Raw genomic sequence first — 70,506 nt, 5'->3', positions numbered from 1 at the left:
AGCTCTGACTTCTAGAATAAGCCCTGTTCCCGCACAACACCAACATCTATGTTTCAGACAGAATACAGACTGAGAATTGAATAAAACAGATGACATTTTACATTATTAAACTGTAAGGTTCAGAATTAGTGCATAATTATAATGAGTCTTCAGTGATCAGAAGGAGTGCTTTGAAACAAAAGGTGAAAATGATTTTAAAATACAAAGAAAATTGACAGAAACACAACTTTATGCTGCCTAAATTTGAAAACACTGATGAAATAGATGTTTTGTTAGAAAGATACAAAAAACTCAGATGGATTTGATAATAAATAGAACACTAGGAGAGAACTCTTAAAAATTTAAAATGTATCAGAAATCTGTCGTCAATGTTACTGTGAGCAGATGATTTTACAAATCATTATCCTAAAATATTTAAGGAAAGCATACCACTACTTAAGCTATATAAGAGAGTTGCAGATATGAAAACTTTAATAAGATATTTGTGTATATCATCTACTAGTGCATTTCAGTAATACTACACCATGCCTAAATAGATTTTTTATTGCTGGAGAGGAGGATCATGGAATAAAATGAATCTGTTCTCTAATTCTTCAATGAATAAATAGGTCAAGGAAGAAAGGTTCTGGGATATTTTTATAAATATAAAGAATGCGTTTAATAATATTCATTTCTGAATTAAAAAAAAACTTTTAGAACTAAGAATAAAATGTCATTCCTATTGCAAACCAGCTTAAAATTAGGTTAGCAATGAAAAATATGGTTATTCCCGTTAAAATCAAAAAGAGACCATTCCTATATTGCTGATTTGAAAATTTTAGACACTAGAGTAAAATGAGAAAAACATGAAATTGCATACTTAAAGAAGGAGGTGACAGTATCTGTTTTTATAGGTGATTTGATCATCTACCTGAAAGACACAAAGAAGTCAACTGAGTAAAGCTATTTGAATAACAAACTCTAGTTGGTGATTGGTTACTGATCCAATGCATAGAAATTGATAACTTTCCAACATAGCAGCAATAACTAATAAGAAAAATCTACATATATTCAATAAAAAGTATAAAGGTACTAGCAACACACCTAAGGAGACAGAATGTGCAGAATTACTCTGATATAATGAACATTTTTAACTCATGTAAAAATTTTTAAATAAGTACAGGGAGCATTCTTTTGGATAGGAGACTTGGGCTAATTCTTACATATATTTACTTAATACAATTTGATAAAATCAATTTATAGAATCTAAATCAGTAACATAACTTATTATATTTAAGTTCTGCATCTTAATCAGGATTTTGTTTTGAATGTAACAATTATTTTAAGATTTACCTGGAATTGCCGCAGTCTGGCTGGGCACACAATCACGAGCCACCACACAGCTTGTAGATTCAAACAGCAACTCTTTATTCCCGAACTCACACCAGCCGTCTACAATCACGTTCTGGGGAAATCCACGTTCTCTGCCCAAATCCACCCCCACTGGGCTTCTGTCTCCCAAAAAATACTGTCTGAATCCCGTGAGAACTCAAGGGGAACTCAGGCAGCAGGATACGCCCTATTCCCAGCAGGAATAATCTTAAACCTGGAACCACCCTAAACCCGGATAGTCCTAAACCGGGAACGCCCTAAACTCGGATCATCCTAAACCGGGAACACCCTAAACCCGGATCCGCCTTGGTCCTTGAGCAAGGTCACCTACATGCAATGTCACTGCAAAATGTCCTATTTCCACAAGTCCTTCCATTAAGCAACATGGGGTACACTGGCAAGGAAATTGTCATACCTACTTGGCTAATGGCTCCCTGCATGGAATAATACATTTGCTAGAATATATAATTTTAAAAAATATGTCTCAGTGGAAGGATATCTATCAGATATTAAATATACCAACTTATAACCTAAAAATTAAAAAGATTTTTCTTTTTGTCAAGTAGTGGATAAGCAAATGTTTGGAACAAAATAGAAACTTTAGAAACATACTAAGAGTTTGCAAGACTTTATTATGTTATACACTCAATCATTGGAGAAAAAATTATACATGGAATGAAGGACTAATTATTTAGGAAAAAGGATTTTCTATCTATTTATTTATTTAATCAGTTATACATGACAGCAGAATGCTCTTTGATTCATTGTACACAAATGGAGCACAATTTTTTACTTCTCTGGTTGTACCCAAAGTAGGGTCACACCATTCATACAATTACACATGTACTAGGATAATAATGTCCATCTCATTCCACCATCTTTCTTACCCCCATACCCCATTTCCCACTCCCCTTTGCCCCATCCAAAGTTCCTCCACTCATCCCATGCGCCCCCCCCCCCTTATGGATTATCATCCACTTATCAGAGAAAACATTCAGCCTTTGGTTTTTTGGGATTGGCTTACCTCACTTAGCATGATATTTGCCAACTCCATCCATTTACCTGTAAATGCCATAATTTTATTCTCTTTTTGCTGAGTAATATTCCATTGTGTGTGTGTGTGTGTGTGTGTGTGTATGTGAACTGCTATGAACATTGATGTGGCTTCATCACTATAGTATGCTGTTTTTAAGTCCTTTAGGTACAGACCAAGGAGTGGGATAGATGGGTCAAATGGTGGTTTCATTTCAAGTTTTCTAAGGAATCTCCGTACTGCTTTTCAGATCAGTTTCACCAATTTGCAGTCCCACCAGCAATGTATGAGTGTGCCAGGAAAAAAAAAAAGATTTTCTATCTCATATTTTACACACAAAAAAATACATTTAAAAGGCTTTAACATTTTCAATGTAAAAATACAAAAAAATAGATGTTGGAAATGAATATAGATATTCAGGTGAGGAAATAGTAAGCATGACTTAAGTTAGAAAAACTAACCAATGAATAGTTCTTCCTTTCAACTTGGTTGATCATTTTCTTAAAGTATCATACTATAAAAGCTTCCAGAATCAAAATGTCCCGTGTGTCAACTTTAACAGAAAATAAACAAAGTTAAGAGGTTATGAAGGAAAGTTCTTCACAGTTGCCCACAGTGACTGTCACGAAAGGTTCTACCAGAGCCACAGAAATGCACAAAGTCCTTGTAGCCCTGCACAGAGCCCACCTGCCAGGATGCCTGTCCAGCCACTGTCCAGCCACTGCCATCGACTGGCATCCCCCTTGGGCTTGATCCTTGAGGTCAAGGAGACTTGCATTGGAATGTCTCGTGCTGTCGTCCTTGATTTTCCTTGACAGCTTCCCCTTGCCTCGACCTCTTTGAACGTGCCGCTCAGCATGGCACCCGTGTTCTGGCTGCACTGGACCCTGGATGAACTTGATTCTCTTTGGAGAGTCTCTCTGCCTGTTACTTAGTTTGACAATACTAACCTGTGATCCACCAGTCGGAAACAGTATAAATTGTGCCCCTAAATCATTCTTTTGTAAGAAAAACTTTCAAAATTAGAAGATTTTTCCTTATAATTTGTATATATTAACATATAATGTATATTATATTTACATATAATTTATTTACCATAAATTTCATTTTTTTCTCCTATAAAATATGTCAAATTTTAGACATTGGGAGACAAGATTGGAACTTGAATTTAAACTTGTCTGTTTTTTAAAAACTGTATTAGAATATAAGTGAGCGTCAGTGTTGGCATTATTGTTCACAGTTATTTTGAAAGTCTGAATTCTGGAAATGCCTTTCCTGAAGCAGCATCTTTTGTTTCCTTTGGGCATTTTGCAAATATGTGCCTTTGGAGCAGAGCGTCCCATTACCCCCTGAAATACTATGAGAACATCCCATGGTTGGTCATCTCATTGTTTAGACTGGAAATGCATGTATCTGTCTGTCACTCATCGAGTCTTCATTAACTAACAATGCCGTCACAGCATCTGTGCATACATTTCCTCTGACACTCAGAACTTCCCAAACTCCTTGGAAATCCCTGGCCAAAGAAAGAGGCGAGAATTCCTCCTTTCTCCCTTCCACTGCCTGCACTTCTGGCAAACGCATGCTCTGTGACCCATGTCTCAGAAACACGCTCAGAGCATTGTCCTGAAGAGCCACCTTCTAGAAAGAAACTCAGCCAAGATCACTTTTTTTTTTTTAGTTGTTGTTAGACATTTATTTTACTTATTTATTTTTATGTGGTGCTGAGGATCGAACACAGTGCCTCACATGTGCTAGGCAAGCCCCCTGCTACTGAGCCAAGACCCCAACCCTCAAGATCACTCTTTGTAACTGGATGATAGCAAATAGTGTTTCAGTTAAACTCCACATGTTCCACTGCAAGAGGAACTGGAGTGGACCTTGGAATGAGTATGTGATGGTGCTGGAGATGAAGACAAAATAAAACGAGAGTATCTGTTTTTACTCTAAGTGAAAGCTTCCTTGAAAGTTTTTTGGGTATGGGGATTTAACCCAGGAGCACTTTATCACTGAACCACATCCCCAACCCTTTTTTATTTTATTTTGAGACAGGATCGAACTAAATTGCTGAGGCTGGCCTTGAATTTGTGATCCTCCTGTCTCAGCCTCCCAAGTCACTAGAATTACTGGTGTGTACCACTGGCCCCGGCCCTTGAAAGTTTGAAGCTCATGAACACTACTTTCCCAAATAAGCAACCCATTTCAATCTTTTGATTTTTACTTAGTAACCACAAATGGGTACAGACACCTATGCCTCTCATCCCCTCATTCTTCCTGGCAGTGGGCTGGCTCAGGACTGGCACCCAGCTTTGAGTGGTTACTCCTTAAATATTTACAGACTCGAATGCTTTTCTGGTCCTCAGCCTCAACTTTCTGTTATTTGGAGCATTTGCAAAGGAATAAGGTCTCTTCCATTCTAGCTTAGGACTTGCCTAGTTTTTTCAAAGGCCTAATTGCTGTTAGGAAATGTCCTCCTCTGGGAAAGCTGGGATGCCTGCTGCAGTCCCAGGAGGCGTCCGCCCACCCCTGAATCCCAACGGAGCCAAGAAGCACAGGGGCAAATCCAAGCCACACTAACCTTCACTAATTGAGTACAGGCCACAAAACTGGGGACAGCAAGGGCTTAGACTCCCAGAGGCAAGGCTCCTGCTGTGACAACTCCTGAAGTCTACTTGGGATAGTGAACAAAGAAGTGAAATATTAACTAGAGTCATGATTTAATCGCACTGTTAATTAAACCATTTGTTTGCAATGAGAGAACAAGTTAATGTAATTCAAGGCAATAAGAGAAGCCCTATCATTCATTTCCCAAGTCACCACAGACATTGTGACACTCACTGTAAATCTCTACCTCCTGATGTCATCTCTTTGGGTGGATGTGGCCAGGAAAGATTTGCAAAGGTCTTGGTTGACTGGGGTCTGGAAGGCTTGAGCTGTATCAGGAGAGGCAAAGACAATATTAGAGAGGCTTCCAGAAAATGGGGCACCTGAACCACAAGTCAGAGAGAGGAAAGCCTGTGGCTTCAAGGCAGGAGTGGCCAGAGTGGCAGGAGTAACCAACCAAATGCCCACAGAGTTCAGGCTGCAGCAAGAATGCCAGTGGCTGGAGTCAGCCTGGTCTAGCTTGAGGTCCAACTGGGGAGGATCTCAAATGCCAGGTTTTTTACTCCACGGACAATCATGTATTGGGCATAGCTCTCCACCAGGGCCTCTGCACAGCTGGGGCACAAAAGAGTGGACAAGGTGGTCACTGTCCATTCCTCAGGTGCAGGAAGCCAGTGCAGAAATGCGAGTGAGTAGCCCACGACAAACTGACCATTTACCAAAGGAGCAGGGACCAAGAAGAGGGCTTGAGGATGGCTGAGCCATGGGTGAGTGAGAAGGGGGAGCTGAGTGGCTTATGGATGGCTTGGCCAGGCAGGGGGGACAAGGCTCAGGGCCTGCATAGTAGAAGCTGAAGGAGTTCAGGGGGACCACAGCTGCGTGCCAAAGATGGTGGCAAATCCAGAAGCGAGGAGGGAGGTGGGGGTGGGGGTGGGGGTGAGGGATCCACACTGTCTGCAGTCAGAGGCTGGACAGCAGCAGTGAGGAAGGAGCTGCGAAGGGAGACACACCCTGCCCTGAAAGAAAGCTGGGTTTACACAGTGCGAAGGCCAGTGTGTGCTGGTGGGTCTGTTTTGCTTTGCTATTTCTACTCTTTAGAAACTCTTACACAGGGCAATAGATGAAGAATGGGAGGTGCAGTCCTCTGAGATGGTTTGCATCCTATTCATCGTGCATGTTGTAGGCAGCACTGAAACTTATCACTCAGAACAGTTAGCACCTGTTGGGTAAGGTATGCCCTTGTGCCTGTCACAGGTACCGGAATGGTGCTGGGACCACTCCTGTCCCTGAGTCCTCATTCCCACACTCTGATGGCAGGTGCCAGAGGGGCCCATTGCTGGGCATCCAGTACCCACTACAAGAGAACTTCACATAGATTTGTTGAGTGAATAATAAGAACAAGAATGGATGCGTTCATCTAACAACCAAGAGGGTAGATCACAAAGACAAGGCAACATTGGGACAGTTTCGACTTGTTCTTGTTTGCAGGTATCTTGAAGTAAAAAATCTGCAAGTCTTAACGCTTTTATGATGAAAAGCAGTGAGCTTGTTCATGGCTGTTAGCTACACTGAGGCAAGAAACAGCACTCCATTTATTAACTCAGTGGCTGAAAGTGAGAGTACAAGCTCTGACCGTGTGTGTGGACTGGTCAGAGGTGAGTATGTATAGCATCACAGGGACCAGGGCACGGGAGAGGCATCCTTTGCTCACAGGGATTGTGGGAGATGCTGCTGGGGTTCCCAGTTGCTCCCCTTTGGTCTCTGTTATTTGCTGGCAGAGGACCACACACCCCACCCTCTGCCACACTGCTTGCAGTGCCTCCATAGCTTCCCTGTCACTGATGAGATGCGGTTTGACGTGGCATCCACAAAATCCAGCAAAATCTGGAGGGCCACTGTGGGCTTTGAACACAACTCTTTCCCTTGCCGTGTGACTGAGATGGAAGACAGGCTGTGGAGTGGCGTGGAAGGGAAGAGCCCTCAGTGTGTTCCACGTCCTTTCTATCAGCCGCTGAGACCTGGGTGTGGTTTGTTTCTGCAGCAAGTCTGGGCACAGGCTAACTTAGTGAAGAGAGTGATATTTAGAACGTTTAAGCAACATTAAGTGGGTGGAGCAAAGCATGCCTCGGGCCAGGCATGTCTGTGAAATGTGCCATTCACCCTCCCCCCTCCAGAAAGGCTAATGTGACCTGCGCTGCTAGGTGGGCTTCCCCACGCCCCTCCCCCCAGAGGGCCATACCCACTTCCAGCTGTCTGTGCAGGGAGAGGCCAGTGGAACACGGGGGAGCCCTGGCAGCCCCAGTCCTCCTTCAGGCCCTTTGTGAGGAGTCTCGATTTTCTTGGCCACTTTCCTAGAACACCGAGATCTTGCAGTGCACCTGCAGCCCAGAGCTCAGACGTGGAGCTGAGGCCGGGGGGGGGGGGGGGGGGGGGGGGGGGGGGGGGGGGGGGGATGGGGACTTGCTCTGCGCCAAGGCACGTCACAGCTAGCATCCAACACTCCACCCATCAAGGCGGCCTGTGGACAAGAGCGGCCCATGCTGCACTCCCCTGGAGCTTCCTGAACACCGCCCTTGTCATTCTCTGCTGGCAGTGTCACCGGAGTCCTCCGAAGCAGAGTCCTGGGGTCGCTCACTCACTGACAGGCTGCCACCCATGTTCAGGATGTCACCGTCCTTGTTCTCCAACCCACCATTTCTTTGTCCTTCGTGATGTGCGGTTCTAGCCTCCATCTGCATAATGACTGAAATACTCAGAAAAAGGGTGGAATTCAGAAGGAAAAACCCAGAAGGAGGCGCTTACAGCAAACCGCCCGCTGGCGGACTGGTGGGAGCACCGTCATCGCCTACTTCTGGCACATAGAATTCCCTGGAATTCTATGGCGTGTGCAGCCTCGTCAGTGGGCCTCTGGAAGGCGGTCCTGCACTCCAGGCTGCCAGCCGGCGGCGGCAGAGGGCCGAGGCGCACAGTCAGGGGAAAAGAATCTGCAGGTCCGTGAACTTGCTATTTTTAGGCCTTGGCGTACTCCTGCTCGCTTCCCCAGTGTCATGACAGCCACATATTTTATAGAATAGCGCACTAGAAATTATAACACGCGTTGGAAACCTGCTTGAAATTTCAACAGGCTTAAAATGTCATGCAGCTAATACACAAGAGACAAATGACACAGTGCGAAGGCCAGTGTGTGCCAGTGGCCTCCCCCACTGCCCTGCCCACCCTGAGGCTGGTCCCACTGCTGCTCTGCCATCATGGTCCACACCGGCCCCATGTGCTCAGCTCACCCAGGGCCACACAGTCCCCTACCAGCCACGCTGTGTCTGCTCCTGGCCAGGCCTGTGCAGACCAGCTGCTCTTCCAAAGGCAAGTCTGTGCGTGAGCCCCCTCCTGAGACCTCCCGGGGATGCCCAATGGACACCTCAAGTGAGGGGATGCTTCCTGTCCCACATGGTGTCCCCCAAACCAGGAAATGAGGCTGTGGTCTGCTGCTCAGGCTTGCCACCTGGATGGGCCTTAGCTCCTCTCTCTTACTCCTCCATGACTCCCAAGGCTCTGCTTCAAAATCCATGGTGCCTCTGACCACTGCTCCACACCCCGCCCCTCGAGCTCACCATGGAACTGCCTTGGCCTTCTGACTGGTTCTCTCTCCTGTTCCCTTTCCCCTTGTAGAATGATCCACAGAATGCCCTGGCACTGCCTGGCTCCCAGGGCTCCAGATCTTCGCCCCCGAATGGCGCAGGGAAGGCCTGGCCTGTGAAGCCGGCACACAAGCTGTGGGTGGCCTCCCCCTGGAGGCCCGGGAGGCTGCTGTCAGCCCTGGAGTTTGGCATCCTGGGTAGAAGCTAATAACTCATGTGGATGGTGAGCAATGACTGGAAATGGGAGGCCTCCAGCCCACCCCCCAAGTCCAAGCTTGAGCATAGGACAGACACAATGGGCTGGGCAGGGACAGAAAACAGTTAGAAAAACACAAAATTAATTAGTTCCTTAGAGGTGGTGAGGCAGGAGAGCTCTTCTCCTCCATTAATGGAGAAGCAGGAGCCTAAACCAAGAGCAGAAAGCAGGGAGCAGTCCAGTGACTGACTTTCCCTGAGATGGAGAGCTGGTTTGTGCACCCAGCTCTGCTCACCTGTCCTCTGTGCAGAGCCACAGCCTTACTCCCTGAGCTGTAAGAATGGGCCAGCACTGGCATGATGACCCCAGCCAGGGACAGCAGCAAACGTGGCAGACTTCTCTGCAGGAAGCACCCAGGGGCTGTGGTGTCTTCAGCAGCTGAGGAGCAGCCCAGTAATTGCTTCCTGTTGTCACCTCAGACCAAAGCCAGAGAGTGAGGACAGATGAAGAAAGGGAGGTGTCTTCACAGGATGAGGAAGAAATATTGAAAATAGGTATTTTCCTGCTTGCATTCAAGTTATTTTTATGTTTATGTTGTAGATTATAGCCACTTAAAAAAATAAATAAAAGGCGGCATTTCTCCTATGAATGGTGAGCAGATCACACAGTAAAACCAACAGAGAATGCCAAGTGTCCCATGGTGCTATAATGGTGACCCATGGTCCTGCTGGGGCGGTGGTTCCTGTGCCCCCCATCGGAGCCATCCCGTCCCACCCTCCTCAGTGGAAACCCGGAAGTGCTCAGAGTCCCTCTCCTTCCACCACACGGGATCAATCATGGAGTACGGGTGATTTCACTTTCCTGAACGTCTGGTGGTGAAGTCAGTGCAGTGTGCTGGCCAGATCCAGTGCCTTTTGTTCTGGGCTCTCAGCTGGACCACGTTTTCCAGCTTCTCTTGGGTTGGATGGAAGCTGTGCCTGAGTTTTGGGGGCACAGGATGTGCTGGCACCGCTCGGCTTGGACCCTAAGCTTCCTGAAGGACCCCTCTTCCTACTTTTTTAATCCCCAGCTGGTCCTCAGCAGAGAACCAGCAGAGGACCCCAGGCCCTGGGGAATGGCAGAACTTCTTCATGAAAGCACCTGGATGGATCCCCACGACTGTGTCGAGGCCCCTGTCCTTCCCCACACCCAGATGTCATCACAGACCCGCTCTGCACTGGGATGTGTCACACCACTGTTATCTGAGATCAGCTACAACCCTAATTTATCTCCTAATCCTTTCCATGCCTAACCTGGTCTTACTACGAGTTTTCTGCTTCTGTTAGCCTTTATCCCCAACTTCAGTCCTGCCTCTCAACTCCAGCTGTTAAGGCAGAGTGGACTTCTTAAAACATAGTCCTACCCCTCCTCAGTGGAAATGTTCAAATGGGATCCCCAGAGTGCTGCAATGGGACACCCAGTCTCCCCGGGCCTGACCAGCATCACCCACCTTGTTAGATTTCTGCTGCCATACATGAGCCCTGGATGCAGAGAACCCTGGGCCATTCTGTCCTCAGTTCTCTCACCTGGTATTTTAGTTACCTTTTGTGTCACTGTGATCAACATACCCCAAAATAACTAACAAGAACAACTTAGAGGAAGAAAGTTTACTGAGGACACTGGTTTCAGAGGTCTGTCCATAGATGGCCGACTCCATTGCTCTGCACCAGAGGTGAGGTACCCCATCATGGCGGAAGGGTCCAGCTTAGGAAAATTACTCAGTTCATGGTGGTGTCAGGAAGCAGGGTGGGGGGGGTAGGGGCTGCTGGTGCACCCTTCCAGGGTAGGCTCCAGTGACCCACCTCCCCCAGCCATGCCCCACTCATGGGTCCATTCAAACTAGGAGGGACTGATTAGGTTACAGCTCTCACAATCTAATAATTCTACCTCTGAATATTCCTGCATTAACAGGATCTGTTAGGGTACACCTCATATTCAAACTTTAAATCCTGAAATGTCCTTCCTCTATCAGATGACTTCTCTGCATCTTCTAGGATCTGTCTGGCAACACCTTCTGGTTCCTTTCTCTTTTGTGCTCCCAGTCACATGTTCCCACAAAAAACACCGGGTCTTCTACACATCATCCATAGGCACCTGAAACACAGCAGTGAGCAAACTCTAGTTCTAATGATCAAGAATGTTTCTAGACATTACCAAGCCCAGTGGGATTAATCAGCCCAACAGAAATCCTGCTTTGGAGTGATGTGGGAGAGGAGGCCCTCTGGCTGCCCTGACAAGAAATCACAGGGCACATGATGGCGGGGACACCCTGTTCAAGGTCAACCTTAAAACTGGGTTTTGGTAGAGCAGGCTCTGGGGAGGAGACTGGTGGCAGACCTCACATCTACAGGATGCCCACCACGAGTGTTTTCAGTTTGTCTTTCAACATGGCCCATGCATGAGCAAAGGTGCACAGCTGGCTTCTGCCTCTTTTCCCAGCCTCTCTTGCAGTTAGGAGTGGCATCATAGCTAGTTCTCGTCAAAGATATTTAAGGAGAAATCTGGAGGGTTCTTGGAAAGATCTCCCTTTTCCAATCAAAAGGGTCACATACAGTGGACACTGTCCACCCTGTTTCCCCTTCCTACTTGAGTGTGGATGTGAGCACTGGGGCAGGGCAGCCACGGGGCAAAGGCCAGATGACCGACAGTTCAGCCTGGACAGTCCAGAGCACCGGACCTCTATTTTTGAATTTCTTACAAGGTGAGCTAAATGACCCTCTGCTTTTGTTTAGGCTTTGGTAGTAGGTTGAATGGTGTCCTCCCCAAAATCAAGTCCAGCCACGATCTCAGAATATGACTTTATTTGGAAATGGGAGTCTTTCCAGATGCAATCAGTTAAAGATCTTAAGATGAAATCATCCTGGTTTTTGATTGGACCCTAAATCCAATGACTGGCATCCTTACAAAAGGAGAAGACCCAGAGACACACTGGAAAAATGCCTTGTGAAGACAGAGGTTTGGACAATGCAGCCCCAGTTATTCCCTGTCCAGTTTCCCATGTCCCGTGCAGTTTCTTCAGTCAGGACATGGAGGCTACTTCCACACACCATGGCTCTCTTTTCAAGGCCTTGCCTCTCACTTGGGCTCAGGGAATGTTGAGGAAGTGAGGGATACCAGCTCTGAGCCTGTGCACGTCTGCTTGTTTCTGGAGACCATGTTCAGCCAGCTAAGAACAAGCTGGGGCTAGCCTGCTGGATAACGAGACACTTGGGCCCGTCGAACCTGACACCCTAGCTGCCAGCCAGCCATCTGCCAGCCATGTGAGAGTGTGGTAGCTCTAGGGCAGCACTCTTCTGCGGCCCTGCCAGATGATTGCAACCATGGCCTTGTCCAATCTGAGCAGTAGAACAACTCAGGTGACTGAGGTTGTCTTTGAGAAACAGTAAAGCCATTGCGTTTGAGGGTGGCTTGTTGCTCAGTAGTAACTAATACACACACACTTTGATTTTCTTCAGATACTTACATTACTGAGTTTGGGAATACTGGTTAAGGCAGAAGTTTTTAAACTTCACTGTACTTAAGAGTCGCTCAGGGAATTTGCTTAAGCTAGACTCCTGAGCTTGCTCCTAACAAGAGTTTTGGTAGATGTTTAGTAGATTGGGTGAGCTCCAGACATCTGCATTTTGACCAGTTCGGCTGATTCTGGCATGGGTAGTCCATGGAATATACATTGCAAACCATTTTTCCATGGTAAAAAATCTCAAAAACCATAGTGTAATGTCTAATCTTATCTCTCCTCCAAAATCAGAGGGAGGGAGGAAGAGAGAGAGAGAGAGAGAGAGAGAGAGAGAGAGAGAGAGAGAGAATGTGTGTGTGTGTGTGTGTTAGCCCCAAGGGCAAACTGCTGGGCTTCTCTGTAGATATTGATAAGCAAAGACCCTTAATCTGGGTCTCAAGAACTGCATTTTACTCTCAATATTGTTTCTTGATTTGCATTCAGAAATATATTGCTCCTTTTACATAAAAAGATTTGTGATTAAATATATAAATAATAAAACTCTGACTCGAAATATAAAAAGTTGTCTGGTGGCTTAAGAATCAAATCAAAGGGGTTGCCTGAAGGCAAACTGCAAAGACAGTGCAAGAGGCAGCAGGGAAGAAGCGCCCACCATTGGACAAGTGACAATGAGAACCTGTGCAACAGACCCCGGCAGCTTTGTAAGGGCGGCTGCCCGCAGTCATGCCCAGTGGGCCAGCTGGCTGATTCCACCTGGGTATATGGAGGACCTAACCACATGTGCCAGGCAGTCCTGGAGCTGGCACACAGCAGAGGAAGGGAGAAACATTTCTTTTTTGTGGCCCTTACATTTTAATGGAGTGCAGGGAACATAGACAATACATATGATAATAAACTACGACGAGTTAGTCTCATGGATAGAATTGTATGTCCCCAAAGATATGTTGAAATCCTTAGGCTTGGTGACTGTGAATGCTTATTTGGAAAAAGGGTCTTCCCATGTGTTATTGGTTAAGATGATATCATTCTGGTGTGTCCTAATCTAATACAAATGGTGTTCTTAAAACACAATGGGGAAAACACGATGCCATGAAGGAGGCAGGGATTGGAATGATGTGTCTACAAGCCAAGGAATGCCATGCCCATGCTTAGCCAACAACACCAGAGGCTAAGGGGAAAGCATGAACAGATACTCCTAGAGAAACTTCAGAGAGTGTGGTCTTGCCGTCACCTTGATTGCAGACTTGCAGTCTCCAGAACTGTGAGGGAACAAATTTATTCTTTTATGCCACTCAATTTGTTTATGTAGTCCCAGGAAACCAATGGAGATAAATGCTAAGAGAAAAATACAGCAGGAAAGGGAAATAGGAGATGTTAAGTGTGCAGTTTAAATAGAACCACTTGGAAGCCATTATGCTAGAGGGAAGGGAGGGACCTGAGGATGTCTGGGGAGGACAGCCAGGCAGGGAGAAACAGCCAGTGTAATGGCCCTGTAATGGCAGCAGTATGCCCAGCTTGTGACTTCAGGACTGAGTTAGGGAAAGAGCTGGGAGAGGAGGGACCACAGCACAATGTTGCATAGGTAGCAGGAAGACTGTTATATTTTGCTGAGTGAGAAAGCAAGCCATGAAAAGGTTTGGAATAGACTTGGGTGATCCAATTTTTAAAAAGAAACACTTTTTCACTCAGGTCCTTGTGTGGGTAAATGCTGAAGTGAGCAAGAATATAATGTGGGAAATCAGCTCGGAGACACTGTTTTAACACAGGCTAGACACAGTGGTAGTTGAAACGGGGAAAGAAGGGGGAGGATAGCAGTTTGGTACTGGATGTTTCTGGCCAGTGGAAGAGTATGGTTACCAACAGCCTAGCCAGGTATGACTTCAAGGATTTTGGTTGAAGCTACTGAAAGCAGAGTTCAAAACTAACAAGGAATTTACTGGGTTTCCTGTAGTTCATTTAACTCACATATTCTAATTGGTCATATTTTCCACATGTACAATATACAGTTGCTTAAAAACTGTCTAAACCGAAACATTCATTTTTAGTAGTAAATAACACCACTCGCCTAAAGTCCTTAGTACCAATACATGGACTTCACGTTGGTGCAATATTTAAAGTGTCCAGCAATTAATAGTATCTGTTCATCTGTGATGCAGACAAGGAGGAGAGCTTTTAAGATATGTCTTTTAAAAATTACTCCATTATGCTTCCAAAGGATGGAGCCAGGCGCTGTGGGGCCAAGGCAGAGTCAGGGCCCCAGTAGGGGCCCCCTTAGAGGATCTGCGTTGGTGGGAGACCAGGGCCCTTGCGCTCTCTAGGCTTGTCTGCCTGCCACAGCAAATACCAACAGTGACTGGCCTGTGCTTCAGACTTCACAGAACGCATGATCAGCGTTGCATTCCAAACAATGACACTGTCAACCTCGCTACCCTCACTCTGGACACCCGCATCACCCGGGAGGCAAACGATGGGGACAGTTCCCTAAAGAGTGCTGCCAACTCGGTGCTGGCTGGTGTGACCAACCCCCGGGTTGGTCGCCCAGGCAAGCCTAGGAGTTGCATCTCCAATGCCAAGCACTGTCCACACTGCCTGGGGAACTGACTCACAAGTTTATTTTTGCACAGTAAAGAATTTGTAAAGGGAATTAAACACCTGCAACAGACCTGCCGGGAAGGCGGCTTGTGCCGCAGCCCTTCTGAGGAGGCGCGTCCCTTCCTCCAGCTCAGCGCACAGGCACTTGCCGGCCTGTCCCATTGCGGGGTGCACGTGGGAGGGGGCGCCGACAACACTGACCGCAGCGCGACCACCCTGACGGCCTTCTAACGCACACAGGCGGGTAGCCGGGTGATTTCGTTCTTTCCTAGAGGGGACCGGCACTCATTGAGATGATCCACCCGCCGCAGGAAAAGCCGAGACCGCATCTGCAGCCCGCGACGGCTGCAAAGAACTTCCAGCAGACGGCGGCGGTCTTGCGCACGCGCGGCGCGGCCCACGGCTGCCGGAACCACATTCCAATGCGCGCATGTCCGCACGCCTAGCCTGCGCGCTGCGGCAGCCGCGGCCTCCTCTCCAGCCCAACCCTTCCCCTTCCCCATCTGGAAGCGAGCCGCCGCCGCCACCGCCCTCCAGCCCTCAGCTCCGCCCCGTCGCGCAGCCTTCCGTCGCCGGCCTCCCTGCCGGGCCGCGGGCGCTCAGTGCGCAGGCGCGGTAACCAAGGCGGCGCTGTCTAGTGAGGATTTGAAATCGGCCGCGCGTGCGCACTGCGCCGCGGCCCGGCGAGGGAGGCTCGCTCCTGCCGCCGCCCCCGCCGCCTCCCCGCCCCTCATTGGAGCGGAGGCGGCGGCCCCCTCCTTCCCCCACGCCGTGTCGCCTCCGACAGTGTCTTTTCGCCGCCGCCGCCGCCGCTGCAGGAGCACGGAGCGCGCGGCGCGGGCGTGACCGAGGGCCCGGCGCTCGGGCGGCGGCGCCTCCGCGGGTCCCGCCGCGGGGCCTGGGCCCGCCCCCTCGGCCGGTCGCCGCCCCTCCGATGGCCTCTCCCCGCGGCCCGAGCGCAACGCCGCCACCGCCGCCGCCGCCGCCGCGGCCCCCGCGCCTGTCCCGCGCCGTGTGAGCGGGAGCCAAAGCCGCAGCCGTCCGCGGCCGCGCCGAACGCCGAGCGCCGCGCCTGTCCGGCCGCCGCCGCACCCGCGGGAGCGCGCCCCAAGCCGGGCCCGCGCGCCCCGAGGCCCGTCCGTCTGTCCGTCCGTCCGTCCGTCCGCGCGCGGCCCGGGGCGCGGCGGGGGCGGGGCCGCGGCGGCGGCGGCGCGGGCCCCGCGGGGGCGGCGCGTGGATGGATCCGCGCGTGGCCTGGATCCAGCCGGAGCAGAAGGGGCCGGCCAATGCCCTGTGGATGCAGATCTGGGAGACCTCGCAGGGCGTGGGCCGCGGCGGCGCGGGCTTCGCGTCCTACTTCTGCCTCAACTCGCCGGCGCTGGACACGGCGGCCGCGCCGGGGGCGGCCGGGCGGGGCGGCGGCCTGGGCCCCGCTCTGTCCGCCGCGTCGCCCCCGCCGCCGGCGCCCGGGCCCGCCGCTCTGCCCCCTGCACTGCTGACGGCGCTCGGGCCCGCGGCCGAGGGCGCGCGGCGCCTGCACAAGTCGCCGTCGCTGTCGTCCTCGTCCTCGTCCTCGTCCAACGCGGAGTCGGGCACCGAGAGCCCCGGCTGCTCGTCGTCGTCCTCCAGCAGCGCCTCGCTGGGCCGGGCGGGCGGCGGCCGCGGCGGCGCCTTCTTTGGCTTCGCCGACGGCGCGCCCAGCGCTCCCGGCGCGGCCAACGGGCACTCCGGGCCGCGCGGCCCCGCGCCCGCAGGCTCCCCACCGCAGCACCAGTTCCATCCCGGCCGCCGGAAACGCGAGAACAAGGCCAGCACCTACGGCCTCAACTACCTGCTGTCGGGCAGCCGCGCGGCCGCGCTGAGCGGAGGGGGCGGCCCGGGGGCCCAGGCGCCGCGGCCCGGCACGCCGTGGAAGAGCCGCGCGTACAGCCCCGGCATCCAGGGGTGAGTGCGGTCGCCGCGCTGCGTTTCCGGGATGGGGTTGAAGGCCAAGGCCCTGCAGTGCTCTAAAGGCTTTTTAGATTCCCTTAGGAAGGAGTGGCCTGCCGGCCCGGGGCTGTCAGTGCTGGAAAGGGGCTGACTCCCGTGGTGCTGAAGTTTCACTCCTCTGCCCCCAACAGTGGAAGGGGTAACTGGCACTTTTCTCATTCCTCTTCCCAGCAGGAAAGTTAGGGACCCTTTGTCCAAGTGGGGCTAGATAGGTTTGGCGTTTCAAGTGAGTTCAATGTTTTAGTATTGCCAGGAACTCGAGTCAAATTGAAGGTAAATACTTAATTTTTTTTTTCTCTTTTGAGAAAGCTCTTTTAAAGGATGAGGCTTTTGTACTGATGCAATTTAGCCAAAAGTGACTTTAGAAGTGATTTGGGTAGGTAGTGGTGGTGGGATGAAGTTGCAAGTTATGTTTTAATTCTGTGCAGAAATTAACATAAAGAGTATCATCTGAAGCATTTAAATGCTGGCTACTGGTGAAAAAAAAAAAGTAAAGAAAAAAAAATGACTTGCTCTGCATACTTCTTCTTTGGAAGATGCTGTCTTTATTTTGAACACCTCACGTCAGCCCAAGAGGGCCTTGAAAGGTCTCTGCAAGTTCAGTGCACCTAAAAACAGCAAGGTGTGGAACAGATCTAAATGAGGGGTACGTGGGCTGGACTCCTCCCAGGTGAAGTTGTTCAGGTGTGATGCTGTTCACCCAGCCACTTTGCCTTGTTTTACTTTCCCGGATTTCTAGAAACAAAATATTTGTACATACAGTTTTGTGTCTGTGTTTCAAGACTTAATTGTGAGCTTTGCTGTAACAGTTTCTGCTAATTTAAAATGACCCAAGGATTTCTCAGGGTGTTAGGGTTGTTAGGGATAGTAGAGCCTTATACAAGACACTCATAAATTCTAGGCTCTGGGATTCTTTCTTAAAATGTTTCTTCTTACAACTCAGTGTATTTCCCACTTGGAGTATGTTGGAAACACGAGTAGATACTACTTTAAAGGGTGGTGTATGCTACATAGTAATAGCTTCACATTCTGCAAATTGTTTCACCTGGTTTGGGCTAGAAATGTTACTTTCTTAAAATTCCTGAAGCTTGAGCATGCACTTTAGACCAAAGTGGGAGCCCAGTCTTCTCTGCCTATGCTCCTTCACTTCCGTGTCTTAGAACTCTGAGTATAGTGGTCGTGGCAGGCTCTTCTTGCTGAGGGCAGTAAACCTAGGGTCTCATGTTGCCTTTGGGTTTCCAGCCTATTACACAACAGGGTGAATGCCATGTGTCTTTGAAGTAGAAAGTGTTGGAAGACATTGTCTTTGGTTGAAGAGCATGTTTTGGTCCCTTACGGTGTTGCACATATGTCCTTTACAAGCATTGGTGGCATCATGTCATTGTGTGTATCGCCCATGCTCTTGGAGTTTTCTTACTGGTAACCTGTAGGCTTCTAGGTGTGTGTGTGGTATTGTTGCTTTCATTGGATGATGAGCCATGTTGGCCAGGTGCCATGCTAAGATCTGGTGTTTGTGACACCCAGCCTTATGATCTTGAACCCCAAACTGGGCCCTCTTCTGAGTGCCCCCTGCCTAGTGCACATCAGCACTGGCTGTCCGGCTTTTGCAGATCTGGCTTCTCTCAACCCTGTTGCCCCCCACGTCCAGTCATTGATCAGATGCTGTCTCTTTGGCTTCACTCTCTCTCCATACCTCATCCTCTTTGCCTTCCAGCCACTGTGGTGGAGACTTCCCAAGCAACCCATGGCTGATGTCTTCCATGCACCAGGCTTGGGCTCTTTCCCCACACTGCCAGTGGGTTGAGATACTCTGTCAGCTGGTGTGATCAGGTTCCCTAACCTCCCAGTCCTCTACTGAAACCTCTTTCTACCCTCACTCCCAGGCTAAATACCAAGGCCTGAAGCTCAGCGATCTACTTGCCCTGCTACCCAGCTTGCCAGCTCAGTTCAGAGGCAACATGGTGTAGGGTTTAAGAGTAGGCTCTAAAGCCAGCAGGAGGGCTGGTTTGATTCCCACCTAGGTTGATGCTACCATCATGTGCTATGAAGCTATGAATCCTCCTTTCTCCTTTGCCTGGGGATTCTTCTTTTCCTGTCTCTGATGGTATGTGCCACGTCCACAGTAGGAATTTTAGAGGTGAATACACTTTCTACCATGTCTGCCTAGAGGAGAAGCCTGCCAGCACTGCATGCCAGGTGCCGAGGAGGGTGGGGTACTCTCCACTAGATTGCCTGCTCCAGGCGCCTTTCAGAAGGGACAGGAGAGGAAGTAGTAAATCAAAGCAGTGGTGGGGCCCAGCCTGTGGTCAGAGGAAAGGAGGTAGCACTAGCAATTGTTTCCGTATGGCCTGTTGGTCTTAAGTGAAACAACCTGTGGTGTCAAGATAAAGCCATGTCTGGTACTTGGCCCTGGGCAAGACCAGTACCAGGTCTTCCCTTGTTGCTTAGAAAGGAAAAAAAGTGATGTCAGGGTGTGTCTAGCTGTCAAACAGAGAAGGACCTTGTTGATGAGGAGCTGCGTAGAGTTTCTTTGGTTCCAGGGTCTGCATTTCTGGAAAGACAGTGTCTACAGTTCAAGAAAGGAGAAGCCATGGCCTGTGGTAGGAGTCTGAGTAGCACTACTTGGCCCATGTGGGTCTTGGTCTGGTGGCCCACATAGCAACCTGCTCCATTCATCCTTTGCTTGGGAGGAGTTTTATGCCTTGGAAACTTTGCTTGTTGACTGTGCTTGTGAGACTGCCAGATTGCTTTCAGTCTCTACTAGGGTGAAGGAGCCGGTGAGAAGACAGGGATTAGTGCAGTTACCTCTCCAGTGGAGAAAGGGTGGTCCTGGTTTAGGAGTTGGCCATTGCCTCTGGTTGTTATCCCATTTCTCTTTGAACACTCAAGAGCCTTTGTTTTGGGAATTAGGTGCATAGTGCAAGACATGCCAGCTTTTTGATTTTCTGGTCTGGAGACATGAAAGGAGTGTGGACTCCAGTCTCTGACTGCTGCCACTTTTGTGCAGTGCTTTTAGCTGTTACTTCTTTGCACTGGTCAGTCCCAATAACTTTAGAAGCCTCAGGTTAGTGGTAAAGAAATGTTCTCCATAAGTGAGGTGAGAGAGTGGCCTTCAGATACCTGGCTTCTTCCTCACTAGAAGGTTGCAAAGCCCCATGAAGGTTGCGGGTGGATGACCCAGCAGACACCTATGGATCAGCACCCTGACCGGCTGCACTTCAGTTTGGCATCTGAAGGCTGTGCTTACTCAGATGGGCAGTGGTTGTACATAGCGTCCTGTGCAGGTCCCTTGACAGTAGTTGGTCTTTTAACATCTCCTGTACTCCTAACACAAGTTCTGTTCCTTGTCTGAAGTCTGTGAGAAGCTGACCAGTGTTGACATGTATTAGATGTGCCTCCAGGCCCTGGCTGGCTCCTTCCAGCTCCTTGCATGCCCCCTTGGCTCTGTTCTCCTGAGGGAGTCAGTACATGGTGAGGCAACTGGAATCCCTCTTTTGCCTCCATAACTGTAACCTGACTTTACAGGATGTCCAGTAGAGCCGTGGAACCTCTGGCGGAACATCCCTGGGAGGCCTGAGTGGGAGGCAAGGTGAAGGCCTGGCAAGGCCTGCTGTCAGCACTCCAATTACCTTTTTCCTCTTCTCTGTCTTCCTGTGAACATCATGGGACACGCTGGCGGGTGAGCTTATTGTGAGATCTGCCTCCAAGGCTCTCAATGGCACAAGTGGATCTTGCTTTCTGGGTTCCATTCTCGGAGGCCTTAAAGGTAGATTGTTGGAGTGGAAGCGAGAATGACCCCACTCCACAAATGTTTTCTGCCACATGGATCACTTACAAAGTCAGCTTCCCCCAGATCCTGCCCATTTCATAATAGCATCGTTTATTCCTTCCCATCGTGCAGTGGCCATTCTCCACAAAATGCAGGCTGCTGCCTGGCATAGAGCTGAGGAAATTCCTGCTGGAGAACTGCTTAAACCCCATGCCCAGTCACTGATGAGCCAGGACCCACATAGGACAGCTGACGCTGGAGAAGGTGCTGCCCACCGGGGTGCTACAGACCCTCTCTTGGGAAAAGGAAGGTTAGAGTTGTCCGTAGGGTGGTCCTCTGGAAAAATGAGACTCCTCAAAGTTTTTGAAAAATATGGCTTCATACTCATGCTGTGCAAGTGAGAGCAGATCCTGTTCATCTTACTGCTGGGAGCGTTCAATGAAAAACCAATGCTATTTCTTTTAATAGGAGTAACACATGGTTGTGACTTATTATTTAAAAAAAAATAATTTTTAGGTTAATATTTTAGAAAAAAAAGTTTTTTATAATGTTAAGATTTGTATTTTAATGTAAGCTCCCAGAATTTGGTTACTGTTTAATATACCTTCCTGGTTCTCATCCTAGCTGGATTCATGCAAGTGGCTGGCAGGAGGAGCGATAATTGTCCACCTTGGTGGAAAATAAAAACATTGTGTTCATTGGTTAGGTCTTATGGTTTGGGATCAGATCTTCTAGTTGTGCAGAAAAAAAGAGTGGGGGTATTGTAGTTAAAAATGCTCAAGTTTAGGCTGGGAACATAGCTCAGTTGGTAGAGTGCTTGCCTTATATGCACTAGGTCCTGGGTTCTAATCTCCAGCACCACCAAAAAAAAAAAAAAAAAAAAAACTCAATTTCAGAAACTTAATTTTGATGGGACAGCCAGTCAGGCCACAGGTGGCGGTACCAGGGACAGAATTGGTCCCCAGGCTCACAGGAGACTGAAGCCACAATGTTGCTGAGACTTGCCCAGGACTGTGGTGCTGTGGCTGCTCTCCTCTGAAGCAGAGTTGGATGGGAAGCCATGCCTTGCAGAGGGCTTCTGTGAGGGCCAGGCTCTGAGACTGGGCACCAGTGATCTAGGTAGGCAGTGATGTGTGCCCCAGACACCCTGTCTCCTCCCCCGGTGTTGAAATGCACAGTAATTCAGCATCTTGTTCTTGAGAGCTCTGTGCTGTACTAGTTTTCTGTTGCTGTGTAACAGTTCACCACAAACTCCAGCTTAGAGCAGCACTATTTTGTCTTAGTTAAATTGGGGTGGTGGACTCAGTTCTCTGCTCAGACTTGTAAGGCTAAAGTCGGAGCATGGGCTGGTTGCTTTTTCATCTGGTTCTCAAGGTCCACTTAGTAGCATGTTCTTAGTATGGCAGAGTTCACTTTCTTGCAGTGGTAGTTCTAGGTCCCTGATTCTTTGCTGACTGCTAATTGGACCCTCCTCCAGCTTCAGGGCACCTGTATTCTTTGGCTCATGGCCTTCTCCATCTTCAAACCAGCAAGGTGCGTTGAATCTCTTAGGATGTCCCCTACCAATGGGAGAAAGCCTTCTGCTTCTCAGGACTCACATGACTAGACGGGACCCACCAAATACCCGCCTGCTGCAGCCACATACCAGTACAGTACGATCCTGGCATGACAGTCTCATTAGAGCCCCAGGTTCTGGGCATTAGGGTGCTGCCTGCTACAGGTGCAGATGTCCTTGCCTGGAGACTCTGTCCTCTGGACACTGAGGAGGCTCTGCTTGTCTTGTCCAGCATTTCTGTCTCTTGACTGGACTCCAGTCTGTTGCGGTAACTTGTATATTGCTGGGCCTGTCCTCTAGCTTGATTGTCACCTCTGGAATTGGGCAACTAGAGTGACCATGAGAGCAATGAGAATGTTTCTGTGCCTCTTGTAGATACACTATTTTTTAAAATAAGTCATTTAAGAAGCATTTACAGGAGACCCATGTGACACTTGAAAACATTGTGATTGAAAAATCCTGTTCATGAGGTGTCCTGTGTCGGCCAGTTTAAGAAAGTTGTCATTCCTGTGCAGGGGGGTTGGTGTTTCACCTCATTGTAGATGTACAACAGTCCATCTTTGCTTTTCAGAAGAGGTGGGTAACACTTGGCCTGCAGCCCAGGATCCAGGGAATGGTGACTTGCTCGGGACCTCAGCACTGTGCTTCCTTCAGGAGGAGCAAGAAGACCCCTCACAGTTCTTTTCCTGTCCTTTCCTCAGCCCTTCCCCATATTTGTGTGTTCCACTTACAGAGTTCAGTATCCTTCTGAGAAAACAGACCACGGCTCTCCTGGGTCCCTTCGGCCTGCATTCTCAGTGCACGCGTACACACACACACACACACACACCCAGACCCACACCAGGCACTGGACACATGTCAAATGAAAGACAGGACCTGCCAACTCAGGAAAGTTGGTGAGGGATGGCAAATCTACATGGTATTCATAAACCAGATGCTGGGGAAAACTTTTGTCGTCTTACACATTTTAAAAGTTTGATTGTCAATTCTGAAGGGATTAAATGCATAATAATTAATTGCCTATAGCAATTTATTTGTGCTTGCCTTCCTGAAGAGAGATTATGTTGGTGTTATGTCTTGCAGTATAGAATGCAAAAGAGAAAGTATTCAGGAAAGTAGGTCTCTGTGCAGACTATCTCACAGCTGACAGGGTGGACTAGAAGGAAGCACTCTTAGGGTTCCCTTGGCTAGGAACGTCCTTGATTATCACAACACATTTTTTTTTTTTATTGTGGGTTTGTGGTTTTTTCCTTTCCCAAGACAGTGGCTCTGCACAACCAGGCATTCTCTCCTGTGGTTTAAGATTGGTGATTGTCTAAGTGATAGCGTGTTGAGTGTAGGTAGTATCTATCTCTGCATGCTTAAAAGATCCCAGATTATCATTGTCTTTCTGGAATCCTGTTGATTTGAAGGAATGGCCAGGGTGCAGGAGTTTAAGGAAAATGGAAAGTTAAGTTATTTCAAATGGAAAGTAAAATGGATTTTGCCTCAAACCCATTCCCTGGTGTTGGGAAGCATGGCATGGCCTCCAGAGCCCGTGGTTGGCCCAGGACACACCTTCTGTAGTCTGAGTTTATTGGGTTCACCTCAGTTCTAACTTCTGAGCCTCCTTTTCCCCACCCAAGAAGCAGAGTCTAAGATGTCCACTTCACAGAGCGTCTCAAAGGAAGACCTAGAAGCGCTTTGTGAACTGCCAGGGGAAGGGTTAATGCCATTCCTTTCCTTCTTTCTCCTCTTCTCAAAGGAAGTTGAAACCCCAAATTAGGTGGTTCTTGTTGCCAGCAGGAAAAGCCTTTCACTTGGTCTTGGAAAATGCAGACAGCTTTCTCTTTTAGGCCAAAAGTTTTCTCTTGGAGAAACTAGAGACTAAAGTTCCAGTGTTGGAGAGGGGAGGAGGTGTAGGCACCGCCAGACTAAGGTGATGCTGTGGAAATTCTGGAAATCCTTCCTTGCACTGAGAGATATCTTTGATTTTTATAAACTTTAGCAGTGCAGTAGTGCTTGCTCTGCAGTATGTAAATAAGAACGGTCGCTCCCGGGGTCCTCGGGACTTGCTCAGGTGTGCACATGCTGTTGTGCAGCTGGTTCAGGGTACAGCTTGTTTCAGGTCGCCTGTGCTTGCTTTCTCTGCTAACAGGGGAAGGGCGAGTGGAGAGAAGTGCTGCTGTTTCTCTGGGCCCTCCAGCATGGTGTTCCATAGGTGGCGAAGGAAGACAGAGTGTGGGATGGGAGCATTCAGCTGGAAAAACACGGTACAGCAGTGCTTTGTGAAGAGGGCACGGTGGTGCTTGGACTGTCCAACACAGCAGCCACAGGCCCTACGTGGCTAGCCAGCACTTAAAGTATGACTAATGTGACCAAAGAACTGAATTTAAATTTTATTTAATTTCAGGAAAAATACATATGACCATACATTTGGACAGTGCTGAATTGGTGTGACTTTTAAGACTGTATTTGAAACATAGTGCTTGATTTGGTGACAGTTGTTGAAATAAATCACAACTCAAATGGCGATAAAAAAATGTGTTGCTCAGCAAGTCTCCACTTGGAAAGCTCTAGTAATTGTGTTTGAGTTTCCAATGAAAATCCTTTCAAAAGGCTATTTTAATAACACATGAAGCATAAAATAGGTTCAAAGGTGAAGTGTAATTTGGAAGAATTTTTTTTTTTTTTTTTTTTTTTGGTATGGAGGATTGAACCCCCAGGGGTATATAACCACTGAGCCATATCCCCAGCCCTTTTTTATATTTTTATTTAGAATCAGGATCTCACTGAGTTGCTTAGGGCCTAAGTTGCTGAGGCTGGCTTTGATCCTCCTGCCTCAGCCTTCCAAGCTGCTGGGATTACAGGTGTGTGTCACCACCCCTGTATACTTGGAAAAACTTTTAAGGCGCAGATTGTTGGCGTGTGCACAGTTACTGACAGTAGTCCAGGTGATCTTTTCTCCATCTGGACAGCTTCTTCAGTCACCAGCACCCAGTGCATCAATACATGGGGCTCTTTGGGGCTGTTGCTCTGCTGGATTTTCCTTCATGAATTTGCAGATCATAGCGGTGAGATGAGCAGTGTCACTCCCATTCTGCAGATAGAAAGCCTAGCCTAGACCGCCTCGTGTGATCTGGCAAAGAGTGCAGAATTGGTAATGTCAGCCCAGGACTTATGTCTAAGAACTCTGAAGAGTGTCAGGTGAAAGAAGTATGACCAGGACTGGGGATGACATTTATCTAGTCACTGGCATACCTGATAAGGTGTCTTGGGTAAAAGGGCTTTTCCTGTTTCCTAGAGGGAGAGATCAGAGTCACAGGCCATGGCATAGTTCCTCTGGTGAGGATTCGTTGAAGGTCACCCAGTTAGGAAGGTGCTGGATCTGGAGAGGGGAGTGTGAGGAGAGTCCTCTGCTGCAGCGCACTGGACCCGAACTTTCTTCAGCTTTGCACAGTTGGCTTGAAGGAGGCAGTAGGGAGGGTGGGAGCCCGAGTGTTCTGAGCAGTTGCGTTCTGCACAGGTGGATCACCTGATGAGCTATTGACTTGCAGACTGTTGTTCTGTGCAAGGACTCTGGAAGATCTGAGGTGGGAATAGCAGTGGGGTGCACATTAGACCCCCAGGCAGGGGGCGTGACCTGCATCCCACAGACCTCTACAGCAGCTCCTGCTAGAGAGAGGTTAATCCTCAGGAGGTGGAAGCATTTTGGCCAAGGGCACCTAGAAATAGAACTGGGGACCACATGCAGGCCCTTAGTAGGGATAGCCGGGTTCCTCTCCACTGCCTCCCAGAAAGGGAGCTGAACTTGGTGAATTGGCAGAGATGGGAACTGTAGGACAGTACTGTAAAGATGTCTATTTTGGTAATGGACATCTTTAATGTTAAGCAACATGGATTTTCAAAAAGAGGAGAACAGGTAGGAGATGATAACCTGGAATATAAAAGAAGATACTTTGCATGGTCTGTGAAATTCAAGGAAATTCTAAAGTATAGCCATGAGTTACTCCATAAAAGAAGGCAAAAGGTGATCTGCCTAGAGTTCATGTTCCATCAAAGCCTGACTTGCAGGATACTGATGTATACACTGAAGTACAGTCAGGATGGACAGAAAGAAATGCTGAGACACTAAAGAATGGAAATTTGAGATAACTGTCAAGTGAGGTGAAGCCTTGGAATGAACTCAGGCTTGGGGAGTTGTTAAGGATAAAAGGGGTCTTTCAGGAGCAATTTTAGAGTAAAACCATAGAAATTGAAAGGTCTGTGATGGGGCTGGGGTTATGGCTTAGTGGTAGAGCGCTTGCCTAGCATGTGTGAGGCACTGGGTTCAATCCTCAGCACCACATAAAAATATATAAATAAAATAAAAATATTGTGTCCATCTACAACTAAAAAATTAAAAAAGAAAAAAGAAAGGTCTGTGGTTGAGGAAGGTAACTTACTGTTCACAGACCTCCTTTACTAGGTGGGTGCTGCTGCTTTTCCCCTGTTCCCATCTGGCTGTGACGTTCAAAACTAGCTACAGTAGTGACCATTGCTGGCCTTCCTGAGTCTGTTCCCACACCGTGGGCCAGGCTCTGTTCTTGCTCCTTTATGTGGCCTCTCCTGAGGCCTCCCTGGATCCTCCCTGGAGAGAGTCTGGTGCACACTTCCAAAACAGAAATTGAGGCTTAGAAGCTAAGCAGAGGGCTCACTGGGGTCACAGCTGGTATGTGCAGAGGCAGTGTTGGAGCCCAGTCACTCTGAGTCATTGCCCATCATCTTAAGTCACTGGAAATGCATAGCAGAAAGGGAATTGTCCAAAGAGGTAAGACTATAGGAAGAAGACAGTTACACTGAATTCCAGTTTCTGGGTCCAGAAAAGTGACGCTGACTTCTAAGGAGGAATTGCAGATTCTCATGAAGCTCTACCTAGCCTAGTCCCTGAAGTGGTCAGGTGCCCTGGAGGCAGACAGCTAGTGCCCTCATTTCCCCCAAAAGGAGTCTGAGAGTAGATTTGTACAGACCAGACGGGAGGACCTGGCACTGTCTCCTGTTGGTGAGAGTGGCTACTTTACAAGGCTGGTGACAACACTGCTGTGTGACACTGTCGCTTATGTTGCTAATCACTTTAGAGATTATTTCTAAGAGTGCTTTATGCTAATTTATAAACAATAACATTGCTTTTATAAAACTGATTTTTTTTTTTTTTTAAATCTCACCACCCAGAAATAACCAACGTACAATTAGGTGACTCCGGTTTTAGATCCCTCTTTCTCAACTTATGTGCCTCTCAATCCATAGACACATGAAAAAATAGGCACAGAAAAACTTTCATTAAAATCATGTTGTCTTTATTTAAAATTTGGTAAATTATTAATTTTGCTTAAAAGTGAGAGATGTACAACCTCAGATAGAAATACTAGTTTCTAAGAGGTATTGCTGAGACTAAGAACATGAAACATGGTAGAGATATTAGGTGGCTAAGTGCAAAAAAGTCATTTTCATGAAACATTGATTTGCCTGCCACTTTGCAGTTTGTAGAAATCAGATCTTTATGAATATATAAACCTCCCAATTTGTATTACATTATTTATGTAATAATGGCACATTTAATTTATACATAATAATGTACACATTGCCATTATTTTTAAGCATTTGTATTTTGTTCTCTAGTTATACTCACTAATATTTATTGCCCTGAGTTCCAAGTCCTTTTCTCAGAACTTTACTGTGGGTTTATTAAATCCCCATAGTAGTCCTTGTGGTGTACCAGGATGCCCCTGTTCCACATGAGGGGATCCAGGCACAGAGTGTCTGAGGGTCTTGCAAGGTTGGTGGCTGAAAAGCAGCAGGGCGCACGCTGACCAGGCAGTCCAGGCCTCCCTCCTTGGTGCGTCTTGGTCCTGTGTGCAGACTGGTGCTGGCCTGTAGGACTCCCAGGGCTTCTGGAGGTCTCCGCCTTCTCACTAGTTCTCAAGGCTGGTGCTGCCCCTTTGTGCCTGCTTGCCTGTTCCACTCAGCTTTGTAGGGCCTCGTTTTCCCTGTGAAGCATCACAGTGTTCCCAGCTGTGACGTGGTGAGTTGCTCTGCCGTGATCCTGGCATCTTGTCCTTGTCCTGAGCCAGCCCTGTGCTTCTTTGCTCCATCTGCACATAGGAGCCACTGCCAGTGCCGCTTTGTTGTGTGTGCTGAATGGCCAGGGTTTGAAGGAAGAGCCGGTGGGGCTGCATTCCCTGAAGTCCGCTGTACCTCGCCACCAGTTGAATGGCCTCCGTGGCCCTGAGCCATGTGTGCTGCCCTCATTTCTGGCTTACAGTTGTGGCCGGTGACTGATGGCTACTGTCTGGACCACACCTCCATCTGCATGTGGTCCTCTGGAGAGTGTAGTCTGCTCAGACCCTGCTGGTGAGCGTTTGTTGTAGGAGGCAGACCTCCTGGAGTCCTGCTGCCTTGTTGCTGTGGTTACCATTTGTGGGTGGGAACACCTGGATGGCTGCCATCACTTGCTTGACTGCTTGCCCTGTCTTCTGTTACTGGGTGCAGTAGCTTCGTGTGGCCTCTTCCTCTGCCTGTCTCCTTTCTAGCTTGTTGACCCCCCCCCCCCCAAGTCTTTCTGCAGCACCAGGCACTGTACTGGTTTCTTTCTGACTCTCAAGTCTTTTTTTTTCCTGCATGGTCACTAGTTCTACTGTGTGTAGGGCTCTGACCCCTCTCCTGCTCCCTCCCTCCTACTATGGCTCCTCCTACTTATGGCACATTTCTGTGGTGTGGTCGCCAGTATTTACCATGCGGTGCTGTGTGGTGCCGTGCCGTGCCCTGCCCGTGGGTACAGTACGTTCTTAGGAAGCCCCTCTACCATACTTGGAACTTCCTCTTTTTGCCCAGGCTGCAGTCCTGAAAGTCCGGCCGTGTTTTGGGCTGTCTTTGGCCTGCTGGCGCTGTGTGGTGGAGAGCGGAGGTTGGAGTGGGCGGTGGGCTTCCCTCATTGGGGTCTGGACTGTGTGCCCTGAATAATTTCGACTTTCTGATGGCTCATTTCTCTTGGTCAAGTCTTGTCTTTTGTGGAACTGGGTTTTCTCGACTGCCTTTTGGCCTCCTGTTTGCCCTATAGTCAGTGCACTGGGGGCAGGGGCTCACTCTGAACTCTAACATTAGCTCAGGCATTTGCCTGCTGTAGGCTGGGCTGCTCCCTCTCTTTCTGGTCTCACTTGGGGTCCTTGTCCCACTATACTTGTCTGGCTGCTTCTCCTTCCTACCCAGCCTTAACACCAGCTCCTGGGAGGCTGTCCCTGGCCACTCATCCTGAAGTAGTCTTGCTCATGGCTGTGTGCCACCAGGCTAAATTTATACATGTGTCTTTTGGGTATATTTTGATTATTCACTTGTCTTTCCCTCTCCTTGTCGAGACCAGGGCCTGGCGTGCCTCTGTCTTGCTCCTGCTCTGCCGGCTCTCAGGGCAGAGCCTGCAATGTGGTAGGTTTGCAGTGAGAGAGCCGCTTCTGCTTTCTCAACTTTAGAACTGAGGTAAGTGTGTGCGCCCATTAGGTTCTCTTCTCTCATTTTCTCTCTTGATTTTTTTCCTTCTGTCTGTAAGTTCTATTAACTGTTGAACCTGCCCGGTTGCCCTTTTTCTTTCTGTCATTTGGCGGGGCCCCAGAAGGTTGAGTGCTGGGGAAGAAGGCAGGTGCTGCTGCTGCCCCTGTCCAGGGTCGCATGCCGGCTGTGTGGCTGAGGCCAGTTAGCGTGCAGAATGGATGGCCGTGGTGGTTATTGGGGTCACACAGAGTGACGTGTGTCATACAGTGAATGCCTAGGCAGATGGCAGCTAGGAAGAATAGTAGTGTGGTATCACTGCTAGTGAACGGGAGCATTTCTTTCCATGGGTCTGAATGCGTCCTGGAGTCCTTCCTGTCTGGTCCAGATGCAGTGCCTCTGGTGAGAACCCTGGGACCTCTGGAGCTTGTTGGCTGTACTGCCCGGGGCAGGTGCTCCCTTAGCACACAGTTGTCCTGGTGCTCAGCTTCCACATTGGCACAGTTTTCCTGGGATTGTGGGGTAGCTTTCAGGAGTCTGGATTTGCAGATGGGGTGGGATGGGTGCTGCTGTCTCAGGTGGTTTCTAAAACTGGTGACTTGGGGTGGCATCTATTCTTTGATCTTTGTGATAAGTGAGTGTGGAATAATAAAGCTGAAGTGCTGGTACTTGTTCTGGTTGCTATAAAAGCAATAATAAACTCACTGAGAAAAATTTGGAAAATACAAAGTAGCTATTCATGATTTTGCTATAATTCACATTTGAGCATATTTGTTTTCATTATTTTCAATGTTGCTTTAATTATGTAACGAGTGTTTCATTTTGTATTTGTTAGAATCTAATTCTGGAGGAGAGTTTTGACCAGTATTTCTCCTGTCATGGACAAGCTCTTTCACACAATTAAAAAATATTGTATAATGCTACATTGTTTACTGAGTAATTGGAGGATTATATTTATACTTTTCCCTCTTGGTTAGAGTACCACAGTGACCTCTTGTTTCTGTGTCTGGTCACTTCCTGGGTGTGGGCCGGGTTGGATAAGGGTTCAAATTGAAGAGCTGCTCAACTCTGCCCTCAAGTCCTGGGTCTGTAGTCTCAGGCCAGTCCACCACCTGTCTAGTGAGTCCTGATTTAACTTTCTCATCTGTAAAATGGAGACACTATTATCTGCTTCAGGAACTGTTTGGGAGATCTGAGGAATACTGGTGAGGTAGCTGTGGTATACCCAGAATACTGAGTTTGGGGATTCCTGCCTTTTATTACACATTTTTGTTCCAAACAGTAACCCTCACTTATCTTTCATCCAGAGTAAGGATGTCTGGAAGGATAACAGGGAGGAAAGCTGTTTCCATTTCAAAACTGATCTCGCTGCCTGAGCTACCAAGCTGGGCTTGGGGACTGTGGCTTCCAGATACTTCTGCAGTTTCACAGTGGTGGGGGGTTCCTTCAGAACAGCCCAGAGTGGTCTGCAGTGGTCAGTGGTTGTAATGTGACTGTGCTGTAAGACTGGCCGGCCAGCCAGGGAAGCCAGAAGGTGAGGCTCTGTGACAGCCCCTCTGGGCCTCTTTGATCCCCAGCTGCTCCCCTGGCTGCCAGCGTTTGCAGAGTCTGCAGGTCCCCAGCTGTGAGTTCTCACAGACAGTGTGTTAGGAGACGACCCCCTCAAGCTTGTGGGGGGCTTTGCTCTCAGCTGGTCCAGTCTGTGCTAAGCAAGGTGGGGTGCCCATCCCTGGGTTTGCCACCTCTGTGCCTGAGACTCAGTGCTTCTTAGGCTTGTGATAGAGTGACTAGAAATGGTTTTTAGTAGTGGGACATGGGTACCCTGGGTTGGTGGATTGCTGGTGTTGGCTTCGTCTTGGTGTCAACAGAGTTCTCTTTGTAGATCTCTTCATTGGTCGTGTGGACTCCCACGTTAAATACTTCCTCCATGGCTTTACTCCTCTAAGCTGCTTCTTGTACCTAAGATCTAGCTCTCTCTTCTGAGGGGAGGAAAGGCTTGTTGTGGTTTGTGCTCCACTGAGTGGCCCCAGGGCCTTTGCTTGAAATTTGCAGTGTGGTTGGTTTTGCTCTGCTAGGGGAGATGAGTGTTGGTGTTTCCCATGCTGCACAAAGGTATCTCTGTTCACCAGACTAGGCTCTGAAAGGCTCTTGGATGTCCACCTGCTGCAGTGTCCATGTGACTGACCCCAGAAGGAAATCTGAAAGGGAAGATGAGAGAAGGCTCCTTTTCCCTGGAAGCTGAGCTTGTGTGGACCAGAGTCCCACATTGACTTCAGAGCAGTGGAGCCCTTCTGTCCTGGTGTGTTGTTGGCCTTGACCTATCTAACCTATCACTTGAGCAGACTTGGCTGCCCCAGGGAGTGTACTGCATGGACGACGCACCTCTCAGTCCAGCTGCTGCTCCTGCTGCTCTCCAGGGCTGTGCCTCTCTCGTGCCCAGCCGTCAGCCCTCCTCCTACGCGAACTCTCCTGGGGCCTTGACTGCTCTCCATTCATATTTGAAAACACCCACAGCTTCATTCAGAGCTCTGTGTGCAGGGAAGCCGGGGCAGGCTCTGACAGCAGTGGTGGGTGCCCTAGAAACACTGATGGTTCTCATTTAACGTGTCAGTCTATTTTCTTTCACTTATTCTGAGCCTAGATTTAAAAAAAAAAAAAAAAAAATCACGTTCAGAGCCCGCTTCAAGATTTACTAATTTGTGCAGATACTAGTTGCCTTATAACATAGTTAAAGATAAGTAAAAATGCTTTCTAATTAGCCCATTAATTGCATCAGTAAAGGGATGCTTTGAAGAGGATCATCACCCCTCTGATTAGTAGAAGCAATTCAGTCATTCCCTTGTGGGTGTTGGGACTTATCATTTGCTAAGCAACCTGCACTTTCCAGACCTTGTCCGTGCAACAGAGCAGGTTTGGAGGTGTCGTTTTACTCTGATTGCATCAAAGCATGTCATAACATCTATAAAACTGCTGTAGTTAAGGCCTCGTAGTTTTACTGAGCCATTGTTTTCTGGCAAAATGCAGGCAGCAACCTTGTGGAGTTGGAGTGAAGGAGCCCAGATTTCTGAGAAGGCTTTTGAAGGAAGAGTGAGAAGAGGGAGAGAGGGAATAAAGTAATGGTTGACAAGGGTTTCCAGCATTTTCAGTTGCATTTTACATCATAAAAGGAGGACTGGGAACTGAGGTCAAGTACAATTCATAAAATCACCTTTCCCCCTAGGACCTGGAATTCACAGGAGTCACGGGCTGTTCAGTGTAAGCCAAGGCAGGTGAATAGGTAGCAGCAGGACCGTGGACCCAGGGGTGCTGGAGCCTCGGTGAGCTGGGAGCTACAGCGCGGCCTTCGGGGGCACCTGCTCCTGGCTGTGGGTTTAGGGCTGACGTGTCTGTGGCCACACTGGAGGATGGTGCGCCTTTCTTTCTGACCTTTCTTTTCCCTTAAGGAAATGTTGAGTGAATCCTGACCTTTGACCAGTAGTTTGCTTAGAGAACCCCTTGGGATGCAGAATTTCAGGAGCTGCCCCAGTGAGCAGAGCCACATGTGTCCCCATGCAGGATGCTCCACTCACCATCTGGGTGTCCTTCCGCCATGTTCTCTCCATAGCCATTTAATCTCAGTTGTCCTTCCTGGGGCTGTGGGCTCTGGTCTGTCCCCTGTTTCTCTGCATGCTGACTTAACCACGGCGCAGCTGCCAGCCAGTCTTTATTGGGTCGAATACAGAGAAGTCACCTTTGAACAAGGTGCACATTGTGCTTGGTCTGAGTGGAGGTCAGAGCCACAGGGGCTGGGAGTTGGGCACAAGCCAGCTTAGCCCAGGGCAGAATGTGTTCTTCCCTGTGCGGGTAGTGGGCGAAGGATGCTGCCCCACCACTCCCATCACTCCACATCTGTGGCAGAACCAACCAGTCATCCTTGGCTTTGATTCAGACCTGGACAGTTGGGAACCACTTAATTCAAGCAGCTCAGCTTCTGCAGGTGAAGGTCATCCTGGGATGGTTGTCTGTTTTCGTCAATAGCTGTATTTATCTGTTAAGTGATTTAGTTTAGTTCTCTGTGGTCCTTCCTTTGCTCTTAAAATAGCACAGTGATTTGGGCTTCCTCAGTACGTATGGTGAGCGTGCACTTGATACCGAGACATCAGAGGCTATCAATCTTGCTTTTGGGTACTAGAAACAGAAATTTGTGAAACTTATTAACATTGTGAAAAGTCAGTTATTACCTCTTGAATGGGTTTGGACCCTTAAGGAAGTGATTGTAAATGAGAGCTATCTTTTTTGTTGGTTTGTTTTTCAATTTTTAGTACAAAATTATACTGGAAAATAATGTTTTTGTATTGTTCTCTAATAGTTTCATGATAAAAACTAAAATTCACCCAAAACCTCTGGTCTCATCATTTCCATCCTTAAAATAACCAGACTGTGAAGCGCTGGGCTCGCTCCACTGTGAGGTGTCTGCAGGCTTCCTGCAGAGGAGTCTCCAAGCTCACCTGGTCTGTGTGGGCAGGGCTGTTGCTGGAGCTCAGGATTCACTTCTCCAGGATGAGCCATCAGAATCTTGCTGCCTTATGTGTCCATTGCTTGCAGGGTTCCTTTTCTACACGACAGAAACCCCAAACTGAAGACAAAACCTAGGACTCCACAGGAAGCTCCAGCCCACTGCAAAGCAGCATAGCTCTGCTCCTGGTGGGTGCGCGGCCCATGTGTTCTCCCTGCAGCATCTGCAGCTGGCCTGCAGCTTGGTGCCTCTCGGAGAAGGCATCCGTGTGGCACAGAACCTTCCTGGGTCATTCGCCAGAGCTGGGGGATGTCAGGCCACAGTGTATGGAGATGAGATTAACGCAGTAAATACCAGGGCTCCTGCCCCACTTACCTCACTCCACATCTGGCTGTCTTTCTCAGGGCTACCCGGGTGCCCCCATTCCTGGAGCCCCAACCATCAGTCGGTGCTCGACAACTCAGGAGAGAGGAAAGGGCAGGCATGAGTGACTTAGGAAGTCCTCCCAGGGCCTCCACCAGGGCCTCCACCAGGCTCCCTGGCCCCTGAGGCTGTGGAGGAGGCGGTCAGCCTAGGCCCTCTTTCTTGGTGCTGCTGTCTGCCACAGAAAGCTTCTCCTTGGGAGCAGCCTGGCTGCAGATCTGGAGGCCAGCAGTGTCCTCCAGATCTTGATTTTGAGACTGAATGTCAGTGAGCTGAACTGAGCTTGAACTCCAGGAAGTCTTGATGCCTGCATTGTCTGCAGATAGGAGGCCTGGTGTGGTTTCATGCCGATGTCACCTCACTGAAATTCCCTGGGGCTTTTGTTAAGTGGGAAGAAGAAGCAAAAGATTAAAACTTTTCATTAACAGAGTTCTGTGGACCATCTTGGAGAATGGAACCTGTGCGTATTTCCAGTATTGAGAGGCGTAGCCTGGTAAAAGTGCACTTGTTGCCTGGCTGGTGGCACCTCACTATGGAAGTGGCTGGCTCTGTGTGTTCCACATCCGTGGAGTCAGGCAACTGCAGATTTGAGAGCATTCAGAAGATCGTGTGTCTACTGAGCGTGGATGGACGTGTGTTTGCGGTCTTAGCAGTGTTTGTGTGGTGCTGTGAGCACCTGGGAGGATGTATGTGGGCACATGCAGGCACCACACCATTCTATATAAGCCACTTGGGCCGCCATGGGCTTTGGTGTCGTGGGTTCTGCAGCCAGGCCCTGACAGATACCGAGGGACAGCACAGTGTCATGCCCTTGTGTGTAGTTTTCCTAAAAACTACTGGTAATGTCGGTATGGAGTAAAATAATTCCCAGCATTTTATTTTGTGGTTCTGGGGATGGAAACCAGGAGCACTCTTCCACTGAACTACATCCCCAGGCCTTTATTTGTTTATTTTTTATTTTGAGACAGGGACTAAGTTGCTGAGATAGGCCTTGAATTTGTGATTCTTCTGCCTCAGCCTCCCAAATTGCTGGGATTACATGAGCATGCCTCCTGCCTGGGTAATTTCCCATATTTTATTTAGTACTGGTCACATTTTTATAAAAGGATTCTTGGCTGTGTGGGTCTCCTGTTGACAAGTCAAGTCGTCCTGTGGAGGGATAGAAGGAACTTCCATCATGATAGTTCATTGCAAGCAGCATAGAGCAGCAGCGACAAGGCCACACGGGAGATCTGGTGGCAGAGCCTGGTGGCTCCGTCCACATGCATACTTCATTGCACACTGCAGCCCGTCACTGTCTGGGCACTGGTGCAAGCCCCTCCTGCTGGAGGTTGCCTCCCGGTGCTGGTGGACCCAGCCTGTCAGCTTGTGCTTGCAAGGAAGCGAGGGCCTGGGGAGGGATCTGGCGGCACGGGCAGAGGTGTAGTTTTGTTCGATTGCTCCGGTACCGTGCTGCTTCTCTACTGTGCCACTGGTCCACCTGGGTCTCCACCCAGCAACCCTCCAGGTTTCACAAAGAACGGGAGCCTGAGGCAGCCAGAGAGCTCTTCAGACTTTCCAATCCCTTCTCTGTCTTGGCTGTCAGCATAAGTCATACTCCCCAGTCCTTGGTGTCCCAGTAAACAGGGTCCGAGTCCTCTTGCCTGGCTCCCTCATCCTACAGACAACACGAGGCAGGCCCCCAGTGTTGTCCATTCTATTCTGAGAACACCAAACAAATATTCTTGGCTCTGCCTCATATTCATTACAACAGTCGCTAACGTCTAGGCTTCATTTATTGCAGATTTCAAAAAGGTGTGGAGATTGTCATATCTTATTGGGAGGACACAACGCTTGAAGTCAGGTGGCCTCTGTTCCTCTGGGCACATGGGCAGGCTGGGTCTTGCTGTCACACAAGTGCTAGGCCACCTGTTCTTGGCCCAGCAAGCAAGCAGACATCTGATCAAACACACCCAGTGCAGCATCAATCGTGTCATGTCTGCTGTGGAGGGTAGCAGGTGTCAGTCACCTTGCGCACTTCCCTCTCCCGAGTGTCGGGGATGGGGCTGATGGTGGGGGCTGCGTCTGAGGATGCCTGGGCAGTACGGAGGAGAGACTGTATGACATTGTTGTGATTTCAGACACAACTTAAAAGAAGGTTGATAGCACATTCTGCTCCGCAGGTGGAGACCTGGAGGGGTGCTTTGGCCTGTTGGGGTGCCCTGTTTACTGGCTGTTTTGATGCGGTAAATCCCTGGGATATGGATAGAATTTAGCACATTGGACTCCTCGGGGCCAGGTGTTTGATTATTTTCAGCCTGTGTCTTTACTAACATGCCTCTAGGTTCCTTAGTCCTGTGGTCCTTAGCATGGGGCTGAAAGGCACAGGAGAGAGGTGCCTGTTGATGGCCCTGGTTGTGCTATTCTCATGGAGAGCCCAGGGCTGCCTCCCTGCTGAGCTCTGCAGCAACAGTGAGTCTGAAGTTGAAGGGCACCCCACGAGACACCTTGCTGACAGAGATGGCGGCCTGCAGCTCCTCCAGCTATGGCTGTTGACCTTCTGGCTGGGCATAGCTGTCCTGCCTACATTTCTAAATGGCAGGAATTAGGAACACTTTCAATTGAGGTGGCACTGCTTTTGTGGAGTATGCCATGGAGGAGGAAGACCAGGGCCTACTGTGTGGTTGGTACTCAGTAGCTGTGAGAAGATGGAAGCTCTACTCTGAGAGTTTACAGTTTGACATATAATTTGGAAAACATGGTTTAATGTTGTATGAGTTCTACCTTTCTGGATTTATTAAAAATGGCTTGTGGCTTTGCATCGAGAATGTGCCTGGGTGAGGGTTTCTTTCCTTTTTTTTTTTTTTTTTTTTAAGTTAAATGAGATGGAATCAGGTCTCAGGATGGCCTGACACTATGGCCCTGCAGTGAAGAAGGGCCTCCAGTATTTGCACTCCTCCTCATGGAGTAGGCCTGACCAGCCTGTAAGCTTCCTTTGGGGTCTTTGGAGGGATGACTTCAAAGGGTGTTTTCAGGGGTGGAGGATACTTGGGTGAGAGACAGTTGAAATTAACCTTGAATAAGCATCAGACTGTGAAATAAGGTGATGTCAGTCAGTTGCCTGTCTAGCTTGGCTTAATAGGTTCTGTCAAAAACTATTCCTTGCTCTATGCAGACTGTTTTTCTAGCTGTGGAGCTGACCACATTTTATTTTTGTCTTTTACTATTTGCTTTGTTAATCAAACAGAAGCAGGTGGATTTGATTTGCTGTTAGTCCTCAGATTGGATTGCTTTGCCTCTTCCCATCTCTAATTAGTCTCTTAAAGTTGAAAAGGTCGATAGTCCTGTCTTCCTGCCAGCTTGCCCCTTACCTCACTCCACAGGCTGGTGCCATCCACTGCGGGGCTGGCTCCTTGAAGTCCACTGTGGAGGTGCGAGGTGGTCCTCGAATCTCACTTCTCATGGTGTGGAGCTGGCTACTCCCGCTGGGTTGTCTCCTCCTCACTCAAGCCTGAGGAGCAAATGCTGGGTGTGCGTTAGACCACGTGCTTGCCACCTCCAGTGTCTGCTGCTCTGTGACGGGAGGTGATGTATCAACACACGACTCAGCAGAGTGTCAGCAGGCTCTGGCAAACCTTGTCTGCTGTGATGGGCTCAAGGGCTCCCAGGGACACATGTCCTGTTCTTCTCTCAGGCCTTCGATGCTCCTTAGTGTGAGGCACCTAGGGAGGTGCTGATGGGGCCTGGGGCTGGGTCCCACCTTTGGCCATCTCCTGTGCTGCCCTGCATACCTTGTAAGCCTCTTTCATTTTTTGTATATGTCATTCTTTCATTTTTAATGTAAAGTCGTTAACATGTTTTTTTTTTTTTTTTTTTAATGTATCTTTTAAAGGCCAATTGGAAATGTATTGACATTTGGTATTGACCCAATTCCCGTGTGCTAAGTTGTGGTATTGAATCATTCGGTGTAATTTCATCCACCAGAGTTTCACTTCATTAGATTTTCAGGGGAGGAAAGAAACAGGGTTGTGACCAGAAATATGTGTTCATGCCATACTGATCTAATGCAATGGGAAACATTTGAGTGTAATTCTAACTCTAGGATGTTTTCTCTTTTATTCACCAGACTTCATGAGGAAATAATTGACTTTTACAACTTCATGTCCCCTTGTCCTGAAGAAGCAGCCATGAGAAGGGAGGTGGTGAAGCGGATCGAAACTGTAGTCAAAGACCTCTGGCCAACGGCTGATGTGGGTATCTTGGGTGTCACACAGCACATTCAGGTCCGCCGCAGCTGTTCCTGTCAGCTGGCTGCACAGACCGGGTTTCTCACAGCCAGGTGGCCCTCCAGGCTGTCCGGGGAGGGTGCGTTTCACTGGTCCTGCTCCAGCGCCAGCCCTCTGCTCTGCAGCTCGCTGGTGCACACACAGGACCCCTGGCCTGAGGGATTGTTTTCTTAAACTGTGTGAAGGCTGTTCTTGCATTAAATTCACCTAGAGGCTGGAGAGCTTATCCCCTTCCCCGACCCAGCCTCTGTCCCACCAACGTCAGGCATGTGGCGCAGTTTGTGACCACTGCAAGTATTTCCTCACCTGTTGCTTTCCCGTGAACGTCCAGGTGTTGATTAAGGGAAGATTGTGGGTGATGGGAGAGCTTGTGCCCCTGACCAGGTTGCTGATGACCCTCAGGCCTCCTGTTTTGACCGTCAGCCTGGCCTACCAATGACCTGACCTGCACAGGGAAGGGTGACCATCTGCTGGTCGGAGCCCTGCTGCCAAGCTGCATACATGCTTAGTGGGCAAGGGAGCATCTCTTTTAAAGCAATACAATTGCTTAAATAAGGCTGTAAGCTTCAGTGCCCTAGAACAGAGCCCTGCCCGGTACTGTAACTGTAGCTTTGAGAAATTACTGGAAGGTTGGAAACAGGCTTTGGGAAGTCCGCATCTGTGAGTTGATACATATATATATATATATATATATATATATATAATGTTTTTTTTTTTTTCCGAGGACCATAGTGAGTTCATCTCTTTAATATTGAATCCTAAAAATATTTCTGGGGCTGGTCTTTAATACAAAGACATAAGGAATTTTCTTGTTGGTTGTAGGATTTTCACTTATTCACTCTCCTCAATTTCCAAGGTGGCTTTACTATTTACCAAGAAGATAGTGAGGCCTTTTGGGAAGTCTGCCTACTGAATTGTGGTGCCTGTTTTAACAGAGCCCCACTTTCTTTCAGGTGCAGATATTTGGCAGCTTTAGCACAGGTCTCTACCTTCCAACAAGGTGAGTAGCAGATCGCACTGCACAGGTTAGTGTTCGTCCTTCTGGGGGCAGATGGTGTGCACATGAAGGCCGAAACACGGTTCCTGGTGGTCAATTGAAGTCTAAAAATGACAGCCAAAGGAAAAGTTTGAAGGCCCAAGGAGAAAATGGACAGAAAGTAAAATTTAATTTCCTCTTACACTTAATGTGTTGGGGAACAAAAATGCTGGATGTGAGAAGCAGAAGAAAAATGAGAGGTTTTAGTCCATTTTCTGCTGCTGTTACAAAATCCCAGAGACGGAGAATAAGTTATAATCAACAGGTTCATTTGCTTTTGATTGTGGAGGCTGTGGAGTCTGAGCTCCAGAGGCCATATCTGCAAGCACCATCTCTGTGCATCATCACGTGGGGTGGGGGGCAGACCGCTTCACACTGCAACCCTTAATCCACTCCTGAAGGCCCTGCCTCAGCACAGACAGGTTTCCCGTCCCATGACAGCGTAGGTTCTGGAGGGACTGCCGGGACGTTCAAGGCACAGCAGGGACTATGGGAGTAAACACAGTGGAGAATGTTCTGCTGATGGTTTGGGGGGATGTTTTTGAAATACTGCTTTATGAAGTGGTAATGAAGGACTGGGTGTGTAGCTCAGTATAGAGCAGCGTACCTGGCAGGCAGAAGGCCCTGTGTTTGACCCCCAGCACCAGTAAATAAATAAGTAAGTAAATAAATAAAGTCTTAAGAAACAAAATTCTACTTAATATTTTTTGAGGATTTTTTTTTATGATAGAAAAATGTAAAGTTCACATTATTTTCAGTGTCTTCTCATTAAGGACTCATGATATTTAAATAAATTTCTTGTGATTGTTTCTGTTACCCGTGGCTGGTTAGCATCTGCAGGCTGAGAGGCTGTGATGGCATAATTTTGGGGTTGGTGTTGGCAGGGACAGTGGGGTACTGAGCAGATCCAGGGCACTCAGAGATCCTTGGGCCAGGAAGCATGGTCCGGTATGGGCAGCCCAGGAGTGGGTGCTGGGAAGTATGGGCACAGTGTGGCTTGGAGGGAGTTTTCTTTGTAACCCCCTGGGTAACTTGGTGCTGTTGGGAAAAGCTTTCTATCCTCTGCTCTCCATCATGACACATAGTCGTAAGCTGTGCCGCACGTTCCCAAGGGAGGTGCGTGTCATGGGATTGTGTCGTGGCTCAGGGGAGGCGTGGTTGATATGTGCTTTCTCATCTGCCCAGTGACATAGATCTGGTGGTCTTTGGAAAATGGGAACGCCCTCCTTTACAGCTGTTGGAACAAGCCCTGCGGAAGCACAACGTGGCTGAGCCGTGTTCCATCAAAGTCCTTGACAAAGCTACAGTGAGTATATGGGCTCTGCCTGGGGGGAGCCTCCTCCTCTGGTTCCCTGAATGACTAACCCATGCTGTGTTTTCCATAGTTCTCTATTTCTGGAGTAAATGTGATTACTATGTTCATGGTTATTAGCTGAGAAAAGGTTTAGTGACAGTCTGAACTGCGGAAATTTGTGAATCTTCAGACTGAATACATCCCTTGTGAGTGTGGATAAGAAAAGGAGAGACATGTCTACAGAGGGAACACCACACTGGGTGCCGCCCATTTTGGAGTGTATATTTCACTGATCACGCTGACATTTATGATTGACTTGGAAGAGATTGCCGTCTGCTAATTTATATTCCAGAAAGTAAACTTCCTGTACTTTTTGCTGCTAACACTGCATGTGGAAAGCCTCTTGCCCTGGGGAGAAACTGGAATGGAGACTGCTTCCCATGTGTGCTTGTTCAGGAATAGCAGTTCAACATGGAAGCAGCTTAGGGCCTGGAGGACACTCACCTGTGATGTGACAGTCATCAGCTGAGCTGAGCTGTGCTGTGCACAGGCATTTCAGTCTTGAGCTGGAGCGTCCACTCATTCTCAGTGTGGTGATGTCCCACAGCGCTGGCACATTGTCAGAGTTAAGGCTGGGTCAAGGTACTCCACTTCCCTCCAGCGTCTGCTCTGTCAGATGTTTTCCCTGGGCACGAGAGGGAGTTTAAATAAAAACCAGGTGAACATCTTGATGCATTTTTACTCTGTGCATGCCATATCACTAGCATCTGAAGACAGGCAATGCTTTGAGTCGTTGTTGTAATAATTTCTCTGTCCCAGTGGCCCTGCTGCTATAGCAGATTGGTTACTGAGTACCTTTCTCTGTGCTGTCTGAGGGCCAGTTTCTGCTGTTGACTGGCAGCTCTTCTCTGCTGTATACCCTCCAATAAAGCCATCATGGGCAGGAGCCTATGGGTCAAGGCTCTATTTAAGGCACAGTCTATTTGGAACAAGCATCCAAACATCAGTACTGTAGAGTTACTGCTCATTGCCAGAAGTTGACTGTGTCTATTAACGTATTCAAAAACTCTCAGCAGAAGTGGGGGACCATCACCAGGCCTGTGGTGTGGCATCTCCTCGGGGTGTATTCATGTGGGTTTGGGCCTTCCCACCTGCCTCCTCCTTCCATCAGACACCTGTTCTACTTGAGCTGCCCCCTCCCTTTTTTCTGTAAAGTCATCATCGATGGGGTGGAGAGTGGGATGCAGAGCAAGAGTGCCACTGTGTGACCATTAGATGCTGGGGCTTGTTATAGTTTTCAGGGACCACTGAGATTAAATCCTGACAAAGGCCTCTTTTCCTTTTAAAAACTGGTATTCATGATGTCTAAGCTCTTCTGGGGAATAAGAAAGGAAACTAAAACTTCTGTACAACTTTGGAGACATTTTGAAGCCTGACTATGGAGGATGTTGCATATTAAAGTATAGTTTTTAAAATTAAATCTTTACAGGTACCGATAATAAAACTCACAGATCAGGAGACTGAAGTTAAAGTCGACATCAGCTTTAACATGGAGACTGGTGTCCGGGCAGCAGAGTTCATCAAGAATTACATGAAGGTATTGTCATTGGCAGGGCACAATCCAGACAAGGGAGTCGAGGCCTGACACTGGGTGTCCTTATTCTTTCACATGTTAAAAACCTTCACCTGAATGTAGGCGTCTTTACAATGTAGGCCACACGCTGCAGCAATTTTCCTATAGATGCTCTGAAAGCATAGCTGTTTTTCAGATTTGCTTTTCTTACATCACCATTTCCTGAAATTGATTTTATTTTGGAGAGCTTGTTGAAGTGTGCTTTCCTGTTCCTGCAAAGTGATGTTGCCTGAGGTTGGTGTGCCACATTGACACATCTAATCCCAGGGTCCTTGGAGGTTGGAATAATCATGAGGAAGTTTAGAGTGACTCATTTTGGAGGCCCCAGTGCCCACGGGGTGAGGGCCTTCCCTGCTCCCCTTATGGCACAAACGTACTTAACCCCTCTGTGCCTGGAGCTCCTCAGGCAGGTCCCCCTCTGCCTTGGCATCACTGCCTGGGAAGGGTCTTCACTTGCAGATGCTCACAGCCCATTGGGAAATGTGTTCTTAGGTCCCTAAAATTGAGACCTATCAACTCACACTCTTGATGAGGATCAGTGGAACTTTGCTTTCTCTCATGAAATTTGCTGTCTGAAATTTCCTTAAAGGTATATCAACTAACCAAGTCGATCTTCTTCTTTGGAATTTCCAGAAGTATTCACTGCTGCCGTACTTGATCTTAGTGTTGAAGCAGTTCCTCCTGCAGAGGGACCTGAATGAAGTCTTCACAGGTGGAATCAGCTCGTACAGCCTGATTTTAATGGCCATCAGCTTTCTGCAGGTGCGTATGCGCTGTCCTTGAGAAGACGGTGGGAGGCAGGCTCTGAGGCTCTGACCAGTTGCTTCCTGAGTTATCCACAGGTCTGGCCTTCCCTTCCCAGTTCTGTTCTGATTTGAGGAGGAGATTTCTGGCTGTGGTACATCCCCTCAAGGTCAGCACTGCTTCCTGCCCCATGGCAGCTTGTTTCTTGGCTAACCCACTGTATGGGTACAGGGTGCTCTTCCAAATCCAAAGTTGAGTCACGTCAGTCCGAGCCCAGGAAAACACTCTCAGTCATCAGCATTAAGAAAGTGTTCATTCCTTTATTAAAAAAAAAAAAAAAAAAAAAAAGTGTTTTCCATGGTACTCAAATGTGATTTATAATGAAAAAAAAAAATGTCAGAATCAAGTCCAGTACCAATATCTAAAGAAAAAATATCTGGGGAAAAAAATTTGAGAGCAAGTCTTCTAGCATTAATGAAACATCAATTTTTTGCCTTTTTAATACATGGTCCTTATTTTGTTGAGTAACGAACGTGATAGAAAATATAATTATTAAAGCTCATGGATATGTCATAGGATTTATCTTTGATTTTTAATGCATGGCAGAGTCTTCATTAAAGCATTGATTGTTTCGCTTACAGTTTCTTGAGTGGGGGTTTCGTTCTTTTTTTAAATTTTTTTTTTAGATGTTGACAGACCTTCATTTTATTCATTTATTTATATGCAGTGCTCAGAATTGAACCCAGTGCCTCATACTTGCTAGGCAAGTGCTGTACCACTGCCTACAACCCAGCTGGGGTTTCATTCTCGACCTGTTCTTGCCTGTGTCTTAGTCACACTGCTGTGCCCCCATAGCCACACGTTTTACATGTGTGATTGTGTGCAGTGAGGACTGTCTGCCTGGGGTTGGTGTCTCCCATTGCCGCTGACCAGTGGAGAGCAGGACTGACTGTAGTGTTACTGCCTGTGGCCCCTGTAGCTTCCAGCATATCCACAGAGGCTGGGTGGAGACAGTCCCACTGTTGCCTGCACATACAACTAGTCTGGCTGTCCTTGTAATGTGGCCCTCAGCCGTCCCTCCCTAGTGCTTGGACACGTTGAGCTGAACTCAGCCTTCTGTTCTGTCTCTGGTTTTGATTGGGGCTGGTTCAGTGGCCATGTTGTAATGACAGCCTAGACTTGCACTGTGTGTTGTGTGGGGCCTGTCAGGCCTCCTGTTACAGCTTTGTGGCCGTCCTCTGAGCTGCGCAGCAGATTGGAGAACATCTGTTACAGGTGTGGCCCTCTTCCCTTCACCCAGTGCCTTGCCTGTGCCCCCAGCCTGGCCTGCCTCAGGGCAGGGCCATGTAGCAGCCATGATCATTTTCCAGCTGATGGGCATGGTGTCTAAACCCTGTGCCAGGCTGGCTCTCAGATATTTGACTTCACTAACAGGAGGGACTAAGGGTGGGGCAGAAGTGAGACAACTTGGCTTGCACTGTGGAAATAAGCAGATCTTCAGAAGCTACAGCCATTCAGATTCTTGTTTTCACCTCATGGAGCTCTGGGCCTCAGGTGTTTTCATCCCCTCCTCTGCCACAACTTTCTCTTGGAGGTAACCTAACCATTGTTGGTAGGACGGTGCTGCCCAGCAGAGTTTTCTGTTCGGATGATAGTGCTCTGTATCCGCACAGCCCACACAGGAAGGCCACAGGCCTGACTCCCAAGTGCTTAGAGTGTGGCTGGACTTTTCATCAGCGTCTAAATTCATTCAGATAGCAGTAGCTGCATGTAGGCAATGCAGGCCCGGGCAGCTGAGAACTCTGGGTCTCTTAAATTGGTGTACTCAGGAGTTGCCAGCCGACAGTAGCTTAGGGACAGATCAGCTTGAAGACAGGGTGGGGCAACACCAGCACTGGCTCTCTTCTGCATGACAATCAGGGTGTGAGTATGGCATGAATATTATGATACAATACTCCTTACCTATGCACAGCTTAAATCCATCATTGTACCTTCTAGTTTTATGTGATGTGGTACTGTTCTGTCTAATACTGCCACCTAATGGTCCTCTTTCAGAATGATGACATTAAGATGACTGGAATCTATCAAGGTACATCCACCATCTAGATGACTAAATTATGCAGAATGTGGTCAATGTTTTTATCGATATTTGGCAACTTGGGGCCAATCAGATGTCTGTGTTTATAGGATGTTGCTTGTATGGATTACCAATTTCGAAACTTCAAAGTAATAAAATGTTCATAGCAGGGTATCTGATCTCTTTTCAACGTCCTATATTGACAGTTGGTCCCGGTTGTGTTCAGGCTCTGGGTGTCTCCTCCCTGGCGCTCTGACCTCCTCCTGGCTGATGTGTGAGCGAGTGCCCTGGAGTGGGGTTCCCTGCAGAGGCTGCTAGGCAGCCTGCTCCATCATCTGCCACCTGTTTTCCAGCCCTGCTTGAATCCACACAAATTGTGGCTGCCTTGCCTTTACAGTTGCATCCAAGAATTGATGCCCGGAGAGCTGATGAAAACCTTGGAATGCTTCTCGTAGAATTTTTTGAACTCTACGGAAGAAATTTTAATTACTTGAAAACTGGTATTAGAATAAAAGAAGGAGGTGCCTATATCGCCAAAGAAGAGATCATGAAAGCCATGACCAGCGGGTACAGACCATCGATGCTATGTATCGAGGACCCCCTGCTGCCTGGTAAGAGCACCTTGCTCCACACAGCAGGGGGCCAGGAGGCCTCGTGGGTGCCCTGGCAAGTGGGGGTGACAAGTTGGGCCCTGAGAGCCCAGGGTAGGTAGTCTGCTCTGGATGCAGGTTCCTCCCGCTATCAACATAGTTAATAGTCACACTTTGAGGATTCCTTTAATTCTTATGATTAGCTTCCTGTCTTCTAAACTTCTTACATTCTGTAATCAGCCAGAATTAAGAAAAAGTTTTTTTTGTTTTTTGTTTTAGATTACAAAGGCATTACATATTCACCACAAGCCATTCACTTCACAGGGGTAATCTACTAGAAAAGCAGAGTTTTCTTTGACCTCCTCCCCTGTAGATGTCCATTTCTCCAGTTTTCCCTGTGTGAAGAGCAGTATTCACCATTACGAGTTCAGTGGTAGATTCCATAACAACAAGACTGCACTTGGCTTTGGACTTGACAGGCCGGGACCCCACTGTGCCTATAGGTCATGATCCAGTTTAGGGATGGCCATGTGGAAGACCTCGGGCTGGGCCTCTGCCCCTCCCAGCCTTGGTCCCCTTGGTGTGTTGAGGGTGCTTATTGTCTCCATTCCTTTGGCAATAGTTTTTTTAATCTTTGCCAACCTGACAAAATCATGTGATGTAAATTTTTATTTAATTTACATTTCTTTAATGAGAGTGGGTTTGATACATTGTTATTTGTTAATTCCACAAATGTTTTTTGAAATGGTGTTCTTATTGAATCAGTGCCCACAGGTGACAGAAAGGGTGGTGGAGACACCAGCTGCAGGCACACCGCCCCTTTGTGCTCCTTTCCTATGCTCGCTCGCTCTCTCCTGCTGGGCTGTCTTCTCACTGGCTGTGTGTGCTAGGGAGACCTTTCTGTCCCACATACCACACTTCCCTCCAGTTTGTTCTTCCTCTGTATTGGCTGTTTTTATTGTTCTGCTCCTGTACAGTTGTTGTTTTAACATCTTCAGATTTAGTGATTATTTTAATTTTGTTTTATGGTTTCTAGGATGTGAGATTTATTTCCTAAAAATCATTTGAAAGAAAATACACTATTGCCTTTGGTTGTGATTTTGGAGTGTGTGGCTTGTACTGTGCTCTGGAGAACTGATTTTCTTAGTGGCATGGTGACAATGGTGGCTGTGTCTGTTGGATCTGTCACTGGAGACTCCATTGTCTTCAAGTGTCCACTTAAATTGTACAGGAAAAACACAAACCTGCATTATCACTAGGTTAATTTAAATTTAGAAAAGGTAAAATTTTAATACTTGGAACACATCTCCTTAAAAGTCCATACTTGGCCTGGGCTGCAAAGAGGATGGTTCTGAGGTTGAACCGCTTTCCCTGTGAACGTGGAGCGCCTTGCAGCTGGTTTCAGTGGTGGCTGTGTTTGAGTTAGCTATTTTCCCTCTTTCCAACACCTGAGGATTCATATCTGGAATGTTCTGTCCTAAGGATTTGCTTCCTTCACGTTCCACTACCCTTAACTGAATCCCAAGGTCCTCGGGGTGAACTGCCCATCATGTGCACAGCTGGAGCCATCGATCACAGCAGGTCCGCACAGCTGGTCTGTTTCAGTGGCCTTTGGCTTCTTTGTGTATTTACCACCTGGGAAATGAGCACACTTTTTAGGAACTGTCACACCTCCTGAGGCTGAAGCCTACCTCCCTGTTGGCGGTAGACTGCAACCACACGGACGCTGATTCATGCTGGGCCCTGGGCACTTGGCTGCTGAGAGCCACACTCTGAGATTGACGGGCATCCACAGATCTGGTTTCCAGGAGTGCTGTTGTTAGCCCAACTCCACTTTGATGGTAGAGGCTGGAAGTGTTTTGGTGGCTTGGGCCTGACTTCGAATAACACTATGAGAAGCTCAGAGACATTTCTGGAAACTGGCTCAAGTCTGTGGTGAGTTTGACGTTTACCTTTGTTTTACAGGAAATGATGTTGGCCGGAGCTCCTACGGGGCTATGCAGGTGAAACAGGTGTTTGACTACGCCTACATTGTGCTCAGTCATGCTGTGTCACCGCTCGCCAGGTCCTATCCCAACAGGGACTCCGAAAGGTAGCTGATGTCCTGTGTTTGTGTCCCTCAGCTCCTACAGGATAGCAGCTATGCCCTTACTGTGTCCTGTACTTCTGTGACCTTTATTAGTGGACGCACACTCCTGTTTAGTTGAACTTGCCCATGTTTGTGAAGGGAGACCTTTGCAGGAACTCAGGGCGGCTGTCGATTTGCCTGTGGATAATGTTTGGGGAATTGATGTTTATTGGGGTATACTGTTTTGGGAGGTGATAGTGGGCTTTTAAAGCTTTGGACTGGTGCCTCCCCTCCGGGCAGTCCTTAGGTGAGCACATGCGTTTCTAAGTGAAGGTATCTGAACACTTGCCTCAGTTGCCTTCCGCATGTCTGGATGTCCCTTGTGCTACATTGTGGAACACTTTTGCCACGTACACTTTATTGGCAGCCAGAAATATTCTTTCTGATGCTGGTTTATGCTGCCATGGTGGAGGGAGGAAAATGAGTGGTCATAGAAAGGAGGAAGAATGTGGTTCTCGAGCCTAGTAGCTCACAGCATCCTTACTTCCATTCCTGGGGAAGTAAGTAGATGGACTTGGAGGCCTGTCCCAGGAGCATCTCCCTGCCCTGGTGGTGATAGAGACCATGGGGTTACATGTACTTGGGTCAGTCCTGGGCCCAGTGACAGGCACTCAGTGTCTCTTGGCACTGTCCCTCCACTGACAGTGCCCCAGCACAAATGGAAGTGTTAGATGTGTGTTACCCTGTGGGTGGGAAGCAGCTCCCCTGGGTTCGAGCAGTTGTCTTACTTAGCAGATGAAGGGTCAAGGATGTCACCTGTGTGGACCCACTTTTCTGCACTGTGGTCTCAGTGCATTTGAGCTACTCTGGCAGTCTTCATGCTTCTGGAAAGTCACCTTTGCTCTTCCCCACCATCTCTGCTTTACTGAGATGGCACACTGTTCTTGAGATGAAGAAGCTCCTCAAGGGGCCATGGCTGCCTGTTGTACCATGTTGATGTCCACCTTGTCCCTTATAGTACTCTAGGAAGAATCATCAAAGTGACTCAGGAAGTGATCGACTACCGGAGGTGGATCAAGGAGAAGTGGGGCAGCAGAGTCCACGCAGCACCAGATCTCGGTGAGAAGCGATTCCATGTGCTCGTGCACAAGTACTTCTTTGTTTCTTTGTGGTCAGTTCTTTGGACTAAGAAAATAGCTAGGTCTTTTTCTGTAGTCATTAATACGCTCTAGACAACACTCCCCAGTAGAAATACGGTGTGTGCCACATGTAGAATTTAAAACTTTTAATGGCTGCATTAAAAATATAAAAAGAAACAGATGAAATTAATTTCAATAATTTTATTCAACTTATCTTAAAATATTAACATTTCAATGTAATCAAAATAAAATTATTGAATTATTATATAGCCTTTTATCTAGAAGAAATTAATTTAAAAAATAACTGGGTGAATGGCAGAAAGATGAGGGAAGGGGGCAGAGGTGGGGGAGGGGACTGAATCAGAACAAGGTTTTAGTCCATGCTTTTATAATTATATCAAAATGGAGTCTACCGTCGTGTATAAACAGAAAGAACCAATAGAAATAAAATTTTCATGATGACATGAAAAAAACAAACCCTTCATAACAGTTTTAAAAAAAGAGAAATAACTTGATCTGTATTTAGAATTCAGAAAAGCTGCAGTTGGAGATGATTTATTTACATTATTACAAACATTTTAATGTTTTCTAGTAATTAATCAAATATAGTTAAGATTAGAGAAAAGGGAAATTGCATGGAAATGGAAGGAGACCCTCATTGTTATACAAAATTACATATAAGAGGTTGTGAGGGGAATGGGAAAAAAAAAACAAGGAGAGAAATGAATTACAGTAGATGGGGTAGAGAGAGAAGATGGGAGGGGAGGGGAGGGGGGATAGTAGAGGATAGGAAAGGTAGCAGAATACAACAGTTACTAATATGGCATTATATTAAAATGTGGATGTGTAACCGATGTGATTCTGCAATCTGTATTTGGGGTAAAAATGGGAGTTCATAACCCACTTGAATCTAATGTATGAAATATGATATGTCAAGAGCTTTGTAATGTTTTGAACAACCAATAAAAAAAAAAAAAAGGTTAGATTCATGAAAACGTGGAATGGACTCTGTCAGTCACACTGGCAGCTCTCCTGGGCTTGCCGGCACCAGGGCCTGATGCTGCCCTTTGGGACGGTGTGCATCTGCTCTTCTCATAACCTGTTTTTGTGCCCTGTGACAGACAACAGGATCAAGATAAAGGAGCGAGTCACTACGTGCAACCGGGAGCAGACGCAGACCCGAGAGCCCGGGTCACCCTATAGCCAGCGCCTGACTTTGTCCCTGTCTAGTCCCCAGCTCCTCTCTTCAGGCTCCTCTGCTTCCTCTGTGTCTTCACTTTCTGGAAGTGACATAGTGAGTATGACCTTGCCCTCCACCACCTCCTGATATGTCTGCTGGATGGTTTGTGTTCTTGGTAGGCACCTGCCCTAGTGAGTCCAAAACCCATTCCTCAGTTTTAGGAATTTTTGGTTTTTCTGTGTGCGCATGCACACCCTGAGTCTCTATCCCCCTGTGTATGTGTGTGGGCATGTGTGTGCTTGCATATGTGTGCACCCTGAATCTGCATCTCCCTGTGTGTGTGTGTGTGTGTGCGCGCGCATGCACGCACCCTAGGTCTGCATCTCCTTGTGCGTGTGTGTATGTATGTGTGCACCTGAGTCTGCATCCCCTTGTGTGTGTGTGTATGTGCACCCTGAGTCTGCATCCCCCTGTGTGTGTGAATGTATGTGTGTGTGCGCACCCAGAGTCTGCATCTCCTTGTGCGTGTGTGTGCACCCTGAGTCTGCATCCCTCTTTGTGTGTGTATGCACCCTGAGTCTGCATCCCCTTGAGAACCTGGGGTCCTGGTCACTCATGTGACCTCTTGGTCAAGAGCCGTGATACTGTTCCAGTCAAGTCAGTGGACTTTCTTAAACAGTTTTTAAAAAGCCTGTATAGAAATGAAAATAGTGGGAACCCAGCTGTGTCCTCTGTGTTTCACGAGGCCTCTCTAGTCCTGAGAGCCCCAGAGGGCAGTCTGGCCTACTGCATTCTCCTGTTGTTCAGAGCAGGGCTTACTTATTCCCAGAGCAGACCCTGTGTCCCACCTATACCAGGCAGTGCTCCTCCGTGAGCAGCAATCCTTGTTTTTTTGTGTTGGACTCCAGGACTCTGACACACCACCATGTACCACACCCAGCGTTTACCAGTTCAGCCTGCAGGCGCCAGCAGCTCTGATGGCCAGCCTACCCGCTGCCTTGCCAGTGCCCAGTGGCAAGCCTCAGTCCACTCCCTCCAGAGCACTGATCATGACAACCAACAGTCAGGTATGGCTTTACTTCCAGGATGGAGCCCAGCTGTGAAGGGCACTAGAGGAGATATGAGACGCTTTTGAATTAGGAGAAGAGCTTTCTCAGATTTCAATTTGGTCAGCATTTTTATCTTTTCATAGAAATTCTCTCATTGTATCTCTGTCCCATTATACATAAATTGAATGTGTACAAACCAACACACTGATTTCCTTAGAAGGAAAGGCAGGCCAGTTTCGGAAAAGACGTTGGTGTGTGCAGATGTGCTTCTTGGAGTAGTTTGGCTCTACAGGGACCTATTCTCACAGGAGGAACTCCTAGGCCTCCAGCCACTCAAAAGCCCAGCTCCATGATCTCACCTGTTACTGAGTGTGACACGCCTTGCTCAAGATGTGTCACATAGCCTGCCATCCTTCACTGATCCAGCGTACAGGACCGCAGCATGTGCCTAAGCTATCAAAGGGAATTCTGCCCCGGATGTTCAGTTGCCTTTTCCTGGTCATGACATTGGCCCTGGCATCTGACCTTCTTGTGTCAAAAGGCATTTGTTCAGCCTCTTCAGGGCTCTGAGAGCCCCTGGCAGCCACTGAGCTTCAGCCTCATGCTGCTGTTGCTGCTTGGTCCTCATATAGCCTATGTTGTCTAACAGAACGTCAGACGGTGGTCCAGTTTGCCACTTATCCATCTGTCCCAGGCCAGTAGAGAGAGGCCGAGTATTCAGCTTGTTGCAGTGTCCACACAGGCTGAGGCCTCCCTCCTTCCAGTGTTGTCTTGAAGCACTTGTATGCGTTGTCTGTCCTGTGCAGCTCAAAAAAACAGGATGTCCGAATCTGGGGACTAAGCCAGATGATGTTAGAGCTGGGCGCAGTGGCTCACGCCTGTAATCCCAGCAACTTGGGAGGTCGAGGCAAGAGGATTGAGAGTTCAAACCAGCCTCAGCAACTTAGCAGAGACCTTGTCTCAAAATAAAAAAGGGCCATGGATGTTGCTCAGAGGTTAAAGCTGCTTGGTTCAAGCCTTGGTAACAAAAAGGAAAAAGAAAAAAGATGCTGGAGTTGGTGCACATTAAGTTGTCAGAGAGACCCCTGGGGATGGTGCTTGCTGTCCTGGTGACCCATTTCCCCAGGGGGTGAAGCTCCTGCAGAGGTGAGAACGTGGGTCTATTGTAGGGCCATGCCAGAAGCCAGACTCCGGGTGAGAGTCCCCTGTCTGTGCTTACAGTGAGGAGTAGCCAGTGTCATGGGGGTGGCTGCTGGCTTGTGGCTGCTGGTCCCCTGCACTGGAGGCTGCCTGCGTCTGTGATGCCTGACGATTAGGTGGTGGCAGTTGGGGAGTTCTCCCCACCAGCATGCCTCTGAGGTGGAGGGGCAAGGGCCATGTAGAGTAGTCCAGAGCTGGGGAGGGGCCAAGGCAGGGACTGTTTTGCCCACTATTGTCCTGTCCTGTGTTCAGCCAGATTGGAGCAGGGGATTTACCAGGGATCTGAGTGGCAGTTTTCTGAGGACTAATATTTTTGAATCTTGGTTTGGTCTTCAATGAGTTTTAAAACTTAAGAGTTATATTATTGGGCATACTTCATATTGTTGCTATTTCAGAATATAAGATCTTTCTAATTCAAAGGAAATGCTGACAGCTTATAACAAGACACAGCTGCTCTGTTGAGCCTGGGTGGCAGCTGTTGCCTTTGCTGTGGTACTGGGACTTGGTGCTTCCACTTGTACATGGGGATGTTTCTGTTTTGTTCCTAGACCAGGTTCACTATCCCTCCGCCGACCCTTGGGGTTGCTCCTGTTCCTTGCAGACAGGCAGGTGTTGAAGGAACTGTGTCCTTGAAAGCCGTCCACCACGTGTCTTCCCCAGCCATTCCCTCGGCGTCCCCCAACCCACTGTCGAGTCCTCACCTGTATCACAAGGTACGTGCCACACAGGGCCCGCATGCCCATGGCCTATGACGCCTACCTGCTGCGTCTGCTCTGAGAGGCTAGTGCGTGCATCCTCTCTTAAGAGAATCCCAGGGAGATTGTTTTAAAAGGGAATTTGTTTGCTGTCATTCAGTTTCACGTTTGCTTTCTTTTCTAAACAAAACTTTAAAAATATTATTTTAAAATGTAATATAGTGTAATTGTTCACCCAAAGCATCCTTCTTTTGTTGAATTGATTAGTATAAAACAGAAACTTGAAGAAGGCAAGTTCAAAATGAAGACTGTTTTCCCACTTACTTTTAAAGTTCATTTTATTGCTAAATATTTTGGTTTTCAAGAAACAAAAGACAAAGTTAAGAACCACTGTTGCCACACCTCTGCACAGTACTGTTTTAATCTTGTAGTTTAATCTTCCCTGTCCCCATTGGAGGTCATTAGGGGTAGTTGGATGGCCCAGCCTTGTTGGGTGTGCTCAGCTCACTTGGTCTCCATGGGCCAGAATGCTTCTTGCACACCCCTGGCCGCTCGCCTGTCAGGCCCAAGGAATTGGAAGCGTGCACTGAGAAAACAGGTCTTCTTTGTTCTTGTGCCCTTGATGCGCCTGAGTATTGGAAGACAGCCTTCCAGGGACCCCTGCAGGGTCTGAGGCCTTCCCCTGGACGCTGGTGATGCTTGGTGCCTTTGCTAGTCCTCATGCCTCTTCCTCGGTCCCTCTTAGCTCATCTAATGATGTTTTGCTGGTAAATTCTTTATTCTTGGGTGCTAGTTCTTTGGCCCTGTACCATTCATTCCTGATTATTAGTTTTCTTTAAGTAATTCAGTAACGAGCACTCCTTGGCTGTGTCCACCCCATTGCAGCGGGCTTTTTTCCCCTCATGGCTGTGTGACCTGTCAGACGAGGGAAAGCAGCTTTGTCACTCCCGTGTGTGTTGGCTTTCCTTCTTTCCCAACGAACAACTGTTCGTTTTGCTCAGAGTTGTCCTGAGACCAGCTCCATGAGCCGTGCAGTGCAGGGAATGTGCCTTGGAAGGCCCTGGATGTGCATGTACTAGTGAGCAGGCCTGAGGGCGGGGGCGTGCCAGCTTGGCGGGTGATGCCAGGTGGCAGACAGGGAAGACGTGGCCAAGACCTTGCTCCTGTGTGCAGATCAGCTGGAAGTGAGAGTCTGATGAATTTGTGTAGTTGGACATGGGCCCTCCATACTTCCCTCAGCTCAGTGGGAATAAAGCTGTTTTTCTCTTCAAGGTGTGAGAGTGCAGGTGTCTGTCACTCCTGCCTGGGTGATGTCACCTCAGTGTTTCCATGTGGGCAGCATGGCAAGGTGCTGCATTAGGCATTGCATATTCTCCCTTTCTACTTGGTGACTTCCTGCCACTGGAGATGGAGGGTGCTCGTGGGCGCTCGAGTGTGCTGCCTGAGGACTGGGCCTCGCAGGGCTCCACTGGGAGGGTCTCAGTGGGCCTGTGTGTGTGCTGTGCTCCCACACTGCTCTCCTCTTTTTCCCTCCAGCAGCACAACGGAATGAAACTGTCCATGAAAGGCTCCCACAGCCATGCCCAAAGTGGTGGCTACAGCTCTGTGGGCAGCGGAGGCGTGCGGCCCCCCGTGGGCAACCGGGGACACCACCAGTATAACCGCACAGGCTGGAGGAGGAAAAAGCATGCGCACACCAGGGACAGCCTGCCCGTGAGTCTCAGCAGATAATGGCTCCTGGCTGTGCGCCCATCCCCAGACTGCCCAGTGGCCTCAGCACCACGGGGAGCCGAGACCAACATCTAGCACCTGCGACGTGGCTGCCCAGCACCCGGCTGATCACTCTGCATGTCTTTGTGTGGTGGTCGCGCCCATTTTAAAGAACAGCCCCTGTGGCGCCCGCGGAGCCTCACCAGAAAGGGGCGCACCGCGCCTTCCAGGAGCCCCTGCTCAGCCCAGCAGCCCCGGCTCAGGACCGCCGGGACGTGGGCCACTCTCGTGTCTGCAGTAGCCGCGTTGGTCCTTTGCGGGTGGGGTTTTCGTTTCCTGTCGTCAGCCGAGAGCTGCCGTTCCGTCTTCCCCAGCGTGCAGGGCTGGAGGCCGTGTTTTACTGCCCTCAAGTTTTGTTTGAAACTTCAGAACTGTTTTTCTATGTAAATATTGAAAACTTATGATTTGTGCAATAACTCAAATATTTTTTATTTAATTTCATATTTTCACATAAGTTATATTTAAGGGAAGAGGGAATTTTTTTAAACAAGCTTAGATCCTTTCCCAAGTTACATTTTCTAAGTTGGGTTCATCGTGTTGGCTGGTTGTCTGATGAGCATCATTACGAACACCACAGAAGGTTTGGAGTTTTACTTTTACGTCTTTCTCTTGGTCAGGTGCAGGGGAAACCGCCTCTGACCAGCACCCCAGGGGCCTTTCCTCGAGGCCCCAGGTGCTGCCTGCTCTGACCAGGAGTTCTAAAATTTTTGCTTTTGGTTCTTTTAAACTAGACAACAAACCCAGCATTTAAAGTGCCAGAAGTATAACTTTCTAAGGAGAGAAAAGGTTGTCACATTATAAAATCTTAGATGTGAACGTGGGAGGCGTCAGTCAGTTTTAGTGGCATGGCCTGTAATGGTGGGTTGGTGGATATCATTACAGACAATGGCACCCAGTTTTAGGAATGTGGAGAAAGGAATTCCGTTGATTCCGTGGAGGAATCTGCATAGCAGTATGCATTCGTTCTGTTAAGAGCAAATACCTGAGAAGCACCTGCGCTTGCCAGCGCGCCAGGGGAGCACCTAACGTATCACAGGAGAGCACAGCCAGGGTGGCCGGGCGGCCGGGGCCGCTGTCAGAAGCATACAGGTATACTATGCAAGTGTATTCTGCCACAACCACTGTCTTTGTTACCTTTTTTTGAACAAGATTATATCCATTCTGCCTAACCCTGAGTTTTGGGAGCACCACAGTTGTCCTGGGAGTTGGTTTGTGTCCTGTAGGCCCTCTGACTTCCTGTTTTTAAAATGGGTTCTGGCCCTGCTAAATAAACACTAAGGTAGGTTGGTCTTTGAAGCCCACTAGTGGAGAGTGTCGAGGAAAGAAGCTAACGGCCATGACATCTGATCGATGCCTGGTGGTGGGGAGTTCTAGACTGATGTCTGACCGCAGTGGACACCCGACGAGGACCAGCTCCACGGGTCAGGGTCTGCCTCTGAAGCAGCCCGGCCCTGTCGTCAGTGCTGCTGCCTGCTGCCGCAGTGTCCAGGAAGCCTTCCAGAGCAGCAGCTCGTGATCTGCAGCTCGTGACGATCGGAATCACCCAGAATATTTAAAAATATTTAAATTGTGAACTATCGATAGAGAATATTTATAAACACTGATCTATAGGCCTGTACTAATCTCTACGCGTTAGCAATACTGACTGTAAACCTACATTAAGGAAACCATTGTGGGGACAGTGAGTGTCCCGTAGGTGCGTGTTTTAAAGCTCCATTCGGAGACACAGGTACCATGTCCGTTCCTGTCATGGTGAACCAAATGAATTGGTCTGGCTGCCACTGTGGTCACGTGCTGCAGGTTAACAAAAAGATATCATGTTTTGATTTTCTTTTGTGTGTGGACAACAATGTGGAAGCTAAAATTGACATATTTTTATGTAAAGTTTTTCTATTCTTTGATTTTTAATAAACTTTGGAAACCAGTTTTGTGTGTTAGTAGATGCACGGGTGAGGTGGTGATATGTTAGCTCATGACCTGGTCTAAGCAGGATTATCCAGCCTGGAAAGAGGTGACTGGGCTTATTTTATCATTGGCACATTGAGGCCTTGGGTTCCAGCCTTCTGTGCGAGTCCAGAGTGAGAGAAAAGTAACAGAAGCTCGCTCTGTGCCAACATGCTAAGGGGGTTCCCAGTGGCCGTATTTGCAGTTCTGACAAGCAGATGGTGTCCACAGTGCAGTGCCCCAGGGTTCCAGCCACCCAGCAGTCACAGTGGAGCTACTGTCCCTTGGGTGTGACTCTTAGGATGTTTCCTAGGGTGCTTACGGCCAGCAGTGGCAGAACTCTGCCCAGGTTGTCTGGCCCCTGCAGTGTGTGCTCTGAGACCACTAGCCTCAGCGCCCTGGCTTGGCACAGGTGGACATTGGGGTAAAAATCACCCTCCTCAAGGGGTTCACAAGGGCTCACAGCAGGTGCTGCCAGGAGAAGACAGCCCCACCCCTGCAGCACGCCGTTCTAATGAGTGTGTGGAGGCAGAAGTACCTGGTGGTGCTGGTTAGGAAAGCACAGGAGCGGGAGGGCCAGTGTGGGTCTGGGAAAGCTCTCGGCAGTGAGGCCTCCAGCACTGGCCTGGACAACAGAGGGAGCCAGCCCCTTGCAGACGCAGCAATGGCCGTGCCAGCAGAGGCTGGTAGCAGATGAGCCGGGTCATGGGGGCCACTGGAGGTTGGGTGCTGTAGGACGATGCTACAGCAGGTAAGACCTGGCTGCAGGTGTTCTGAGTGGAGATGGAGCGGAAGACCATCTGATGGGCTGGTGGGGGAGAGGGGACTTGCCTTGTCCTGCCCCTGGGTCTCACTGAGGGGCCTGCCTGCAGGACAGCTTGAGGGAGCCAGAAGGAGCCAGAGAGTAGGGACTGCAGTCGCCTACGGGGGAGGTTGACTGTGCTCTCTTGGGAAGCTGGGGGCACAGACGTGTTGGGCCAGGGGCTTCTGAGGGATGGAGGGGTCCTATCCAAGCAGGGCCTGTGCACCCCTGTCCATACCTGGTAGGCATCAGGCACACTGGAGGCTGCTCCCACCGGCCAGTGGTTTGCAGGGTGGCCGTGCCTCCTTTTGATCACTGGCAAGTTCCCCTCATCTCGAGAACCTATTGGCTCTCCATCCGATCCACATTCCAGGATTCCTCCTGAGTTGTCACAGGATGGCGAGTGGCAAGCTGTGTCCCCGTGCTTGATGTCACAGGATGGAGAGTGGCAAGTTGTGTCCCCATGCCTGATGTCACAGGATGACGAGTGCCTTGTGTCCCCATGCCTGATGACGCAAGATGGAGAGTGGCAAGTTGTGTCCCCATGCCTGATGTCACAGGATGGTGTCCCTGTTCCCGATGTCACAGGATAGCGAGTGGCAAGCTGTTCCCCGTGCCCGATGTCACAGGATGGCGAGTGGCAAGCTGTGTCCCTGTGCCCGATGTCACAGAATGGAGAGTGGCAAGCTGTGTTCCTGTGCCTGATGTCACAGGATGGTGAGTGGCAAGTTATGTCTCCGTGCCTGACGCCTAGTGGTACCAATGAGTGGAGGCGCCCAACCCACAGATGCATGCCACATGGTGACATCTGTGATCCACAAGCACCTGTCACCACAATACATGGCTTTAATCCCCCCCCCCCCCCGTGGTGTAACCAAGATGTCTAGGGCCACATGTGGCTCACCCGTGTGCTATACCACTGTGAGGTGCATGCCTGCTCACAGGCTTCGATGACAAAGGGTGCTGGTTTAGAAGGGGCCACGCCAACATTGAACAGACATCCTGGACACCCCACACTGAGGGCTGTCCTCATTGCCTGAGAACTGCTCAAGGTGTTTTATTTACTGTCTCCAAGGCCTGTGGGGAGGTGTTGGGTCCTGCCAGCCCTGGGCATGAGGGGTGAGCACATGGTAGCCTCGTTCACCTTTAACTCCAGCACATGACTCAGTCTTAGAAAAGGACAGTCCATGACATTAGATGCATGAGGATGAATCTCAAGTGATGTCAAGAAACCAGACTTAGAGGGAAAGGGGCTGTGCACGAGTCACCCGGAGTCTGAACCTGTCTTAGGGGCCCTTTGCCATGGAGTACCACCACTCAGGGTCCTCCAAGGCTGTACCCTTGCAGCAAGTGTGGACCCTCCTCCTAGATGAAATGATGATGCTTAGGACTGTAACCAGGTGAGAGTTCATTATTAGCATTTTTGGTAAGAAGTGTGTTACTTGATGCAGATTTCTAGGATCGCAGCCTGTGTTTCAAGTCCCAAGTGGGTTGTGGCGCAGATGGTGGAGGCCAATTCCCATCTCAGGAGACTGCAACTCCTGCCCCATAACCCAGAGCAGGCTAGAGTTCCCGAGTCTGCTCTGTCCTCGGTGAGAAGCAGCAGCCAGGCCATGTGCAGAGCGGAGCCACACGGGGCTGTTGGTCACACAATGTGGCACCCCTCCTCTTTCTCTGATGGCAGCTGTGTCTTCCACTGGGAGCTGGTCGACGTTATTATTGAGCCCCAACAAATTCCACATGTGGCCTGTGTCCGTGCTTTGCTGTCCATTCGTGGTGCTGCCTGGCGACACCGTGTTCTCTTCAGCTTGGTGAGAGTGTTGAAGTGTCTGTGATAAAACTACTCAGGCTCACAAAGTGTTGGAGATTTCCTGCTGGGCTTGGTTGTAATGGTGGTTTTTATAGGTACAAGATTCTGCCCTCTGAAAAAGTGGATTCTGGAGACGTTTGCTCTGACCGTTGAGCATGCTGCCTCCCGCTCTGGGTCGCTGCAGCTTGTCTGTGCTGCTCTCACTGGGTCGCTACGGTGCTGCCTCCTCCCTCGTCTCCTGGCTGACTGGCTGTGCACCTGCTTTAGGATACGCGGCCCACGGGGTGAAATTCCTCATCCCCTGTCTTTCCATAGTGTCCTTCTGGCAAAAGCTGCATGTGGACTCACTGACTCCCAGTGCCCTCAGCCCTGTGCCCAGCACAGGGAAAGCCGTAGAGTCCAGCTTAGGTGGCACAGGTGACTTGGCTGAAGCAGAGGGTTCCAGGGCCTCAGCCAGGATCATATGACATGTGTCAGAGGGAACCCTTCTGCCCTGAGCAGCCCTTTCTCCTGTTCCTTTTCCCTTCCCTAATCTCCACTTGGTTGCAACTCTTGTCGCCTCCCCCAGCTCTCCTTCCATGTCCCCTAGAGGGCCTCACCTCCCTGTCAGAGAGCTCTCCAGAGTGACCCCCTTCCTGCCTGCCTCCCTGACCAGCAGATCACACAATCACAGAGAGGCGCCTGCTTTCTAGGGACAGGGCCCCTTTGCAGGGGACCTGCTCATCCTTGTCCTTAACCCCATCCAGGCGTCTCCTGTCCTGAAAGCGCTCTTCACCCTCTGGGGGCTCCTCCCCTCACCCCTTCAGCCCACTCCTGCTGTCAGAGCCATGGGACTGCTGGGGGGAACTAAGCTGCCCCCTCAGAAGGGAGTGCGACGAGGAGCCGATTTCCCTGAGAGGCAAAGGGAATGTATTTTAATAAATGGCCGTGTGTTTTTCTTTTCCTTTCTTCTTGCATTCAAGTTTATAACGTTGCTCATTTCATATTTAAAATTCTTAGTCTGGGGCTTTGAGCAATTTCAAAGAAAAGTGGTATGGTTTAATTCTGTCATTTGACATTCCAGTAGAGTGGTTTTCAAATTATTCTAACACACCATAGTAGATGCTGCTGATTACTAGCCCAATATCTGTTTACTTTAATTACTTCCTAGGATTTCTAGATTTTGGAAAAATTAAGTGCAAAAATCCAAGTTAAATTTGAATTTAAATAGATAAATGTTGACCACCTCTGAGGCAGGTCCATGACTGTGGCCTTCTGACCGTGGCCCATCTGGGATGACTTTGCCAGCTGATCATCATAGGCTGAGGATGGGCTGGAGCCACAGTGAGGCAGGTCATTATCAGTATTTCATCTCAGTCATTTCCATGTCTTAATCCCCGATGGGTTGGCCTTACTGCTGTGCTCCTGCACAGAGGGGAACTGGCATGGTGAGCCAGCTCCGGTGGGCACCGCTGTCCCCCTGGAATCCCTGAGTACCATCCGACTGGGGCTGCCTCCCCCTGCCAGGCTGACCTCTCTGCAGGCCTTCCTGAAGTTCTGGCTGCAGGAGCAGTCTCACCGTGAGAAGACAGGGGGCACTCTAGCCTCCGCGTGCAGATTTTCTCCTCCACGCTCCTGCGGTGGTCCCCCGCCCAGGCTTCTTGTGGGCTGGGCTGGCATCTCACCTCCAGGCGGGTTGTTCCCTAAGGTAGGCTGGGCATTAAGCTAGTATTAAGGAGAAACCTATAGGCTGTATGGCCTAGGTGTATGGCCTAGGATGGGCTGTATGGCCTAGGTGTATGGCCTAGGATGGGCTGGTCTGAGTAGCTCTGTGGGCTCCGGGCTGTAGGGGTGGTTGTGGTCTCTAGTTGCCTGGTGCCTTGGGGAGACTTAGGTGGGAGGAATGCTGGCTTGGGGGACAGTCAGCTAAAGAGCTGGGCAGCTAGGTGCAGGCAAGGTGACTTTCAGGAGGAGGTAAGCACTGTGGTTGATGGTGGCCCAGTGATGGGTGATAAGGAAACCGCAGGCAGACAGGAGGAAGTCCTTTTACACAGGAGGGGGCTTTTCCTTGACATCAGGGAAGGGCGGTGACAGGGCATTTCCATAGGAGATGCTGTGTTCCCGGTCCCTGCGTTCTGGGAGTGTGTGTGGCCTGACCCTCATGAGAGCTGTGTGGTTCTCAGGCTTGTCGTCCTGTTGGCTGGTTGGACGAGGTGCTGGGGGACACAGCTCCCCTTGGCATGGGGCCTCTGGGCACTTGGATGTTCAGCTCACGTGAGGCTCCTGAGGCAGGATGTGGTCCCTCAGATGCCTGTCCACTGGGGCAGTGAACTTCAGTGACCCTGGAATGCACCTGGGGGAGACTCCTGGATTTGCATGTCCTCCTTTCCCCCCTCCCTGTTTGATTGGTTCAAAGGAGGATATCCGAACCAGATGGAGAGAGGGGGGGGGGGGGGAGAGGGAGAGCACACGTGAGCTGGTGTGAGCTTGTCTAAATTAATGCAAACTTGCAGCACATCCGCATCCTCTAGAGGTATTTTTTCCTACCTCACAGAAACTGCCTACAACTTAACAGCATCCACCAGAGACATTGACTTTTCTTGGCCCCAGTTGACGGGAAAGAGGAGCTGGCACGAGGCTGCACTTCCCGGAACTGCGCCTCAGACAGTGCCTGGGTGCCCTCGACCTACCTGGCCTGCACCTGCTTCCTTTCCCTAGTTTGCCCGACTTCTGCACACCCTCAGGAGCTTTGCAGGACCTTGTAGGTGGAAGGCTCTCAGTGCATCTGTGCAGGCAGGCGAGTACTCCAGGAGCCAGGACAGGGCTGGGTGCATACCGTGACCTGCACACAAAGCAAGGGACTTCCTGCGTGTCTTGAGTGGCCCTTCCCTTGGGTTTGAAAAATGCTCCCTACACATGGCGGGGTGGGTATGGGTCTGTTCTGCGGCCTCAGCACTGCTCAGCATGCATGTGCCTGTGAATGGAGCCCCTCGCCCCTCGGGCTACAAACTTCAGGGAAAGAGCAGTCTTGCTTTGTCCTTTCCTGCTTGGTGGATGCTCCTGTGCTCCAGCAAGGTGGCTTTGGCAAAGCAGGTCTGAGGGTTGCTTTCATCTGCAGTTGGGAGCCCCCTGGGGGGCTGGGCCTGATCGGGCCTGGAGGCAGGAGCCAGGTCCCCTTCCCCGCCATTCAGGGTGGAGCACTGGGCATTGACTTTCCGAGCACACTCTTGAAACCAAATTCTCAGCTGGTGTGGGCCCTCATATTTGAAGTTTGCTTTGGGATTTATTGAACTGTTTGGCTTAGGGGATTGTGTTGGGGGTCCCAAGACCACCCTGAATTTCACTGGTTTTCTTAGGAGTCATAGGAATGGAGGTGTAGACATGTACTCATGGGCGTGGCTTATTGCAGCCAAAGGAAAAGGCATGTGGGCGGAGTCAGGGGCACATGGGCGGAGTCAGGTGGAGTCATCCAGGACATGCTTAAATTCCTCTGGCAAGTGTGACAACTCACGTGAAGTGCTGTCACTAAGGGAAGGGCATAAGGCCTCCAGTGTCTCCGTGTGTTTATTGGGGCTGGTCACATCGGCCCCCAGGGACTGGGATGTACCCAGATTCCAGCCTCCTGGAAGGAGAGCGGGTTCAGTATGAGCCACACTGTCCCTATAGACAGTAAAGGCACAGAGAGCCACACTTCTTATCTGGGAGATTTGGGAGCCCAGCAGTCACGGCTCAGAGAAGAGCAGGGGTGGGGCCTCACCCCACGTGGGAGGGTGCTTGGTTGGGGACTGTGCTGTGGGGAATGGTCTCCACGTGGCAAGCCCTCTTGAGGTTCAGGTGTTCAGGTAGCACTTCCCGTGGAATCTAATTTTGGATCTTGCACTGACACAAGGCGGTGCTCAGCCGATGTTTGCTGAGGGAGTCAAGGAATGAAAGAAAGCATGGGCAGGGGGTGCTTCTAGAACCTTCCTTGGAGACTGCTTTATGGTAAGTGCTGCCTGGGAAGATTCCCACGACCCTTCAAAGCCCTGCTCTGGCAACCTGGCTGGATGGTGAGTTCTAGATGCATCCCTGAGGGGAGCTGGAGGGCCCAGCTTTCTTCCTGCTCCTCTTCCCCTGGCTGGATACACAGGTGTTGGTGAGTGTCTGCATGTGGAGAAGGGCTAAGTCTCAAAAAGCCACATGGCTGGGGTGTGTGTGCCATTGGCCTAGCTAGCCCCACTGTCTTTGGGGCTTGAAGGTGAAGGGAACTTCCCTCCTTGCCTGAGATCCTGTTCCTCCATTTGGAAAACTCTACTCTAGCCCCATGTCACCTCCTCAGAGAAGCTGGCCTGCCCCCAGCCCGACACTCCCAGCAAGTCAGTGACTTTAGGGGAACACTCACTGCCCCGCCCTCCTGGGGCAGCATCCTGGTCCAAAGACTTCTGGCAAAGCCTGGAGAGCGTGGTGATCCAATGGAGTGGCTCTTGGTACTGCGTGCTCACTCTCGTGTGTGCACGTGTGGGTGTGTGTGCTTGCAGGCGTGTGTGCATGGTGTGCACCCACATGGGAAAGTCTGTGGTTGGACTCTGATCCAGAACCTGTAGGACGACCTCCCGAGGTGGGCCTGTTCATTTCGTCTTCTCACAGTTCTGTGTTGGCCTGAGACAGTTTTCAGGTAGACTTTGTTTGATGAGGACCAAGTGACCTGGAAAATGGCAGCAAAGCTTTTCATCTTTGCAACTCACCCTTTTCATCCTGAATCAACCTTTCCATGCTGGACGTAATGGAGACAGTGGGCCTCGACTGTGTGTAAGGGATCACAGAGGTGACTGGGAGCTTGGCTCCCTGTGGCTGGTGGGAGAAGGTGCTCCCTAGTCCCAGCCTGGGACACCTGAGAGTCCACAGAGCCCAGAGCACAGCCCTGTTCTTGATCCAAGTGAGAACTTATCAGCTGGCTTTATGCAGGGCTCACTGTGTGCCCAGTGCTGCCCTGAGCGCTGGCAGGTGTCGATCTATTTAATCCTGACCACTATCCTAGGGAACGGGTGAGGAGACAGGGTGGCGGATGTGAGTAAACTTCCCAAGAGTCATCAGTGAGCAATGGGCAGGCGGGGACTCCTGCTCAGCAGCTGGCTCCAGGCCTGCACGTCCAGCTGCACCTGCAGCCTCGCAGACCACTGGCCGAGCACCCACAGGTGGGGGCTGATGCAAGTGTCCGCAGGTGCACCTAGCTTTGAGGTCTGGGAGGACGCACGGCACAGACGGATGAGACTGTGCTCTGCAGCAGCTTTGCAGCCCCCTGGGTGCCAGACCTCTGCCTACGAGCAGCACACTGGGCCTGCCCTGGTGCCCAGGGCTGTAACAAAGGACCACAACCAGGAGGGCTCAGGCAGCAGGTGTTCTCAGATCCCTGGGGCAGAAGCCCACGCCCAGCGTCGCATGGCCACGCTGTCTCTGAAGGACCCTTCCTGCTTCTTCCAGCTCCTCGTCCTTTCTTGACTGCAGTTGCTGCGACAGCTGCCTTCATCTTCATGGGACTCTTCCTCCCTGTGCATCCAGAATTCCCTCTGTTATGAGGACACCCGGCATTGCATCGGGGCTCACCTCTGGTATGACCTCATCCTACGTTAACTAACGACACCTGCAAAAGCCCTAGTTCCACAGGGTCACATTCTGAGGTTCCCAGTGGATGTGGAGTTTTGGAGGACACTGTCTGACCCAGTAAGCCAGCAGCCACTCCCCCGTCCACTGTCCTGCAGAGAAGGCGGCAGTGGCTTGTCATCGGATCCCGTGCTGGCCACCCCCCTGTGGTTGTAAAGGAGGTACCTGCTGAGCTGTGGGGGCCGAGGCGGGGAGGGTGTGAGCCTCGGGGTCGGGCGCGTCTCTGCAGCAGCTCAGTCCTTCTGACATCTGCAAGGTGACGGCTGTGATGTGCTGTCAGCCTCGTGGAGAACTGGAACAACCTGCCGGGTACAAATTAGCCCCTTGGACCCTTCCCGCCCCCTCAGCTCCTGTGGGATCCCAGCATTCTGTCTCCCCAGGGAGTGTGAAGGTGGTTGTGGTAAAGAGCACTGTCACTGCCCCAGCCACTCAGACCCGTGGGGCTCACAAGTGGGCACCTTTCCACACTCTCCCTGGGGCGCAGGAGTCTGTGTGGGAGCAGGGTGGGGAGGACTTGGATTTTGGAGCTGGATGCGCAGGTGGAACTCCACCGTTGTTTCTCCGCTATGCAGCCTGGTCCTGCGTCTCCTCTGTAAATCAGGCCCCGAGGTAGATGATCTCCCTGTGTGGGCTAGCGTAGGGGTTCTGAGCAGTCAGAGGCAAGCAGGCCACGCGGTGAGCTCAGAGGCTAGCTGCATTCAGTGCACTTTGACCTAACAGTGCTTTCGATGCATCACCTTCCCAAGCAGAAGAGCATCTGCACTGACTGCAGCTGTTCGTTTGTTTGTTTTTTAGTACCAGGGGTTGGAACCACTGAGCCACATCTAAACCACTAAAGCTAAGCCACTGAGCCACATCCAAACCACTAAAGCTAAACCACTGGGCCACATCTCCGGCCCTTTTTATTTTTTCTTTACAGACAGGGTCTTCTAAGCTGCTTAGGGCCTCACTAAGTTGCTGAGGCCGACTTTGAACTTGCAATCCTCCTACCCCAGCCTCCTGAGCTGCTACGATTACAGGCGTGTGCCACATTGCCCAGCTGAATGCAGCTATTTTAACTGCATGGCCGTTTCCCCACGTCCTCAGTCTGCCCACACACTAACCTCCTAGTGGGACTCCGCGATCCCTGGCCTTCCGTCCGGCCTGCCGCCCTTAGCACAGAGCCCGTGAGGTCGCCCCCGGCCGCTGCAGTCCCGTGGGTGTCCCCTTCCTCCCTTCTCATGGCTGTGTAGTGTGGGGGCGGGTGGAGATTCGGGTTGTTTCCACCTTTCAGCTATTTTAGGGCATGCACTATCAACATTCTTAGGCAAGATTTTGCGTGACGTGTCTTTCCATTTCTCTCGGACACGTACATGGGAGTGGAGTCAGCAGCCACCGGGAGACCGTGTGAGACTTAGGGAGCTCTGATTCCCCACATCCCCTGAGGTTAGTGTTATCCGCCTTTTGATGGTAGCCATCCCTCATGGGCACAAAGAGTGTTCATCATGGTTTCTGTTTCCATTTCCTGGTAGGCAGATCCGTACGGACATGAACAGGGCAGTGGCTTTGAGGGTGCAGGGAGGAAGAGAGAACATTCTGGAACTGGTGGTGACGGCTGCACAGCGTGGTGAATGGAGTGTACTAAACAGGTACATGTTAAAGTGGCAGATTTTACCTCAGGGAAGAGACGTGCTGTTCCCCTGTGAGACTCAGTGCCCTCTCACCTCCTTGGAGGACCGTCCTCTGCCTCACGTGTCCTGGGGGGACCCTCATCTCTGGATGTGGTCAGCGGGTGCTCCTCAGGTTGACTGACAGCCGTGTCCTCAGCTGGTCAGAGGCCCCCGCCGTCCACCAGCCGGTGGCTGTGTAGTTTCCGCAGGTGTGACTCTTGCCAGCGTTTGGGGATGGGCGGGAGGAATGGGCTGGTGTTTGGAGCTTTTGCCCCTGCCCCCTCCACACTCTGAGCTCTTTCTGCAGTTTCCCAGGAAAGAATCCACCAGCTGGATGTGGCAGGAACTGGGTTTCTTTGTAATGAAGTTCTGAAGGTAAGCCAGTCATTCTTGACCATGTTGGATGTGCTATAAGAAAGTGAAGGTTCTTGGTCAGAAAAGGAAATTTTTTACCCCCTCCCCCCTTTTACTTTGGACTAGCCTCCATATATCAGAGAAAACATTCAGGCTCCGACTTTGTGGGACTGGATTACTTCACTTAGCATGATGCTCTCCAGTTTCATACTTTTTTTGGCAAGTGCCCTAAAACCAGTCTTCTTTATGACTGACTAATATTCCATTATGTATGTACATCACATTTTCTTAAATACCACAGCGAATCTGACCATTGTGAGCATCCATGAAGCACGAATTTAAAAAAAGCTACAAGTAAATAGCAGAAAGATCAGCAGAGGGAAGGAAATAGGGAAGAAGGGAGGAGAGGGACTGAATTAGAGCAAATTATATTCTATGCTTTTGTAATTATGTCAAAATGAATTCTATTGTGACTATGTAGTATCCCAGATGGTGACTCAGTCCACGTGACTGAATTGTCAGAAGCCCAGTGTTGGGATCAACCCTGTTCCCAAGGCCACCCAAGCAACTCCATCGAGGAGTTTTCCCATTGGGATTTGTCAGGACTCATCGGCACCTCCTGCCATTGCTGGCCTCATCGAGTGACACTTCAGAGGAACCCGCTGCGTGCTCTCCCATCTCCTGGCTTCTTGTACCAGGAGGCTCCGGAGTGCGTTGAGATTCTGGCCAGCAGCACAGGCAGCTCCTCAGGCTCAACGCTAGTGCTGCTTTGGGGTGACCGTGCCCACTGGCCCGGAGTGAGCTTGGACAAGGCTGTGTTTCAGGCCTGGTCGCAGCTGCCTATGGGGTGAGGAGCCTCCCTGGAGAACACACTCTCCCCAGAACCTCTACCAGGGAGAACCCCACCTGTGGCAGTGCTGCTTCAAAGGCAGGTCTGGTCCTTCACAGCATGCACGGGCCACCAGGAGGCTGCCCTGTGCTGAGCTCCCTGCACGGTGGATCACAGACTCTTCAGAAGATGGAACGCCGAGGCAGGGACAGTGGCTCAGCGGGAGGACTGCTCCGGGGCCTGCTCAGGCATTCGAGGAGACTGCGTCAAACCACCCTTTGGGTATCTTCCAAAAAGTTAGAAGATCAAAATCTGTGCCACCTGCCCAAGTGATTCTTCCACAGCAGGCTGGATACCTCCTCAGACCCAGGACACAGGCTTGTGATCTGGTCTCTTTAGGGCTGAAGAGTGAGATCTGCCCGAGTCCCTCTCACAGGCCATCTTGGTGGGCCCACGTTGCCCTCTCCCAGCCTGCGCTCACCCCCAGGACAGTCGCCACACACGTCAGAAGGGGGCTGCCCTGTGAAGCACGAGGGTCACAGCATGGAGGGAAGGGGTCTGCAGGTGACATAGTCACCTCCTTCCTCCACACTCCACTGGAGGGAATGCAGCGACTCGGCTCCACTCTAGGCAGAATGCTGTGCTGGAAAGGAATGCCTCGGCCTGTTGGTGGCCTCAGGGCAGCAGACTGCCCCAGCCCCTGCCCCAGCACCTGCCCCTGCCTCAGCCCCTGGCCCAGCCCTTGCCCCTGCCCCTGCCCCTGGCCCAGCCCCAGGCCTTGCTCCAGCCCCAGCCCCTGCCCCTGCCCCTGTCCCAGCCCCAGCCCCTGCCCCAGCCCCAGGCCCTGCCCCAGCCCCTACCCCAGCCCCTGCTCCTGCCCCAGCCCCAGCCCCTGCCCCTGCCCCTGGCCATGCCCATGCCTTAGCCCTAGCCCCTGCCCCTGCCCCAGCCCCTACTCCTGCCCCAGCCTCTGCCCCAGCCCCTGCCCCTGCCCCAGCCCCAGCCCCTGCCCCTGCCTTAGCCCTAGCCCCTGCCCCTGCCCCTGGCCCTGCCCCAGCCTCTACTGCTGCCCCAGCCCCAGCCCCTGCTCCTGCCCCTACCCCTGCCCCTGCCCCTGCCCCAGCCCCTGCCCAGCCCCTGCTCCTGCCCCTGCCCCAGCCCCTGCTCCTGCCCCTGCCCCTGCCCCAGCCCCTGTCCCTGTCCCTGCCCTGCCCCAGCCCCAGCCCCTGCAGGTGTTAGAGTGGAGACTGCAGCAAGGCTTTGCCTGAGCAGCAGCTGCAGCCCACAGAGGGGCTCCATTCAGAAAGCTCCAGATGGGTGTTTGTGACTGTGCAGGTTCTTAGGTGGCTACTCGGTTCACTGAGTAAGTCTGATTTCAAACCAGGGTCAGATCCTGACCTATGGCAACATAAGAAACTCTGTCAAGGACTTTTCCCACCGGGAATTGCCAAGGCTCATCTTCACCAAGACCATTAGCTCTCCCTGCTGCCCTGGCCCCCTAAAGTGGGCTCCCTGGGCTGGGCCCTGACTCCTCTCAGGTTGTCCCTCCGGCATTGCTGCCTCATTCCCTGACAGTTCAGAAGATGGGCTAATGAACAGTTCTGGAAGCCTGACCCACTCCTCTGGTTGACCACTCAGATGTGAGAACCAGAGAAGTAGCTAAGCTCATAGGTGGGTGTCCAGGGGAGGGGCCTGTGATGTTCAAGACACACAGGGACCTGGGGTCCGAGAATGACCTGCGGCTCCTAGTATCTGTCAGAGCTCTCTGCAGGTCTTTTGCTCAGTATGCCATCAAACTGGAGTCTGTGGGCTGCAGTCGCCTCACTGGGAACAGAATGGCATAGACTGAATGTGTCCCCCAAATTAGTATTTGAAACATAACTCCCAAGGTGATGGAATTAGGAGGTGAGCCCTCTGGGAGGTGATTGGGCCCTAAGGATGGAGCTCTCGTGAGTGGGACTGGGTCCTGATAGGCCTGCGAAGGCTGCCTCGCCACTTCTGCTGTGGAGGACACAGCCTCCTGCAGAATGGAGCCTCACCTGGCATGGGGTCTGCCACACCTTGGGCAGGGACTTACCGACCTCCAGAAGTGTGGGGAGGAGTT

The 70,506-nt window shown here is 49.9% G+C and overlaps 1 protein-coding gene across 2 annotated transcripts; it reads left to right on the top strand.

Moving 5' to 3' along the window:
- Positions 1-16,158: 16,158 nt before the first annotated feature.
- Tent4a (terminal nucleotidyltransferase 4A) lies at positions 16,159-57,320 on the top strand. Of its 2 annotated transcripts, none has more exons than XM_027943916.2 (13): positions 16,159-16,871; positions 38,761-38,884; positions 39,874-39,920; positions 41,142-41,262; positions 42,740-42,847; positions 43,517-43,645; positions 46,102-46,315; positions 48,260-48,386; positions 49,381-49,481; positions 50,623-50,795; positions 51,590-51,748; positions 53,479-53,643; positions 55,165-57,320. In XM_027943916.2, exons 1-13 carry the CDS (start codon positions 16,165-16,167, stop codon positions 55,354-55,356), a joined length of 2,367 nt encoding a protein of 788 aa, XP_027799717.2. In that variant the 5' UTR covers positions 16,159-16,164; the 3' UTR covers positions 55,357-57,320. The 2 variants fall into 2 exon arrangements, with proteins under 2 accessions (XP_027799717.2, XP_027799716.2); XM_027943915.2 differs by having other exon boundaries at positions 55,162-57,320.
- The last annotated feature ends 13,186 nt before the right edge of the window (positions 57,321-70,506 follow it).

The sequence above is a fragment of the Marmota flaviventris genome, chromosome 5, assembly GCF_047511675.1.
Source record: "Marmota flaviventris isolate mMarFla1 chromosome 5, mMarFla1.hap1, whole genome shotgun sequence".
Classification (NCBI taxonomy): domain Eukaryota; kingdom Metazoa; phylum Chordata; class Mammalia; order Rodentia; family Sciuridae; genus Marmota; species Marmota flaviventris.
This window is presented reverse-complemented; position numbering and strand designations above follow the sequence as displayed.

Coding starts and splice junctions, on each gene's coding strand:
- Tent4a (XM_027943915.2), top strand. CDS start 16,165: ATGGATCCGCGCGTGGCCTGGATCCAGCCGGAGCAGAAGGGGCCGGCC. Junction 46,316..48,259: donor CGAGGACCCCCTGCTGCCTG/GTAAGAGCACCT, acceptor TTTGTTTTACAG/GAAATGATGTTGGCCGGAGC. Junction 51,749..53,478: donor TCATGACAACCAACAGTCAG/GTATGGCTTTAC, acceptor TTTTGTTCCTAG/ACCAGGTTCACTATCCCTCC.